At 48.0% G+C, this 60948-nt stretch overlaps 1 protein-coding gene, 1 long non-coding RNA gene and 1 pseudogene across 3 annotated transcripts; 1 reads left to right on the forward strand and 2 right to left on the reverse strand.

Annotated features, from left to right (window-relative positions):
* Positions 1 to 15047: 15047 nt before the first annotated feature.
* Positions 15048 to 15162, reverse strand: LOC121821018 (U6 spliceosomal RNA; annotated as a pseudogene).
* Positions 15163 to 25687: 10525 nt separating this feature from the next.
* LOC121832624 (uncharacterized) lies at positions 25688 to 39625 on the forward strand. 2 transcript variants are annotated; one of them, XR_006076247.2, is made up of 3 exons: positions 25688 to 27119; positions 31983 to 32093; positions 37289 to 39625. It is a non-coding gene; the product is annotated as an uncharacterized LOC121832624 (long non-coding RNA). The 2 variants fall into 2 exon arrangements; XR_013043023.1 differs by lacking the exon at positions 37289 to 39625 and adding an exon at positions 36095 to 36485.
* A 4780-nt stretch (positions 39626 to 44405) lies between these two features.
* On the reverse strand, positions 44406 to 48685 carry Sowahb (sosondowah ankyrin repeat domain family member B). Its single transcript, XM_006987216.4, has one exon. The coding sequence runs from the start codon at positions 48057 to 48059 to the stop codon at positions 45717 to 45719; it is 2343 nt and encodes a 780-aa protein (XP_006987278.1). The 5' UTR covers positions 48060 to 48685; the 3' UTR covers positions 44406 to 45716.
* Positions 48686 to 60948: the final 12263 nt, after the last annotated feature.

Consider the following 60948-nt stretch of genomic DNA (forward strand, 5'->3'; position numbering starts at 1 on the left):
TAAATGAGTAACTTTGGGCAAGTCACGTGATGTGTCTTAGTTCCCTTACACAAAATTTGGATAAAGTGCCAAAAAGCATATATTCATAGAGCGCCAAGTATAGTACTAGATGTGAAGTACCAATGGCACCGCAAACCTGACCCCCCTCAACATAAGATGGATGTGGGCTACGAAGAAGACTTACTAGGGACAGTGTGGGGGTGTGCAGATTATGCACTGAACTGCAATATCACATCTAAGAAGGTGCCTCTCAAATTTTAGACATCATAGGTTTATGTACTTATAATTCTTTTGGCAAATGATAAATGACTTATTCTAATAAGATTTTAACAAGTTTCAGCCAATGGAAGTAAAGTACCTTTAAAAAGGGATATAGATGGTCACATTAATGGTCCTAATGAGTCACACTTCCTGGTGTGCACACCCTGTGCCGTCCTTTGCCCCTCTGACTCTGAACTTGATTTCAGCCATTTCCATATGAGCAGTTGTGACAATATCTCTCTCACACACACATTGTCCCCCTGGTTATCAAAGCCTCATTGTCAAAGATGACTCTGGTGGTCCAATACCTAAGTTTAAAGTCAGAAGAAAAGGAGGAGAGACAATCAGTTGTTTTGTTAGAAAAGCGTTCCCCCCCACACCAACGTTCCAGCAGCCTGCCATTGATAGCTCACTGAGGTAAGCCATATGGCTGTTGTTAGTTGCTGTGGGATGTCTTTCTGTATGCTGTGAGTATGTGTTGCTCCCATTGGCAAATAAATAAATAAATAAATAAATAAATAAATAAATAAATAAATAAATAATAAATAATAAAGCCGCATTGGCCTATGGCAGGGCAGGATGGAGCCAGGCAGGAAAATCCAAGGGAGACAGTGAGAGATGCAACATGTAATGGGACGCAGGTAAAGCCACGGAACACGTGGTGATACACAGATGAATAGTTACGGGTTAAGTTTTAAGAGCTAGCTAGTGAGAAGTCTGAGCCATAGGCCATATAATTTGCAATTAATATTAAGGCCCTGAAGAGTTATTTCATAAGCGACTGCAGGACCTTGGGGGCCAGGTGAGACCCGAGAAACACGGGACCATGGGGCCAGGTGGGACCAGAGAAACTTAGGCTACAGTTAGCGGCAAAGGAGCCTGGGACATGAAACACTTAGCTTTTCCAGTCTCTGAGGTACAATGGATCAATATTTTGTGTGGGCTAAATAATAGTGTTTGCCATAGAACTTTTAAAAATGATTTATTTTTTATTTTATATGTGTGAGTGCTTGCTTGCATGTATGTATGCATACCTGGTGTGCATGTGTGCCTGGTGCCTGTGGCGTCCAGAAGAGGGTATCAGGTCCCCTGGAACTGGGAGTCAGAGGTGACTTTAGTTGGTGCTGTGAACCGAATCCAGGTCGCCTGTAAGAGCAGCCAGTGCCTCTCCTTACAGGGCCATTTCTCCGACCACTGGCTACAGAACTCCTAACCCTGGACCCTGTTCTAGGAACAGCATAAAGGCGTGTAAGATGCAGGCTGTAAGCTCGGAACCAACCGCTGCGCTTAGCTTGGAGTCCACTGGGCAGAGGTGATCTCCAAGGGGTTAATTTATTCAACAAATCACTTTGCAGTAAGCTGGGCTCTGGTGTTAGCCTGAGGTGCAGGAATAGAGGAGCGGAGATCTAGCTGGCCATAGACCTGAAGAAAAAAGACATCGAGCAACACCACACCTCTGCCCAGCTCTCTGCACACCCATTTCTACCCAGGTCCTCTTTAATGTCAGTTCCTATTCCCACTTCCCTCAGTGACTCAGAACACCAGTCATGCTTACCGCTCCGAAGATGGCGGGTCACATGGCTTAGCTTTTCTAAGCCTGCCCCTGATCTCAGTGAGGTGTGCTCACAGTGGGCGGGTCAGCCGAGGGCCTCGCTCACAGGCCTGCTGGTTCTGCTGGCTGTCAGTTAGGCACTGGGCCATCGGGACCAGGTATCCCTCACTGTCAGCAGGGTTCCTCAAGCTGGTCAACAAGGTAAAGGTTTCCCAGGAATAAGAGCAGGCAAGCCCGCATGCGTATGGCACTTTCCAAGTCTGGGTCATAGTTGCTGTTTACTTCGTCAGTCACAGCAAGTCACAAATGCGGGATGTGGTAACACACCCTGTCATCCCAGTGCTGAGGCTGAGGCAAGAGGATTGGGAATGTGAGGACAGCCTTGCTACATGGTGGGGTCAAGGCCTGCCCGGACTGTGTAAGCAGCTCTGAGGGGAAAGGTATCCTGGCAGTTGGGAGGCAAGGAATATCACAAAGTCACACTGCACAACGAACCTCACACAAGAGATTTATTGGGAAAGACACAGATGCCTGGCTGCCTCTTCTCTGAAGAGAAACAACAAAGAACCAAATGGAAGGCAGGCTTTATATAGGGTTTCTTAGGGGTGGGGTTTTCTGGGGGTTGGGGGGGGCATTTACAGGGTGGGGGTTGGTGGAATGTCAAGCTTAGAGATTGGTGGGTTTTCAAAACTTGGAAATGAGCTCGGACTTTTTACCCTACAGACTGAATAGCAAGGCTCTATCTAGAAATAAGACAACCATAAAACATAGACAAAAGCCAAAAACATATACACACACCAAAAAAAAAAAAAAAAAGATCTAAAACAAACAAAAACCTAAAATGGTCATAAAACTGGTCCAGATACCTGGGATACAGTCTATTTCACCACAGGAAAAGCCACCAAGTCACAATGGAAGGCAAGCGAGTGGGAACCTAAGGGTTTGTGGTCATCTGACAAACTCCCAGCCTCCTGGTCTTCTGCTCCGAGAGGCTGGTACCATAAACGTTTGCGGAGCTCGTTAATGAGCTTTCTGAGGCCAGGCGCAATTGACTTTATCACACACCTGTAATTGCACCTCTGTATTTCAAATCAAAGGCAGCTTCTCCTTGGGAGCCCTGGGGCGGTGTGTGTGTGTGTGTGTGTGTGTGTGTGTGTGTGTATGTGTGTGTGAGAGAGAGAGAGAGAGAGAGAGAGAGAAAGAGAGAGAGATTGTCAACTCCTAAGCCAATGGCTGTCAGAACTTAAAGACTGAAGAAATTAATTTTACATTACCCAGAAAGTGATACTTATCCTCACTACATAATTGATTCTGTTTTCTATTATGTTTGAGATAATATGTTTTGTTTTATTTGTGTTTGTTTGGTATTTGGAGACAGGGTTTCTCTGTATAGCCCTGGATGTCCTGGAACTCCTGCTGTAGACCAGGCTGGCCTGGAAAATTTTTAAGAATAATTGTGTCAGGCGACTTCCTTTCACTGTGACAAAATGCCCCAGGCCAATCGGGTTAAAAAAAGAGGATCGGTCCCTAGCAACACAAGAAAAACAACAGAAAAGGAAAGTTCATTCAGGTTTACGATTTTGGAGTTCTAGATGTCGTACCTTGACACCTGCTTCTAGTGTGCAGACCTGATGCTTCCGTCAGATCGAAGTCTACACCTGCTGACCCAACTCCTCCTGCTATACCTCCCCGATTTGATGCTAGCCTCTGGGTTCTACAAAATGGCATCAGACAACATTTGCCTCTCTGTGTCTTGGCTCATTTCACTTCACTCCTTCCGGGTTCCACCCACGCTCTTGTAAACGACAAGATCCCGTTATTTTTACTTTGTGCGTAGATTGCTCGCACCCTGCACACATCCACCCAGAACACTTTTCTATGCAAAAGCAATAGCAGGTGCAAAGGGCCTGAACCTGCAGCTTGGAGGAGCAAGTGGCTAACGTGGCTGAAGCCTTCGGATGGGAGACAAGATGCAAAGTGCAGGCGGGGCCTGTCGGGAAGGCGGGGCCTGTCGGGAAGGCGGGGCCTGTCGGGAAGGCGGGGCCTGTCGGGAAGGCGGGGCCTGTCGGGAAGGCGGGGCCTGTCGGGAAGGCGGGGCCTGTCGGGAAGGCGGGGCCTGTCGGGAAGGCGGGGCCTGTCGGGAAGGCGGGGCCTGTCGGGAAGGCGGGGCCTGTCGGGAAGGCCTGTGAGGACAACTCCAGCAGACGTCTGGTGTCTTCCAAGCAAGGAAGTTACTGATGGGATCTATTTTCCTAAACATCTTCTCCCAACCTCATGTCCAGCCCAGGATGACTCCAGACCTAATTTTTGTCAAAATCTGAAACAAGCCTAGAGCACCGTGAAGAAGACCCACCCACCATGGATGATGCTCTCACTCTACCCCATGTTCTTCCCCAGAGCTCCTCTGGAGAGCAGAGCCAGTGCAAACACCAAGTTGGAAAAGCTTCCTTCCGTCAGCTCCTGTGTTCACATCATCCCTTCAGCACTAAGGACCCCCACGCGTGCACACGGGCCACACTGCCGGTGACCCCCACACGCGCGCACACACGGGCCACACTGCCGGTGACCCCCACATGCATGCACACGGGCCACACTGGCAGTGACCCCCACACGCACACACAGGCCACACTGGCAGTGACCCCCACATGCATGCACACGGGCCACACTGGCAGTGACCCCCACACGCACACACAGGCCACACTGGCAGTGACCCACACACACACACACACGGGCCACACTGGCAGTGACCCCCACACGCGTGCACACGGGCCACACTGCCGGTGACCCCCACACGCACACACGGGCCACACTGCTGGTGACCCCCACACGTGCACACACACGAGTCACACTGCCAGTGACCCCCCACATGCACACTGGCCACACTGCCAGTGACCCCCACAATACACACGGGCCACACTGCCGGTGATCCCCCAAACGCACACACGGGCCACACTGCTGGTGGCCCAGCAGAGTCTTAGGTTTTTCTGATTTGCATACCCACAGCTCTTTCCGTTTTGGTGACCAGGAAGCAGGCCTCCTCTCCCGGTGGGAGGTGGTCCATCTCTGTTGGGACATCTTCAGTGCCTGCTGTGGGGGCTGTCACATGTGGTCACACGCTAAGAAGAAAGCCTGGGAAGCCGGGTGGCAGAGGCCAGCAGAGTTCCCAGAGCCGGGGCCTCCTCCTTGGCCTGTCCCCAAGAGATGAATTCCAGATGTTTTCTCCCAGAGCCTTCCTCCCTTCCCCTCCCGTTTCCTGTTGGGCCCCATCACTCGGCTCTCTCCAACCCCCAAGCCAGGCAAGACTTAAGGTGGAAGGTTACTGTCACAGCAGGGGAACTGCTCCTCTCCAGGGAACAGAGTTCAGGATCTGTCACCCTATCTGGGGCCTGCGGTAAAGCGAACACTTCGGAGTTGTGTGGCCAGAAAATCCCGATGCGCCTCTCTGTCCCTCACTCTCCTCCGTCCCCACAGAAGTGACTGGCCCGAGGCTTTTCTCTTATTTACTTAGTAATTTTCAGATACTTTCAAAACCTGGAGATAAAGATGTTTTTGCAAAGGGGGACTGGCAGGATTGGGAGAGAAAGGGAGCATTGAAATGCCAGGAAGCAGCTGGGCATGGTGGCGCACGCCTTTAATCCCAGCACTCTGGAGGCTGAGGCAGGAGGATCTCTGAGTTCCAGGCCAGCCTGGTCTACAGAGCGAGTTCCAGGACAGCCAGGGCCACACAGAGAAACTCTTGTCTCAAGAACACCCCCCTCCCGAAAAAAAGAAAGCCCTAGGAGCTCGTGACTTGCACATCAATCATACCTGTTTCCAAGCCGTCTCTTCCCCACTGCACCATGTGGATTAAAGTGGTCTGTTTCACCTCTCACCAGCTTTTAACTCATCTGTAATATAGTTATATTTATTTCTACTTCTCAAGTGGGGACTTTTTTCCTTTTGAGGTGCTGGGGAACCCGCCCAGGGCCTTGTGCGCGGTTAGCAAGCACTCTGTCGCTAAACCCATCCCAGTCCTTGCGTTCTTGTGAAGTCCTGGATCTCAAGTTGTCCTTGAACTTCTCTCTCTCCCTCCCTCCCTCTCTCTATCTCCCTCCCTCCCTCTCTCTCTCTCTTCAACCTCTAGAGTGCTGCTGTTACAGGCACAGGCCACAGTGCCTTGTCTAAAAGAGACTCCTGATGTATCCCTTGCGTGCCGCAGTAAGTCTTGATAAGTGATAGTGTTGTCATAAAGAACAGCTGGCAGTACTTTCCAAGACAGAAAAGCCGTGGATATGGAAGAGTTTCAGAAACAAGAGCATCCAGTTAATAGCACCATCTTAATAAATCAGATTGGCTGGCTTCCCAGGAGCCACCTCTGTGTCAGCCCGGATCTTTGTGAGTGTGTCTTCACAGATGAAGAAACTAAGTTCCTGGGGAAGGGACCGAACGTAGAACTTCGTATGTTTCGTCGTTGCACAAAACAAACAAAAACGTGCACAAGATGGTCACTGGGGTTTTGTTGTCACACAGACCAGAGAAGCGATGCGTCGCCACCAGACCCCAAAGTCGCCACCCTTCAGTGCCTGTCAGCTGCGTTTCCCAAGAGCAAAGAAAACACACAGTAGCCTGTGAAGACTGTTGTCCTAAGTAGGACAGGAGGAGGAAGGCCTTAGGTGTGAGCTGGTGATTTATGGGTATAGCCTCCAGCCTCAGGGAGCTGAGATAGCAAAACCCGCTGATAAGGCTAAACCCAGACCCTGCCAAGTAATGTCTGAAAACTGCAGCAGCCCAGATAATGGACTTAGAACGGGAGAGAAACCAAACATCTAAAATCAAAGCAAATCAGCAAAGTATCTCTCCAATGGCGATCCTTCTGAGCTCAGAGCAAAACTTAAACACCAAGAGGTCGTTCTCAACAACTGTGGTGACCTCCAACCATAAAACTAGGTTCATTGCTACTTCAGAATTGTAATTTTGCTACTGTTATGAATTGTAATGTAAATATCTGTGTTTTCATGGTCTTCGGTGACCCCCCAGGAAAGAGTCATTTGATCTCCAAAGGATCTGGACCCACAGGTTGAGAACCTCTCTTCTGTAGCTAAAGAATTTTATTTTTTTTTCTTTTAAGTCCTGGAGAGGATGGCTTGGCTTCCTACCAGAAAGACCAAGTAACTGGTTCTGAGTCCCAATCAGTGATTCCCTAAATAAGAACGGAGAGGAACAAGCCAAGCGTGGGTTCCTTGATGAAAATAAACAGGAAGTGGGCAGTGAACAGGATTACGCAAGTGGCCTATCTGGTCCTATACACTCTTTAGAAGGCTGAGAAGGAAAAAAAAAATAAAGTCAACCTCAATCTGTTTTCCTAGTGACTCCTTCTGAGTCTTTGAATAAAATTAAAGCTGATATTTTCTTTAGGGTAGCTGTCTGCTTAGCTATATTGCAAGCCCCTTCCACTCAGCAGATCTGAAAATAGGAAGTTGAATTCATCATCTCCACGCAAGCACATTCATCCTCTGCCAGCCCACATATCATCCCATGGGACCAGTCCCCCAAACCAGAAACCTGGGACCTCGTTGGGGGCAGCTCCTTCAGGCCACTCTTCCTGTGGGTCTCTGGGTTCAACCGTACGCAGCCTAAACTGTTATCAAGTGCCACCATTTCTCTCTGTCACCTAGATAGCTAAGTAATAGCTACGGCTTCTCCAGGCCCCCATTTCTGAGCCCTAGACTGTCTGCTCTTTGTCCTGCCCAGACCTCAGCAGCCTGCTTGGCTTACAGCACTCAGCAGTGAGCCAGAGTTGTGGACAGCTGATTGGGAGAGATGGCGGGATGCTTAGGAAAGCCGTGACTCTTTCCGGTTAACAAACCCCGCTGATGTGATCTTCTGTGAGAAGATCCAGCCAGGCTCCTGAAGACAGCAGCAGTTTGGCCCCAAGGAGAGTCTGTACAGCGAAGCTTCTATACTGTAAAATGAGTCAGAATAGCATTCCTTTTGAAGGCTGAATAATATTCTATTGCATGCGCATACAATTTGCCCAGTCATCCATCTTCAAGCATTTGGGTCGTTTCTACTTTTGGCTAGCATGAACAATTTTTATTATAAACACTGGTTTACAAATGCGAGTGTCCATCTTTCATTTTTTTGGAGGTAATGTACTCAGAAGCAATGCTGCTGGGTCATCTGGAATAATTATTGTTTAACTTTTGGTCTCTTCAGCTACACTGTGAACTCTTAAGAGACAAAGAGTGAGTCTTGACATAAATATTTGTTGAATAACTATCATTAGCTCAGCGGAAAGGATTCCACAAGGGCAGAGAGCGGAGATAAGGGCTGGGGAGAAGAAAGAGACTCCAGTCCCTCATGATGCCTGGCTTCTGATAAGCTGTGATTAAGATCTTGAGAAAGGAAAGGCCAGCTGCAGGGCTCCACATGCAGGCTCCGGTCTTGTAAGCCCCACCTGTGGGCAAGCTCACAGCCTTCCAGGGGCCGACTGGAGAAAAGCATAGGGAGTTAGTGTTTAACAGATACAGGGTTTCAGCTTTTGACACTGTTAACTGGACGGCAAACCATTCTTCTAAGTATGACTAAGAGAGAAAAATGCTGCTAATTATACTATGCATACCATGGACCTGAAGTTACATCTTTACTTCAGAGATGTTAAAATGTTGTTAATGGTTCTCTTGAATGGAGTCCTGCTAATACATGCTACAACATGGGTGGCTCTCGAAAACAACCGTGCTAAGTGAAAGAAGCCAGCCACTACTGGTCACACGTATGTGATTCCATTTATATGAAGTATCCCAAACACATTCATCTACAGACAGTCAGAGCTGGGACGATTGAAACATCAGTGGATGGAGCTAACCAATATAAGCCTGCCTTTAGGGCAGTGCGAATATTCTAGAACTGACCGTGGGGATGATTTTACAACTCTTGAGGCGATACTAAAAGCCACTGAATGGCTCACTTAACATGGGTGTCTATGTCTCAATATAACTGTAACCCAAAAAATGATGGCTTTTTTTAAAACTTTTTATTTATTTTTAGATTTATTTATTATGTATGCAGTGTTCTGTCTGCAGGCCAGAAGAGGGCACCAGATCTCATTACAGATGGTTGTGAGCCACCATGTGGTCGCTGGAAATTGATCTTAGAACCTCAGGAAGAGCAGCCAGTGGCTCTTAACCGCTGAGCCATCTCTCCAGCCCCCCCCCCCCGCCCCCCCCACACCTTTTTTTTAAACTTTTTTTTTTTTTTAAATGATGGCTCTTAGAATGTAGAAAATATAAGAACAGCACAACGGCAGTGCAGGGGTTAAAAGAGAGATTAGGTCGGTTAGAGGAGGCTCGGGAGCGCTTTTGGAGTACACAGGAGAGCTATGGCTGTGGCAGAAATGGAGTCAGACATGCACAGGCAAGGCGCAGGGAAGGCAGCCGTCTGTGGAGGCGGCAGCTTATGCCAAGGCCGGGAGACCCAGGGCGGAGTGAAGGGCAGCCCCGGCAGGAGAAAGTGTCAAAAGGCAGGCTGGCACACGGAGGTGGGTTACTGGGAGGTGGTTCTTTGGGAAATCTTGCAAGTGTCTCCAAATGACCATCTTTAAAACTCTGTCACCTCCATCCGCAACAGAAACGTATTACTAAGGCACCTTGTAGCTCCAGGGCTCGCTGCCGACCTGACTGCCAGTACAGTCAGTCCCCTGTGGACCTTCAAGCCAGAGGACCAAAAGGTTACAAAAGCAAAGGGCACTGCCCCCGGAAACGCTGCGTTTAAACAGAGGCTGGGAAGAGCTGGCGTTTCTTGACAGGAAGCCAAGACATTCCAGAAGTCACATCTGCAGAGCCAGGAAGCTGAAGGAACTGAGCACCAAACCACGCCGGAAGAATCAGGCACCGCCTTAGTCCAAGGGGATTCAGAACCGACAGCAAAATGCCACAAGAGGGAAACTGTCTGGCCAAAAAGGGCCTGGAAAGACGCCAAGGCAGGCACAGGGTTAGCATCCCAGGCGAGGAGCCGGCCAAACCAAATAACAGCTCCGAATCCTGTAAATTCATAGCTGGCTGTGGTGGAGCACACCTGTAATCCCTACACTTGAGAGGCTGAGGCAGGAGGATCAGGAGTTCTAAACCAGCCTGGGCTGCAGAGAGATCTAGTTTAAAGCTATTCTACACCACGTGGTGAATTAAGTAAAATCCCGTGGTTCGTTAGTTAAAGACTGAATCTGCCTGTCCTGAAGCAACCAGCCTGAGGCTGGACCATGAAGAAGAGCAGGGACACACAGTAGGCCCAGCTCAGATTTCACAGGCCTACCTGCCAGGCAACCGTAGGCAGTCCAGCCCTGGGGCCTGGGCTCTGGTTAGTTGCAGACCCTTCATGGATTCTTATTCTAGGAAGGGAATTCCAGGTAGCTTGGCTGAGGAGGGGGCAGACAGGGGGGTATGGGCAGGCGGCAGAGCGTTCCCCAGCCAGATGCCGCCAACATGTCTGCCTTCAGGCAAGAGACATCTACACTGATAAACAGAAAAGAAAACAGTGCCTCTGCCGCCTGGGGCCCCCTGCCTCCTACATATCTCCTCACTTTCCCCCTGAGTTGCAGAAGTCTTAAATGAGCCAATCATTCCATTTGAGTAAAATGAGCAGCACAATCCCACAGTCATCATTTTAAAAGTCCTGACTCAGTTCCCCAGTACAGAGAACCGCGAACACCTGTGCTCAGGCCTGAACTCGCATTTTCAGTAACACTGGCTGTGCCGCCCGCCCGAGGCAGAGCACAGTGGCGAGGAATAAATAAAGCAGGCCCGATCTTTGTAGGTAAAATCAAACTGAAAGCCGGGCGGTGGTGGCGCACGCCTTTAATCCCAGCACTCGGGAGGCAGAGCCAGGCGGATCTCTGTGAGTTTGAGGCCAGCCTGGGCTAGAGTGAGTTCCAGGAAAGGCACCAAAGCTACACAGAGAAACCCTGTCTTGAAAAAAGAAATCAAACTGAATTGTGTATTTACCTGGAATGTAAACCCACTCAGTGCCATGAAGGCTCTGCACCATAACCCCCCATCCCTCCCCCACCCCACCTCCTCACTCCCCCACCCAGTTGTGCCGGTCACTTGGAGATTACTTGCTGGCAGGTATCATACAGTGTGGCTTCTTCCAAACAGAACTAGAACCCCCCTCCTGGTTTCTGCCATCTCCTCACACAAAGCAGTACAGGGAGAGCTGCTGGGGTGGTGGTGGGGAGGTGGGGAGATCTGGTGGAACTCCGGCCGCTCTCTTCCTTACTCCCGGAGGAAGCTGTGCCTTGCCCACCCCTCCTCCTTCCTGGATCCACACTCAGCTCTGCTCTTTCAACCCAGGAGCAGGGACGCCTGGGCTCTGATTCCAACCCGAGCAATAAAGATAAGGCAGGGCAGTGCAAAGAGCCTTAGTCTGGAAGGGGTCTGGGGCTTTAAATAATGTGAAAATACACAGTGGAACTGACCATGGGCCTGGCTTAGCCCGAGGTAGAAAGCACAATGACTAATTCCTCAGCTCTCCCAATTCTGTAGGACCAGTGCAGAAGCCCGGAGGTTGGAAAGCATCCTGGACCACTCTTAAAAAGTGCTGTCAGACCTCTGGAAACTCAGCCATGATCCCCACCACAGAGCAAGCACCCCAGCTCTGCTGCCTATGCTGCCCGAGGCCTGACACCCACTGCTGTTCAACCTGACACCCACCGCTGCTCCCCCTTCCCATGGATCCAAAGCAAGCTTTCTCCTTCGCACCATGCATCCCAGGCTGGGCTCAGACTTTTCATCCTCCTGATTCAGCCTCCTGAGTGCCAACCACAAACAGCCCTTTTTAAAATCACAGAATATTTGCTGGAGCTTTATCTCTGCACATAAAACCCTTCCTGCCCTTCAAGGCTCACAGGCCCTGTGCGCCATGAAGCCATCTGTTTTCAGTTACCAGGACGCCTTCCTCCTCTAGACCCAGATAAGTCCCCTCTCTACATTATCCCCTCATGCTTCACATACTCCATGCTGAGGTTATTTGAATACATATGTATTCTCTTATAATGAGCTCCTGGATGGCAGAGGTCATACATCGTAGCATCCATACCATCAGCTTTGGTCATACGTGGACTAACAGGAGCTTGTCCACTACATTCCCCCCAAGACGTGGGGATGGGAGAGATAAAGTTGCCTCTCCAGCAATTTCCAGAGGTTCTATCTACATGGACTCTGCTTACCTTCTTCCTGCAGCAGAAGCATGGTTTTACACCCACTCTCAATCCATAGGCAGAAGCCAGATCTCAGAAACAGTGGTACCTTCCAGGTCTAAACAAAACATGTATTCTGTCTCCTTCCGAATCACGACTCATCCAGGGAGGGTATAAACTAAGCCGTGCCAATGATATCTCATTGCGGAAGACTTTCCTGTAGTATTGATAAAAAAGGACTCTGGGACTTATACAGGGACGCTTGGCTCAGTCTGGGAGGAGGGGACTGGACCTGCCTGGACTGAGTCTACCAGGTCGATCTCAGTCCTCGGGGGTGGCCTTGATCTGGAGGAGGTGGGAATGGGGGGGGGGGTGGAGGGAAGAGGAGGAGGGCAGGAAGGGGGAGAACAAGGGAATCTGTGGCTTTTATGTAGAACTGAATAGTATTGTAAAATAAAAAATTTAAAAAAAAGACACACACACACACACACACACACACACACGCACACACACAAAAGAAGGACTCTTTAAACTGGACTTGCAACCGGGAGGATGTGCATCCAGAGCCAGCCACAGCCACCATGCGGCAGGAGATACTTGAAAGTGAAGAGCAGCAAACCCATGGGAATGGGTCAGTGACATGGAACCCTTGGCCCAGCTATGCCAGAAATATCACCCATTCTGAGTGGAATTGCCCATCCCTTAGAGTCAGAAGAATGCTGCGAACCCCCGACATTTCAATCGACTGTAATAGAAGTGAGTGTGATGAGCCATTTCATTTCAGTGGGCTACGAAAGAATTAGACAAGGTTCCAAACCTGCATGGCGGACAAGAGGAGATTTCTAAGAAGTCAGGACTAGAATACCACAGAATTTTAGTAAACAAAAATGTCACAAATTATATAGTGGCCCTGATTGTTGGCCTGATGTGTGAACAGAAAGGAGATGAGTCACCAAAGCATGGAGGTGGCACTGTCCACTTAAGCTCAGGTAAGGAGAATAAGCCCCCCCCCCCCCCGGGTTATAAATCTCTATTTCCAGCGGGTCCCGACCTTCTGCAGTTCAGCTGGCCATAGCCTCTCTTTTTCCTAATTCAATGTTCAACAAATCCCTGCAATGATTTCTCCTTAAAGTTGTACTAAGGAGAAATATGTTTATCCCATCGATCTCAAAGTGGCATGAAAGTTCGTTCTCATTGTAAACAAAACATTTGCCTCTCTGATTTTATACACCAGGTCATAATTTGGGCTAGTTTGAGCTTTTTCCCCTTGTGGCATAAGAATAAAATCAGATAGATCAGATCCCAGCTAATGCCAGGCTTATGCTGTAAGCCCTTTATGTAATGGCTATCATTTATTTTTATTTCAGCATTTATAACATTGCATGCATGTTTGTTTGATTGAGCCAGACCCAGGACAGTTCATCGGACATAAACAGGCAAAGGCAGGACCACCAGCATCCCACCTGAATGGCCCTGTTCTAGAGACACTTTCCCTTACCATATGTCAGCCAAGAGCTTCAGATGGGCACCTGAGCAGCAGGGTGGCTTGATGGGAATCCAGGGTCCTTTAATGAAATGAATGACCCTAGAAATGTGTTTTCATTGGTGACATTTAAGGAGTTCAGCGTGGGGGTTAATGTAGTGTGCAAGGTGCTTGCTGTACAAGACTTGAGTGTGATCCCCAGAACTCATTGAAAAAGTGAGATACGGTGGCACGTGCTTATAATCCCAGCACTGGGTAAGCCGAGACAGGTGGATCCCTGGGGATCTCTGGCCAACGAACCTACCCTAGTTGGCAAGTTCCAGACAAATGAGACCCTGTCTCAAAAAACAAAATGAACAGCCCCTGAGGAACAACACCTGGGCTTGTTTTGAATTTTGGCTTATGCGCACACTACACACACACACACACACACACACACACACACTCTCTCTCTCTCTCTCTCTCTCTCTCTCTCTCTCTCTCTCTCTCTCTCTCGGAACATGGAATGGCTAAAAAAGACTAAGTATTCCTTGACACAGAATAAAACCACAGTGAAGCCACCTAGCCCCAGATACCGATGGCTGTGTGCCGCTGCCCCGCCCCCTCCTCCCCTGGATTGCTGGGAATCCACTTGGAAAGCAAACACTGCTAGGCTTTTGGAAGGGCATCCCAGAGGAAGCAGATGTTCCCGCTCAGGCCCGGCTCATATTCTGTCCTGGTGGACCATCTCTCGGCTCACTTCTCTGCCTGGTGAGGAGGCACGTGTTGCGGAACCGAGTCTGGACGAAGCAGCAAACTCTGGCTTTACTGGGCAGCAGTCAGAGGCCTTCAGAAGAAGCCAGCCCTGGCCTTCAGGTGGTGTCCTTGGCTGCCAGTCTGTTGGCTGAGTCCTGGAGCTGCGTACCAGCTGGCAGCGGCACACCAATGGTTGAGGGAGTGTAAGGCATGGCTCGGACTCCAAGGTCACTGAGCTGGAGGAAGACTAAATGGGAGGGAGGGGCGGGTGCCTTCCTACCTAACTACGCCCGGCCCCGGGATTGAATGGTCAAAAACATCCAGCCTTTCAGCCCCGAGGATGAGAAACCCGGATCCTAGCAGCTTGCAGAGTACAGAAGATGAGCTGCATTCGGCTCTGCCTGCTGGTCCAGGAAGCCCTTAGCCACCAGTAGGCGCTGCACTTTGGGGCTCACACACAACTTTCTGGGCACGTCCTAAGGCCTTAACTCTTAGGATGATGGGGGTGTCAGGAGCTCAGGTGGAGGCTGACTAAGGGGAGGTCATGGCAAAGAAGAATGGACTTCACCGGGGGCAGTTCTTTTTAAAGTCGACGCATTTCGTGGTCAAATTTAAACACATTGCCGATGGACTTTTGAAGTGCGGATGTGGCCTTTTTAGCAACATCCATTAATAGCTTAGCTCTGACCCAGAAAAACTCTAGCATTACCTAAAAACTTCAATGTTTTCATGTGAACCATCAGAATTAATTGCAATTCTCAATTCAGACAAAAAAAAAAAAAAGCATGTAAGATAGAAGACAGTATAAAAAACTAACATGTAGTACCTGGTACAGATCTCTTTTACAAAAAATTATGGAACACTTCATGAATTTGTGTGTCCTCCTTGCTCAGGGGCCCAGGGGCCACGCTAATCTTCCCTGTATCACTGCAGTTTTAGTGTATGTGTGGCCGAGGGGAGAACTGATACAGTTCTTAAGAAAACGACTCCTTTACATCATAAAATACCATTGTCCTTGAGTCTAAAGGAAGCAAGGTACGGAGAAGAGGTTTGGTCAAATTCACAGCTTGTAAGAGCGAAGGACACAGATCCGAACGCAGCCACCGGACTCCAGAGCCCCAGCTCTGAATAGTAAACTCTGTGTCTTGCTACATTTTTACCTTGGTCTTGTCATTTTTCTTAGGTGCATGTCAAATGTGTTGTAATAAACATGTTTTGTCTGTGTCCTTCTTAACAGCAGTAACTTAAATTTCCCTCGTTTTCCTTCTGCTACTGTAAGCTAATTCCCCTTGAGCTCTGGAGTGTCTAGGTGCTGCGCTAAGAGCTTTGGTTCCAGAGACCATTTAAAGACGCAGATTTCCTCTAAGCATTGAATCTCACATTCTTCTGTTTTATATTTTCATTATCGTTCACTCAGAAATACTCTCTAGTGTTTCTCATAATATCTTTTTTGGCCTACAAGTTTCTTAGAAGTGTCTTAACTTAGAGAATTTCAAGACACATTTTTGAAATTTAATCTCATCATCAGAAAAAACTATTCATTTTAAATTTATTGAAACCTCTTACAAATGGCTATATGATTTCTCTTGGTAAACATTCTATATATTCTAATAATACGTATTCTGACTGTTCAATGTGGTGTTTTATTTACACCCATTAATACTTGTTAGTAGGTAATGTCTTTCAAATCTACATTTACTATTTGTCTCTATAAATCATGAAAAATATTAAAATCTCTAACTATAACTGTCTATTTCTCCTTGCATACCCATTGGTTTTCATTTCCTGTGTTTCGAGGCTATTTTCAGTCATATGTACATTTGGGATTGGCATGTATTCCTTATTACTGGAAGGTTAGTTAATACAATGCCAGGTACATGCATGGCCGCAGCGGAAGTCAGACTCAGGCCTTACTAAAGTAACCCTCCAGAGTCCTTACTCTGCTCAGGTGCCATGTCAAAGCCTTCTTGGGATTTCTTTCGTTAACTTTCATGTAGACGTTGCAGAGCAGAGCATGGACTCACAGACTGGGGCTTAAGAACTTGACCTGGTTCACACACTCGGCAAGGCAGGAGAGGAGCCTCATCCCTGTCTGATTCTTCCCCTTCCCTGTGTTTCTTTCTCTTCCCTTAACCTCATTTTTTTTAAATTTAAATCAAGAGAGGGTCCCACATAGCCCAGGTGTGCTTCAGACTTACTATGTGCCCAAGGATGACCTTGAACTTCTGATAAGTGCTAGGATTACAGCTATGCATGAACCATCATGCTGGCTATTATTATTATTATTAATTTTTATTTTATGTGTATTGGTGTTTGCCTGCATGTATCTGTGTGTGAGGGTGTTGGAACTCCTGGAACTGGAGTACAAACAGTGATGAGCCACCATGCGGGTGCTGAAAATTGAACTTGGGTCCTTTGGAAGAACAGTAAGTGCCCTTAACCACTGAACCATCTCTCAAGTCTGTTTTGAAGAATTTAATATTGGATTTGAATTTTTGATGGGTATCCAATACATCATATTAAATGAATCTTTGAAAATGTGAAGAAAAGAAAATCTTTAATATGGCTTTTATTCACATATCCTCTGGTTAAAAATAACTTATAAAAACCAATAGGTAATAGATGTATGTAAAATGAATGTTTCATATATGTGTCTTAGTTCACTTCCTACTACTGTGCTAAGACACCATGACCAAGGCAATTTATAAAAGAAAGCATTTAATTTGAGGATCATGGTTCCAGAGGATAATAGAGCCCATGACCGTCATGGCAGGAAGCATGGGAACAGGCAGGCAGGCATGGTGCTGGAGCAGGGGCTGAGGGCTGACATTTGACCCACAAGCACAAGGCAGGGAAGGGGAAATGCATGAGCTGATTGGGAATGGCATTTTAAAGGGGAAGGCTTTTTAGACCTTGAAGCCCATTCCCAGTGACACACCTCCTCCAACAAGGCCACACCTCCTCATCCTTCCCACACAGTTTCACCAGCCTGAGACCAAACATTCAAACATATAAACCTATAGTGGCCATTCTCATTAAAGTCACGACATGAATCACATTTCAAGGGAGTGTATGTATGTATGTATGTATGTATGTATGTATATACATGTGGGTATGTATGTCTATATCAGCTAAGTCTGTCTGTTTTACACATTTGGAATTCTATGGAAGCTTCCTGACTTCTATAGTTGTTTGGTAACCTGTTTTTCCTTAATGATGCTTTATGGACATGTTCTTTTTGATGTAGACTTTTTTTTTTCGAGGCAGGGTTTCTCTGCATAGCCTTGGCTATCCTGGAACTCACTTTGTAGACCAGGCTGGCCTTGAACTCACAGAGATCTGCCTGCCTCTGCCTCCCACGTGCTGGGATTAAATATGTGTGCTGCTACCACCACCCAGCCGATGTAGACATTTTTTGGTTTTTAGAGACAGGGTTTCTCTGTGTAGCTTTGTGCCTTTCCTGGAACTCACTCTGTAGACCAGGCTGGCCTCGAACTCACAGAGATCCGCCTGCCTCTGCCTCCCGAGTGCTGGAATTAAAGGCGTGCGCCACCACCGCCCGGCTGATGTAGACATTCTTAAGACCAACATGCTTTTAGTTTTCATTGTGGAAAATGTCAAGCATATTCCAAGGTATAGATAATATCATAGTGATCACTCATGAATTCATCACTTAGGTTAAAACTATGAATGCTTTAAATATAATTTTAATGGTCCATATTATAGTGCACAGATCTCACTTGCTAATTTAATATTGGGGTAAGGGAAATTTGCATTGTTTTCATTATTATAAGCTCTAAGTTTCATTATTATAATGTTTTTCATTATTATAAATGAAGAGAAGATCAGTGTGCATAATTCTTTGTGTCAGGGTTAAATTCTTACAAGTACAACTACTTGATTGAAAAGGGTGAACATTTTAAGGCTTTTGCTATTGTTGCTATTTGTTGCCAAAGTTTGCGGGAATGCTTATATCAATGTTTCATATCTTCAAAAACAAAAACAAAGCAATGCCCCAAACCAAAAAACACCAAAACAACAGCCAATCAACCAAACAAACAAACAAAGCCTTTTTTCAAATTCTGTAATAAGATAAAATGGTTCTGAAAGCCATGAACCTTGATCTAAGCAAGCGTAAGGATGGGGCTGGGAGACGGCTCGGGGTTAAGAGTGCTTGCGACTCTTGCAGAGAATCAGCACCCTAGCCCCAGCACCCAGCTCAGGCAGCTCACGGCCACCTTTAAGATAAAAACATAAACTAAACCTTTAAAGAAGCTCATGACAGACCATGGGCTGAACACCTCTGCTGCATATCAAGCCATCATTAAAGCAGAGATTATGGGTTTATAGTCAGGGATAAATACTGTACATGTTATCAGAACATTCCCAGGAATTTCTTTGAAAATTTAGTGCGTGAGTGCGTGCGTGTGTGCGTGCGAGTGTGCATGTGTGTGTGTGCACGCACACAGTGCATGCACTCACCCTTAGAGGTCAGAACCTGGTGTCGGATCCTTGGGAACTGGAATTCCAGGCAGTTGGGAACTATGTGATGTGGGGGCCAACAATGAAATACTGGTTCTCGATGAGACCAGGCATCACTCCTAACTATTGAGCAATCTCTTCAGTGCCCAGTTTTTAGAAATTCTATAAGAAAAGCAAAATGGAATCAAATTTTTATAGTCTATCCATTTCTGCATGATGGTCTGAATTTATGCCCCTCCAATAATCCTTGTTGAAATTGCAATCCCCAAGATGGCAGTGTGAGGAGATGGGATCTTTGTGGATGTAATTAAACCATGGGGTCTTTGCCCTAATCAACGGCTTTAGTGTCCTTATAAAATATGCCCAAGGGAACTCATGCTCCCTTCAACTATGTGAAGACACAGATGCTGCTGCCATCTTTGGGCTAGAAAGTAGGTCCTCATCAAGTGGCAGATCTTATAAGAGAGGCAGCTGCTTACGGAGCTTCCTAACACACCCAAAGCCAAGATTCAGTCTGTGATGGTTAATAGTGATTGTCACCCGGACAGACTCTAGACTCACCTAGGAGATGAAGCTGAGCTGCCTGTGAGGGATTTTCTAGATTGGGTTGGGTGGGAAGAACCACCCTAACTATGGGACTCGGGTCTTAGACGGAATAAAAAGAAATAAACTGAACACCAGCATCTGTCACTCCCTGCTTCCTGACTGCAGATGCCTCTGGAACTGTGGAAATAACGTCTTGTTGTTTAAAAGCCAATCACCTCACTTACAGTACTTTGTTAGCGTGGCCCAAACAGACTGAGGCAGTCTGCTCAGCATCGTTCTATGGGCAAACGTCTACAGGTGACAAAGCTCAACGACCTACTTAGGACAGCTCATGTTAGAGCAAGCACCAAGATTTCCACTGGGTGTTCTGGCTGCACCGTGTCTCTGCTGTTTTAATGTCTTTGTCTCTTCACACCCTTTCTTTCTTTTTCTTTTTTGGTTTTTCAAGACAGGGTTTCTCTGTGTAGCCCTGGCTGTCCTGGAACTCATTCTGTAGACCAGGGTGTCCTGGAACTCACAGAGATCTGCCTGGCTCTGCCTCCGGAGTGCTGGGATTAAGGTGTGCGCCACCACCCAGCTCACACCCTTTCTTGCTCCACTCTATCAGAGTCCCTGGTTTCCTTTGTGTAAACTGGGAACCACTCAGGCCTTAACCCCCCACAGCCCTGCTTTTCACCCTCCTGTGGTCCTGTTTTAGACAACATGGTCCATCCTAACGGGCTACTCAGATTGAACTGGAACATGGCACTTAAGCCAAGGCTAGCCAGTCCATGATTGACCTGTGACACCCCAAGGCTGACCAGTCTGTGATTGACTTATGACATCCCAAGGCTAGCCAGTCCGTGATTGACCAATGACATGTATCTTCTATTGGCTTTCCTGACCTAGTCTTTAAAAACACTCTAATAAGTATCCAGAGCAGTAGGCTCAGAGTTTTCAGAATCTAAAAGACACATAAAGGCTGATTAAAGAATTGATTCCTTGGTCTCTGGTCATGGCCCTTGACTCAGCACGCAGAATGTTGATTCAGGAGTTGGATAGACCTGTACACCCATGGGTTTGGTGACTCAGGCGTGCCTTGTTGCTGTGATAAAATATTCTGAGAGAAACAACTTAAGGAAAAGCACTGGTCTCCATGTCAGAGAGGACATGGAAACAGGAGCTTGAAAAGGCTGGTCACATGACATCAGCTGTCAGGAAGCAAAGGGTGACGAATGCATGTGTCTAGCTCACTTTCTCCTTTTTAGTCAGTCCAAGACTCCAGCCCATAGAACGGAGCCACCCACAGTGAGGGTAGATTCTTCCCACCTCAATTAGTCTAATCTAGAAAATCTCTCATGCATGCCAAGAGGCTTGTCTCCTCTAGGGGATCCTAGAGCCTGTCAGGTTGACAATCCAAATCACCACAAACCATATCTTGGTATTGGAGTGTCAGGACACCAGATGAGTAGCTGCCTCTTTGGTAAAGACTGTAGAAAATCCCAGGTCTGAAAGAGACAGTGATTCTCCAACTTATGTGAACGGTCCAGTTACCCGGATCACTACAGGTCACAGCTCTGGCCTGTGGCCTAATCATCATGTCATTCCCCTAGGCAATTGACAGGTCTGCTCAGGCTGGAGACTAGCCAAGCTGAGATGGTTTTACGCTTGTTTTTATTCCCTCCCATCAAAGAACGGGGTTCTTTTATAAAAAATAAGCAATGGTGTGAGGGCATTTCGAGAGAGTGTGAGTCAGCCGGTGACGGGAACCACGCACAGTGGGACACTTCGGGGGCAGGTCTGGAATACAAGAGCCAACTTTCAAGGTTGATCCAAACTCCATCAAAGGGGCTCTGCCAGCCTGACTCTGCCACTGCGTGTGTTACTGAAGGATTGAATCCAGCAGCTGTTGCAACCACAGGACACCGTAAGTGCCTGTGAGCTGCAGCGCGGCCTCCATCTTGGCGAAGATAAATAAACTGTGCATTAAAAGTGTGAACACCCTGGGAGCTCCTCAGCATCACACCAGCTTGAGATCATGATGTCCACCTTCCAGCAAGGTACTCACCCTTCCTGTCAGGTTCTGCCATCTGTTTTCCCAGAAGGCCCCGGTGCAGTGTGCTGCTGCTTCCTTTCCTGTCTGGGAACTGGCCATCTGTGCCAGCTTCCTCGAGAGAGGGAGAGTCTTCATTTCTCCTGTGAGAGAGTGTGCTTTGGTCACTTTCAGAATTCACAAGGAGTAAGATAAGATGTGATAGTACATGCCTACATGAGGATCAGGAGTTGGTAGGCAGCCTGGGCTACATCCCCTATCTCAAAAAATAAAAAGATAGAATGGATAACCTTCCACCGCCTGGCTTCTCTCAATCCCATCACCACCTTTCTGGTCTAGATCTGTTTGTTGCTAAGAGATAAATAACCATTTGTGGTTGTTAGTAAGTTTTTTGTTTCTGGCCGCTTGAGGGACAGCAGGGTCCCGTGGCTCGGGGAGGGGAGAGGAGGGGAGAGGTGGGTTCTAAGGGCCAGGGTTAGGGAAGGAGTGTTATCTAGGGAAATAAGAGGCACCAAAGGCAGGGGCAATCTGAACTGAAGTCTAATGCAGAAGAGCTTCAGGTCCCCGACCCCAAGGAGAACAGACAACAGAACCAAGAGGCCAAGGGATAAAAGTAAGGGTAGAACCCAGAGCCTGGGCCAAAGGTCAGAGGTGGAGGAGGAGGCTGCCAAGATCTGCTTCCTGTTTTTTTTTTTCCCCTAGTTAATTTAAAAATTGCTATGGAATTAGGGTGTGGTGATTCAGGCCTCTAATCCCAGCACTCAGGATGCTGAGGCAGGAAGGATTATCGGGAACACAAGCCCAGCTTGGGCTACAGTACGGAATGAGTTCCAGGTCAGCCTGGGCTACTAAGGGAGACCCTGCCTCAAAAAAGAAAAAGAAACTTATAATAAATGTTCTGCTAATTTAATGGACATGAAGGAATAGTAATTATTGACACTGGGTAACTTAGTATGGAAATTTCCAGGTGATCCAAAGGAGATAAAATTCAAGACAGAGCAGAGTGATAACCATGGACCGTGTGCACCTTGATCTTCAAGCACAGAACCAGACTCACAGCCACTGTGGAGCCTCCTTTGAGTCTCACGGGACCTTTTACATTTTCTGTTTGGAAACATCCTGACTTACAGAAAAGAGGCAGAAGAAAATGGTCTCTAGACTAGCTTCCTCAAATGCCAACACTTCCCACATTTACCTCTGTCTCTTTCCCAGTACGCTTTCCCCAGACTGCCTGAATGTACCCTGTGGATATAAAGCACAATCACCCCACACTTCCCATGTGTATTTCACAACAGCAAGGACTTCACTCTCATAAAACAAGGGAGAATTATTAAAATCAACAAACAAGCACAGACTGACTGGTATATGTTTTTATTTTATGTATGTTGATATTTTGTCTGTGTGAGGGTGTTGGATCCTCTGGAACTGGAGTTATAGACTGTTGTGAGCCACCATGTGGGTGCTGGGAATTGAACTCGGGTCCTCTAGAAGAGCAGCCAATGCTCTTAACTCTCCAGCCCTGACTGGCATATGTTCTTTGACAGCTCTCTCTCAGAGTTTAGCCCTTGTCCCACTAATGTCCTCTGGAGCATTCTGTGGGAAGGCTGCAAACCCCAGATGTGCAGTCACTGGCTGGGAGCGCATGGTGCGGTGGATCTGCACAGCTGGCACTGTCCGTCAGGCAGCAAGAGCTCTAACTGCATCTCCATGGCTGTCGCATGCAGCCTTCCTGTGACCAAACACGAACAGGCAAGAGAGTTGCAGAGGGGCTGGAGAACGGCGCGGAGGTTAAGAGCGCGTGCCCTCTTGCAGAGGACCCAGGTGCCGTTCCCAGCACCCTGTGGCTCATAACTGCCTGTAACTCCTGCTCCAAAGAATCAAATGCCTTCATCCGGCCTCCTTAGGCTCTGCATGTATGCGGCACACATGGACTAACATAAACATATTAGAAAAAAAAAAAAACCTTTGGAAAGGAAAAAGATTGGCAGAGGTCCATTCGGAGCAAGTCTGGCTGCTGGCCAGCCAGCAGCTCCCCACCTCCTGACCTCCTGGAAGATCGGGAACACAACCAGCCATTCATCTAGGCTCCTGGAAGCTGGATTCCTGTTAATTGCGGCCAGAAACTTTTCTGGCCTCGCCCTCTAAAAGCAGAAATGTCAGATCTTTGTACCCACAGATGAGTGTGCCCACACAGACACATTCAAACCGCTCTCACCAAAACAAAAACAAAAAGAAAGAACACACGAGTCTCCCTCTTTCCCCCTAGCAATTCAATATATTTTTATCACTTTAATTTATTTGGGTGATTTTTAACAGACATAACACCTCTCTTTAACAACTCGCAGAATTTTAGAGCTGCAGAAATGTGAGAGATGAACTCATGGAGCCTCCTTCACACACATGTCATTTAGAGAATCATGTTCACAGGTATTAGAGGTGGCCACGCGACCAGAAAGGGGGGTCTACAGAAAAGGGGGCAAATGTGCTTCAACTGTCTCCCACCAAACAGTCTGAACAGGCAGCCACCAATGTGCCCAGTAAATAATACTTCCTACAGTGTTTCCGACAGTCACTGTCATCAAACTGTGTGTGTGTGAGAGAGAGAGGATGTGTGTGTGAGAATGTGAGTGTGTGTGTGTGAGAGAGAGAGGATGTGTGTGAGAATGTGAGTATGTGTGTGTGTGAGAGAGAGGATGTGTGTGTAAGTGTGTGTGAGTGTGTGTATGTGTGTGTGTGTAAGAGAGTGTGCGCATGTGTGTTACCGGGCATCTCTTTTAAAATCGCACACTCTCAAGGCAAGCACTAATCACTAAGCTCCACCCACAACCTGTCTCTTTCTTACAGGCAATAGAACAGCAAAACATTAGTGAAATTCACACTTTCTGATGTCAGAACTGTGTACTGTAGTGGGAAGAAGCATATTCCTTGGGATCAGCCTCCATCGGTTTTACTATAGGCCCCACCCTGCTAAGAGGGGACGCTAGTGACTGGACCTTCTGCTTGTTCTGCTGTGGGATGTCCCGTATGTTGTGAATATATGTTGCTATGATTTATTGATAAATAAAACACCGATTGGCCAGTAACCAGGCAGGAAGGATAGGCGGGACTAGCAGAGAGGAGAATTGAGGCAACAGGAAGGCGGAGGGGAGGAGATGCTGCCAGCCGCCACGATGAGGAGCAGGATGTAAAGTGCCGGTAAGCCATGAGCCACGTGGCAAAGTGTAGATGAATACAAATGGGTTAATTTAAGATAGAAGAACTAGATAACAAGAAGCCTGTCATGGCCATACAGTTTGTAAGCAATATAAGTCTCTGTGTGTTTGTTTACTCGGTTGGGTCTGAGCGGCTGCGGGACTGGCGGGTGAGAGAGATTTGTCCTGACTGTGGGCCAGGCAGGACTGGAGAAAACTCCAGCAACATTGTTCTTTGTTTGTTTGTTTTTTTCCTTTGACCCTTTGATTCATTCTTTCTTTGAATCTTTCTTCCTTTGCAGTGATAAGGCTCGAACCCAGGCCTCTGACTTCCCTATGTTCTACCCGAGGTGTATCTCATCCGCGATCTGTCCTTTGTTGCCCTCGCTCTCTCTGTACAGCAGCCCACACCTGCAGTCGGAGCATTTGGGAAGCAGAGGCCAGAGGATGGGAGTTCCGGGTCATCCTTAGTGAATGGGAATCCTTAGCTACATAGTGAATTTGAGCACAGCCTGGAGTATGAGACCCTGTCTTTAAAACAAACAAACAAACAAAGCCAGGTGTGGTGGTGCACATCTTCAATCCTAGCACTGGGGAGGCAGAAGCGGAGGCAGCCTGGTCTACATAGTGAGTTCAGGGACAGCCAGGCTCTGTAGAGAGAACCTGTCTTAAAGCAAGTAAACAAACAAAAAGTACAAATGATGCCAGGCTGTGGTAGTGTACAGCTTTAATCCCAGTACTTGGGAGGCAGAGACAGGCAGATCTCTGTGAGTTCGAGACCAGCCTGGTCTACAGAGTGAGTTCCAGGACAGCCAGCTCTACATAGAGAAATCCGGTCTTGAAAAACCAAAAAACACAAACAAACAAACAAACAAACCCATACAAATGAAATAAGAGGCTTATAGGAGTTCCTACCTCTCAAGGGACTTGTGACAACTTGAGGATACTAGCATTCTTACTGTTATTACAGTGTCCCAATTATAAAGGGGGGTCATGTGCGTTGGTTACACCATATGAGGAAATGTGGACTATACCTTAGGCTGTGTTTGTGGGCCTTGGGTACCCAAGGGTTAATGAACTTTGCACTCTGTTTTTCTCTGAGCCTCACTGGGCGCCAGCCTGCATGCCTTCCCATTGCAGACAGACTGGGCCTCAGATCTTTGCAGACCTTTGAACCTAAAATTGCAGCAAACAGGGGAATTTACTCAAAGCCTTTATTCATGTTGCCACGGAAACTGACCCTTCCTCCAGCCTTCTGTTGGGAGTTTCTGCTTCTCAGCAGCTTCTGGTCTGTGGGCGCTCCCACATCAGGGCCTGCCCTTCCCTGTGGAGCCCTCTTGTCAACCTGTGCGGAGCAGCTCCTAAAGCTTATGGACACAAGCGGAAGTACTCTATATCTTAAATGGGGAAGCGTCTTTGGGGCTGTACCCAGCTGGGTTGTTCCACACCGGAAAGCAACGGAAATGAATTCCAGCTATTCAAGAGCCCAGAAAACCTACCACCTTGGAGCCGTTCCTGAAGGACGAATTCCAGAGTCCGGAGGAATCACTCAACGCCAGAGTGTGTGCTTACTTAGTAAGCACAAGGCTCTGGGTTCAGAGTCCTAGTACTATGAATGAATGAGTGAATGAATGATGAACTTACCCCAAGGGACACTCAGCAACGGAAATCAACTCAACAGTGGAAAAGCTATGGAAAAGTCCTGGAGGTCAACATTGAAACCAACAAATAAAGCCAGTCTCCCAATCTCGACTCACACTGGTCCCCAAAGTAACCATGAATGAATTACCGGATCCATGTGCTGCTGTGTACTTGGTAGGTTGAAAGGGCACAAGCACTAGCCATCTTTGGAGACCGTGGAATGAGATCCTGCAGAATTTCCTGGTCCATTCTGAAAAAGAGCTCTATTTTTGTCTGCAGCCTACAGTAAGCCACTTATGCTGGCTACCGTCTGTCCACTTGATACAAACCGGGAAGAGGGAGCCTTAATCTAGGAATTGCTTCCATCAGATTGGCCTGTGGTACATTTTCTGGATTAATGATTGATGTGAGAGGTCCTGGCCAGGTAGAGGCAGCGCCAACTCCTGGGAAGGTGATCCTAGGTTGTTTAAGAAAACAAGCCAAGTAAGCCATGGAGAGCAAGCCAGCAAGCAGGACTCCTCCATGGCCTCTGCTGCAGGTGCTGCCTGGAGTCCCAGCCCCGGCTCCACCACCCCACCCCACCCCCGTTACAGACGCTAACCTGTAAGCCACGCAAACACTTCCCACGTGGTTTGTGGCCAGTGTTTCATCATAGCAACAAAAGCAAACCAGGATCAGAAATTTAAACAGGATGGTTTTTGAAATCAAACAAGTTCCTTCTTTGCATTCATTAAGTGCGGATTAATACTGCTTGAGTTCTAGATTAAGTGTGTTTCTCACTGTGTAAAAATGACACATGCAATGAAAACCATGTTGCTGCAATGCACACGATTCAGCCCCACTTCCTGCCCTCGGACAGCGAATGACAGATGCAAACACTAAACAGGAATCGGCTCTGCTTCCAGAAATCATCTGCTGTGTGATCTTAGACAAGTGACCTGTGCTCTCCACTCAGATCCTTGACTTATCTGCATTCCTCAGGAAAAGGAGCAAGGGGAGCTGTTCCAGATCTTTCCGGCTTGATCTTGGTGAGAGGAGCGACACTCGGGAATCCGGGCTTCTGAAGTGCAGGCTGTGTGAGCTGTATGTGGAGTGACACTGACTTCTGAAGTGTGAACTGTGTGTGGAGTGACACTGACTTCTGAAGTGTGAACTGTGTGTGGAGTGACACTGACTTCTGAAGTGTGAACTGTGTGTGGAGTGACACTGACTTCTGAAGTGTGAACTGTGTGTGGAGTGTCACTGACTTCTGAAGTGTGAATTGTGTGTGGAGTGACACTGACTTCTGAAGTGTGAACTGTGTGTGGAGTGACACTGACTTCTGAAGTGTGAACTGTGTGTGGAGTGTCACTGACTTATGAAGTGTGAACTGTGTGAACTGTGTGTGGAATGACACTGACTTCTGGAGTGTGAACTGTGTGTACTGTGTGTGGAGTGACACTGACTTCTGGAGTGTGAACTGTGTGTACTGTGTGTGGAGTGACACTGACTTCTGGAGTGTGAACTGTGTGTACTGTGTGTGGAGTGACACTGACTTCTGGAGTGTGAACTGTGTGTGGGGTGACATTGACTTCTGAAGTGTGAACTGTGTGTGGAGTGACACTGACTTCTGAAGTGTGAACTGTGTGTGGAGTGACACTGACTTCTGAAGTGTGAACTGTGTGTGGAGTGTCACTGACTTATGAAGTGTAAACTGTGTGAACTGTGTGTGGAGTGACACTGACTTCTGGAGTGTGAACTGTGTGTACTGTGTGTGGAGTGACACTGACTTCTGGAGTGTGAACTGTGTGTACTGTGTGTGGAGTGACACTGACTTCTGGAGTGTGAACTGTGTGTACTGTGTGTGGAGTGACACTGACTTCTGGAGTGTGAACTGTGTGTACTGTGTGTGGAGTGACACTGACTTCTGGAGTGTGTACTGTGTGTGGAGTGACACTGACTTCTGAAGTGTGAACTGTGTGTGGAGTGACACTGACTTCTGAAGTGTGAACTGTGTGTGGAGTGACACTGACTTCTGAAGTGTGAACTGTGCGTGGAGTGACACTGACTTCTGAAGTGTGAACTGTGTGTGGAGTGACACTGACTTCTGAAGTGTGAACTGTGTGTGGAGTGACAGTGACTTCTGAAGTGTGAACTGTGTGTGGAGTGACACTGACTTCTGAAGTGTGAACTGTGTGTGGGGTGACACTGACTTCTGAAGTGTGTACTGTGTGGAGTGACACTGACTTATGAAGTGTGTACTGTGTGTGGAGTGTCACTGACTTATGAAGTGTGAACGGTGTGTGGAGTGTCACTGACTTATGAAGTGTGAACTGTGTGTACTGTGTGTGGAGTGACACTGTGGGATAGGCCAAAGATCCAGGCCGGATTTGGGAGGACTGGAGGGGTCCAGCCTCCCCAAGGGTGGGCAGAGCCATGACAGCTGCACATGTGGTTCCACATGTGTGTGATATGAATGTTCAGTTCTCAGAGGAATGCTCATCATCTCCATTTTTCCCCAAACAGAATGACAGACACTCAGAGGTATTAATTTGTTATATGAAGTAAGAGAACAGAGGTGATGTGGGAGTTAAAAGCATGAGGAGCCTTGGTCAAAATGTCACAGCCGACCTGTCAGAACCCTGGAAATCTACCATAGAGGATTTAAAAAGCTGAATTTCCACAGCCACTCTGTGACACTTTCCTTGTCCTTGTCCTGCCCCTTCTCCCCAGCTCGGGCCCAGAGGGCTCACAGTGCTGCAATCCTGGGGAAATCCAGCGGGCAAATGAGGTTGGGACCCCCAGAGGATGCTTCTCAGAGAACTGTCATTTGAAGAGTCGTGACGCCCCCCAGAGAACTGTGCTCTAAACCCTTGTCTTTATCTGAGTTGACTCAAAGCAGCCTGTTCCCGGGAATGTTGTCAAAAACAATCCTCAGCACAGCTGGCTGAGGCAGCAACTGCAGTCAGAAGCCGACCAGAAACCCGAGGCAGAGAAGCTGGGAAAGGAAACATTGTAGGAGGCCTTAGGACACTAACGTGTTTCTGGAAATCTATGGGATGCAAGTGACAGGCCTGCGTACATGCCCAGGTGTGGGGCATTTACCCACCACCCCCACAGCTTCCCAGAGTTTTCTTGAGTGCGAGCAGCAGGAAATATTAGATAGAAGGATTTATAGCGGAGAATCTTGCGGAGATAAACAGATAGAAAATAAAGGATAGCCTCGAGAGGGCCTGGAACCTATTCCAACGGGCCCCGACTGTCTCTGGTCCAGGGTTTTTATAGAGACGCCAAGGGGTGGAGCAAAAGACCTCCTCCCCCAGCACAGCCAAGTGCAGGCCATCTCAGACACCTGCACTCAGGCCCGTGGTCCTGATCATCCTCTATTCGGACCTGCTGGGTAAAGCCACGAGGAACCCCAGAACGGGCTCCCACACCCAGGCAAGGCCTCAATAAGTAGAAAGGCATCCTGCACTCATGGGCTGTAAGATTTAGTACTAAGACAATGTTTCCCAAGCTGTTGATGGTCCAAGGTAACCCCTACCCAGACCCCACTCCTTTATTCTTAAAGCTGTCCTACGATGCTTATGGAAGTGTATCGGACCCTGGAGAGCCAAAGCATTTTTTGGGAAAAAAAAAAAAGTGAAATTTGAAGTATATTTCCAAGTTTCAAAATACAGTTGCCTAGAGTAATCAATTCAGTGTGATACTAACCTAAGAACAGACAGGTGCTAACAGGAATTGCTAAAAGGTCTTACTAATAAAAAACCCAGTACCAGATACTGAGGTAAAAGCTGAAAGATCAGAGAGGCAGAGCAAGCCACAGCCAACCTCACCTCACCAACTCCTCAGCCAATCCCGAAAGCCTCTGAGTCCTCACCCAAAAGATCTCAGCCAAAAAGAACCTTTAGTTCCTGTCTCCTCAGGCCTATATATACCTTTCTTTGCCCAGCCACATCACTTCCTGGGATTCACAAGGCGTGTGTGCTTCCCAAGCAAAGGCTTGAGATCTCAAGTGCTGGGATTAAAGGTGTGTGCCACCACTGTCTGGCTCTGTTTCTCTCCTAGACTGAGTCATAATTGAACTGGGGGTGGGGGTGCGTGTTTGTAGAAAACACTCCCCACTTAGCCTTCCTGAGTAGTTATGCTCCGCGAGGAAACTAAGTGTCGTGTGCTGCGATCAGTCTGTAGCGGTCCTGAACTGAAAAGCGAGCAAAATAAGCTCTGCTCCTCTGCCCATCCTGTGTAATAGATCACTGGAAAACCCGCCTGCTTGGGGCAAGCCCCCACATCTCCAAAGGCTTCCGTTAACCTCGGGGTGAAGTTGAACGACCCAGCATCCTTTTTATGACGCTTGGAGACCTGGCTGGAACTACCCCCCCCCCCCCCCGTGTTATTTCATTCTTGCCCCCCACCTCCACCCCTCCACCCACTTTCATTCACATGTCTTGGGCTTTCTTGCAACCCAGAGCTTCTCACAGTTTCTCACAAGTGCTGAGCCTTCGCTGGACTCAGCCCCGACCCCCCACCTTTAAAAAATAGGAAGCTGGGTACAGTGGCATCTGCCTGTGGCGGCTCAAACACTTGGGAGGTAGGGATAGGAAGATCAGAAGTCGGGGTCATCCTGGGCTACATGAGACCATGCCTCGAAAACAAAACAAGAACTAATCTTGCTACTTTAAAAGGTGTGATTTAGCCGGCGGTGGTGGCAGTGCACGCCTTTAATCCCAGCACTCGGGAGGCAGAGCCAGGCGGATCTCTGTGAGTTCGAGGCCAGCCTGGGCTACCAAGTGAGTTCCAGGAAAGGCGCAAAGCTACACAGAGAAACCCTGTCTCGAAAAACAAAAAAACAAAAAAACCAAAAAACCAAAAACAAAAAAAAAGGTGTGATTCATAGTGATCACTGAGTGATCACCTTCGCTATGGAATTCTACAACACTGCCGTCACTCCAGAACAAGTCTCCCACTCATTAGCAGCCACTCCCAATTCCTCTCTTCTTTATCTCAACGACCCTATTCATTTTCTTCCCGGAATTATCTATTCCATAAAAATGATACCACACAAAATGTGTCCTTTGTGTTGAACTCTTTTCCTTTATCACTATTTTGCTTTAAAGATTTGCCTCTGTGACAGCACGTATCAGTAGGACATCGCTCTTACAGCTGAGTAATAAATTCCACTGTATGGACGTACTACATTTTGTTTATCCAGTTATCCACTGGTGGACGTCCCCATTATCTCCGCTTTTCTGTGACATTGCGAACAATGCGGTTACAAGTGTTTGGTTACAGATTTTTTTTTGGTGTGAGAATGTTTTCAGTCTTTTGGCTTTTGTGTTGGTCGTTTGTCACGACAGGGACAAAACACCGGAGAGAACAAAGGATTGCTTTTATTTGGGCTCTCGATGTGAGGGGTTTCAGTTCCCGATCAGCTCACCCTGCTCTAGGTGACATGGACACAGTGAACAGGGACATGACGGGAGAAGCAGATGGTGGAGCAGGGTGACAACCTGGAGGGACCAGGGACAGACCTGTACCTCAAAGCCTTGCCTGCCAGTGTGACCTTCCCCCCACCGGGCCCACTGCCTGATGGCCTGCTCAGCGGGTTCACTTCCCGACGAAGTTAGCAACCTCGTGCTCCAAACACCTTTTAAAAACTTGTTTAAAAAAAAAATTCCACACCTGTCCACAATGTATTTTGATCATATTCACTCCTTCCAGCCCACCCTCAGTTTCCCCCCCAAATATCTCTCTCTCCCAACTTCACGTGCTTTTTAAAAAATCTTTTAATCACCCACCGGGTCAAATTCGTGTTGTCTGCACATGTGTGGGAGTGGGGTCACCCACTGGGACGTGGGTCATTTGCCAGTAGCTACTTTCCAAAGAAAAGTGACTGTCCCTCTCTCTCCCAGCAGCCAGCCACTGCCATTAGCTCTTTGGACGGGGATGGAGGAGCCTTGGAAGTCCCTCTCACTTGGTGCTAGCAGATTTAAGCGGCTTGATCCTGCATGGATCGCGTGCAGGTAACCACAGCTGCCGTGAGTTCATGTGGTGCATTTCCCAGCACTGTTCCCCACCCTCCAGCTCTGGCATTCTTTGCCCCTCTTCCATGATGTCCCCTAGGCTTGGTGTGGGGGATGATATGGATGTCTTGTCTGTCTATAGCTGAGCACTCAGATTCACTTATTCTCAGCACTTTGAACAGCTTACACGTCTCTACACTAACCTCTAACCACCGTAACAAGAAACCTCTCTAATTACAGTTGATAGAAGCACAAATCTATTAGCGTAAACATACATCTCACCACTTATTTATGTAGCCTCTGGCTGTCCTAAAACTCACTATATGCTATGTAGACCAGGCTAGCCTCAAGAACTCACAGAGATCTACCTGATTTTGCCTCCCAAGTGCTGGGATTAAAGGTGTGTACCACTATGCTCAGCTATAAACAGATATTTTGAGAGCGGCTTGATAACCTGACCGTTTAGGAAAACAACCTCAACGGCGTCCCGCCCCCACCCCAGGACTTCCCCATATTTACAGCAGCAGGCATGACTTTGCTCTTGGGATGCTGGCCTCAAATACCATCAAGAGAGCTGCAGCCTGCTCCGATAAACGGTCTTGCCACTGTCATACCAGTTGGCACATCCTGCCCGGTCAGTCAGTATTATAGCATTCAGGATCCCGTGCCAGGGAAGATCGCTGATATCTTTCCAAGAGGCACCCAAAACAGTAGAGACTAGTCCCATTGCCCAGGGTTACAACCATAACAGAAAGTAGGGGCCCATTGTTCTAGACCAGCTGTACGTAAGCTGTTGGGCAGGCAGTACCTGCCACACCTACCGCGTTATTTTCTAGGTGCCTGGCTCACCCTCTTGCTCAGAGGGCTCTGAGGAGAGAGGAGTATACACCTTATTATTGTGCTCTGCACAGTGCAGAGCATCTGAAAGGCATCAGTGAGAAACTGACTGAGTCACAGCACGCATTCCATTTGGACAGCGAGAAATTCTACTGCTTGAAACAAAGTCTTTGTAGGCTCTGATTTATGGAGTCTTTGAAGAAGAGTGGCATGTAATGTGTGTGTGTGTGTGTGTGTGTGTGTGTGTGTGTGTGTGTGTGTGTGTGTACATATATATATGTATACAATACAAATATTTATGCTCATCATTTTAGTGAAGTATACATATCTGTATACTGATTGAGACAGGGTCTCACTGTTTACCCTTGGAACTCTATGTAGACTAGGTTGGCCTTGAACTCACAGAGATCCAGTTGACTCCATCCCTTCTGCTGTCCTCTCTCTTCCCCACTTCCCCTTCCTTCCCTAAAAGTCTGCCCTCTTCTCAAGCCGTCCCCCTGGCCCCACTCCCTGCACATATGAGCGAAAATACGTCCACTTCCCTTCCCATGTCTGGTTAATTTCACTTGACATAATAAATTCCTGTTCCACCCATCACTTGTAAATGACATGAGTTCATTCTCCATTAGAGCTAAATAAAGCTCCATTGTTGACACAGGCACCTAAGCTGGTTCCATATATATATATATATATATATATATATATATATATATAATTGTATGTATATTGTGTATGTATAGTATGTGTATAATATATATTATATATATATATAATATGATTGATTTTCTTTTAGTGTTCAACAATGAATCTGAGAATCACCCACTTTGTCAAGATGGAAACTACATTCATACATACAATAGCTGAGGCTTGTCGTGAAATCCTCCTGCCTTAGCTTATGTTCTGGGATTACCAGCCTGTACCACCATGCCTGGCTCATTTCCTAAATTTTAAGTGTGTTGTATTACCTTTTTAATTTCAAAAAGCACACAAAACACTGAAGCCTACAATGTGAAATGGTTCTTAAAGTCTCTACGGCTGAAGTGGAGATCTCTGATTTCCAAAGTCAAACCACGCAGAGCTCACAAGTGGCCACTGTAGCAAATGCTGCTTATAGAAGATACTTTCTGCAAATTTCACCATCCTGCATCCCAACCAGCCAAGTTGGGAGTTTTATAGAGTATTTCACAATAGTTTAACTGTCCTTAAGAAAAATAGAAAAAAAATTAAAAATAAAGAAAATGCCTCTTTAATTTTTCAAAAATTATATATATACATATATGTATATATATACATACATACATACATACGTATGTATATATATATATATATATATATATATGGGTTTCTTGCCTGCATGTATATCTGTGTGCCACACACATGCCTGTGCCCTTGGAGGCCAGACATCATGTGATTTCCTGGAACTGGAGTTACAGATGAGCCATCATGTGGGTACTGGGAAGTGAACCCTGGCCTCCAGAAGAGCAGCCAGCACTAACTCCTGAGCCATCTCTCCAGCCCCGATGCTTTAGATTTGTCTTGTCACCTTGGGACACCTTGCAAGAGAGGAGGACTATCACTTGTTGCCTTTGAATGTGGCCCCTTCGGTAGTTCTGCCTGTCGAAAACACAAACTAAAATACAACTGCTTTAAACGTTCCTCCCTAGTTCCCAGAGCCATGTGATTCAGTCCCTGTTTGGACATAGGCTTTGGGTAAGCAATAAGAAAGTCTCATGGGCACGTCAGTGTAATTTTACCAATTAAAAACTTGTAGATTGCCACCAGAGCCTCCCTGTCTGGCAGGGTTCATTGCTCAGGGATGCCTAGAGGTGAGAAAGTGGGACGCCCACACATCCCGTGTGATCAGGGCCTCAGCACGTGCCAACCACAGCAGAAGCTGCTTGTGGAGCCCAGGCTGGAAGGGCAGGAAATCCAGGTTGGAAGACTGTGTCTACTTCTGAAGGGTACTGTCACTGCACTTACAGCCTGTGCCGGGTTCGACTTCTCTAGCAGTCACCTAGGTGCCAGGGTTCCCGAACAACTCCCAAATCCCCTAAGAAAGCCTCGTCAGAAGACACAAATTGTTTCTTCCAAGCTCATCCTTTGTACTTCACTCTACTCCCTGCCTCCTTCCCTGTCCCCCCACCCCCCACCCCCACTCCTGTCTGTCCCTCTTCCTTCCTGGCTTCTTCCTTTCCTTTTCCACTACTGAAATGTGGATGCCACTGGCATCCACCTTCCCTGTCCCCAGAGGGCACCTCTCACAAGTGAGTGGAGACAGCTTGTGGGGAAAGCTGGGCCCTCGGGAAGCATGGCAGGGAGGCAGGGGCAGGACAGACGTCTGGACGGCACTCGCCCCTCTATGTACCAGGCTGGCAAACAGACAGCCCGCCCCAGGCCACCTTTGATCAGCTATTCCCTTCCTAGTATCCAGAAACCTGGGTTCTGCCTAGGAACAGGCCAAAGGAGGGTGCCATTGGGTGAGACTGAACCTGTTTAGTAATGTTACCTCAGGATCACCAATGATAAGTCTTTGCAGACCTTTAGACTGGATGTAGCAAAAACAGAAAAGCTTCCTAGTTGAAATAACTTCAAAGCTTTAAGTACTTTACAAAGCACCCATTTACCCTTTATTTCCATTTCTCAAATGTTAGCATTTCCCCATTTTCCCCCTGTATTTCCTTTCCCATCTCTTTCATTTACTAATAGACACCACTCATACACCATGCCAAGGATGGGACCCAGGGCCTCTGGACACGGTAGACATGGTAGGTAAGCTTCCTACCACTGAGCTATAGCAAGACCTTATTAATAGACATTTTAAGGATGCCTGAGGTTAACTGAGCAACAGTATAATTATAGTGTTCAGATATACCCACACCGACCCACACATAGTTCCCCCATCTTGTGTCATCATACATTAATTTATTTGCTATAATTAATCAACCAATATGAACACACTATTATTAACTAAAGTCATTAATTTACTCAGCTTTCCTTACTTTTTGCCTAATGTCCTTTCCTCTTTCAAGACCCCATCCTGGATGTGTTATGGGTAGTTATCATTTCCCATCCTGGATGTGTTAAGGGTAGTTATCATTTCTCTTTAGGGTCCTCTTACCATTACAGTTTCTCTGAATTTGCTGTTTGTTTTTTGTTTTCTCCAGACAGGGTTTCTCTCTGCAGCCAGGAACTTGCTTTGTGGACCAGGCTGGCCTTGAACTCGGAGATCCACCTACCTCTGTCTCCCGAGATTAAAGGTGTGCACCACCACCGCCCGGCTGACTTTGCTTACTTTTGATAACCCTGACCATTCTGAGGAGTGTTGGGTAGACATGTAGTAGATCCCCTCTGCAAGAATGTATCGAATATATTTTCACTGTGATTAGACTTGGTTCATGTGTACCTGGAGGAAGACTGCCAAGGTCAAGTGCCATTGTCCTTGTATCACAGCAAGGTACACATGGTCAGTGACTCATCATCACAGGTAAGAGTGTTGACTAAGTCTTCCCACTGTGGCTTCCTCTTCTCCACTTTCTACGAGGAAGTCACCCCAGTCAGCTCACACTGGAGGAGGAGAGCCTGTCTTCCACTGTAAGGACAGACAGCTTGGATTTCTACACAAAATCTGTCTCGTTGCTCCCATTTTATGACTACTCCATGCTTTGAGTCATAATCCATTCGACTTGGTTTTGCTTGTTCTGCCCACTAATTTGACAGAATTGTTAATCCATGAAAAATTATTCTGATAACCTAAGATTTGAAAACTAGAAACACTTCCCCTTCTGAGCTACCTGTGAAGCCCGGCAGTGGTGGCACATGCCTTTAATCCCAGCACTCGGGAGGTAGAGACAGGCAGAACTCTGTGAGTTCGAGGCGAGCCTGGTCTGCTCTACAAAGTGAGTTCCAGGACTGCTTCACAGAGAAAGCCTGTCTCTGGAAAAAAACAAAAAGAAACAAAAGAGTTATCTGTGGTTATATAGAAATTTTTACTTTAAATTAAAAATTTTAAACTAGCCTGAAGATTCAACACTCAAAAAGGGAAGAGGCATTCAGAAGTCTCTCGGCTGGTGAAATGCCTTCGTGGGGAAATACACTTGCTGCTGCCCAGCCCAGTGACCCTAGAACCTACTTAATGAAAGGAGAGAACTGGTGCCCACTACTTGTCATCTGACATACCATGCACTTATACCATGGCATACATGCACACGCCTACCCATGAACACGCACACACACTCCACACACACACGTAATGTGTGGGATGGTTTTGAAATATGTTTACAAGTCTATGATAGTCCTTACTTTAAGAACTAGACCCTCTCCCCTCCCCTATGGTGATCTACGATTCTTCCTCCAAACAGAATCTGACAGAAGTGCCTCTGTGTGGCTTCCAAGACTGGCATCATGGAAGACCCCACGGCCTTCTTTACGTCTGCCATGGATCGCTTGTTCTGAAGGAAGCGAGCTGCCAACCCATCCGCTTGTGAGGATCCTCAGGCTCCTCTCTGGGGAGGAACAAGAGCTCCTGTCAACAACAGCAGGGACCGAGGTCTTTGTCGAAAGCCAAGTGGGTGAGCCCGAGTCCCCCCATCCCATGCAGACACGGTCAAGCCTGCAGCCCTGGATGATACCTGTCTAGGCTTTTACGAGCTTTCCTGAGCCTTAAACTACCCATCCAAACTGTTTCTGAGGCACTGAAATGTGAACTAGTACATGCTTGATTTTTTTTTTTACCTGCCAAGTCTTGGGGTAACTTGTTATATGGCAACATATAAGTAATAAATTATAATGTTATATTTATAGTATCAAGCGGTGAGACCCTTAAAAAGATCCAACAGGACAGTTTTGCTAGAAAGAGAAGATGTAACCCACGTTAAAGCTGCTTTCTTGCACATTACAGTGAGTAAATAAATTAACATTGTAAAGCTCACTGTTGGTAGGGCTTCTGGGAGAGAAGATCATGACTGGTACTTTACTTAACATGATTCAGTGCCCCTGAAGCTGACAGATGAAATGAATGCTATACTGCTCTCCCTGGGGCAAGAGCCAGAAGTAAAAGCCTCACGCTGGTTTTCACAACGACATTCCTATCAGGAAGCACTGTTTGTACTAACGAGGAAAGACTCAGAAACCCAGGAGTAACCAACTGAGCCATCTCACTGAACCCAGACAGTTCTTTAAGAGCTGGGAGTGGGGGCTCACACTTACCACCCCAGTACCTGGAGGCAGAGACAGGAGAATTACCAAAAGCTCAAGGCAATTTTACTTGCACATTAAGACCTGGTCTCAGAAACAGAACAGAACAAAACAAAAACAGAGCCATTTGGTCATATGTACAGATAGGTAGATAGGTAGGTAGATAGATAGATAGATAGATGATTGATAGATAGATAGACAGACAGAGAGACAGACGATTGATAGACAGATCCCTTTTCCCACACTTATGTTACATGATAACATGGCTGTAAAATATTCTCCTTACCTACTAGGAACAAAAAGATGAAACCCCACCCAGCAATGCTGGCAGACCTGGCCCAGTTTTAAACTGTCGTCAAGCAAAGTCCTCCCCTCCTCCCTCTCTCCACGGCCCCATAAGCAAACAGAAAGACTCAGATAAGTGTTCAGAGAGTTCCCGTGCTTCCTGCTGGCTGCAGCAGGCAGCCAGTTTCCTGGAGGAGGAGCCTCCTACCTGGGAAATCCCAGACCCAGAACCCTGGCAAAGAAACTAAAAACCCAAAGAAAACTGTTGTTCACATGACAGGAATGCAAAGAATGATGGGTGGTGGGGCACATGGCAGAAAGAAGCCTGGCATGTGTGAGGCCTGGGTTTGGTGCCCAGAACCACACACCCACCCACACACCCACCCACCCACCCACACACACACACCCCTATACCTACCTACACACACACACACACACACACTCCTACACACACCCCTAAACACACCCCTACACCTACACCTACACACACACACACACACACCTCTACACCTACACACACACACCTCTACACCTACACACCTCTACACCTACACCCACACACCCCTACACACACACACACACACACACACACACCTACACACCCCTACACACACACACACCCCCTCAAGCTTAGCACATTCAGGGACTAGCCCTTGGATGACAGAGAAGGAAAGTGTCACGGAAGCCCACGCTGCCCCACAAACCCCTCAGCTACCCCACCCTCCATTACCCGAAGACACAAACACATTAACGTCCTCTATCTGGCTCCGAATGCAACATCCAGTTCAAATGGAAGAAACTAGTGATGAACTGACCAAATAAAAGTGGCATGTGGCACAGAGAATGGGTGTCACCTTTGTTACAGACGCTGGCCTGACTGGTACACACCGAAACGTTGTCAGGGACTGACTCATGCTGTGAAATCAGAAGAACTGTTTGTGCTTGTTATGGCTCTTTCTGTATGAAAAACAGTTACTACTTCTATATATATATATTTAAATATAAAGGTAGTTGTAAAGCCAGGCCTGGTGGCATACTCTGATAGTCCAAGCTGAGACTTAAGCCAGAGAATCACTTGGGTTCACAAGTTCAAGACCACCCTGGGCAACATGGTGAGATCCCTTGTCAACAGCAAGGACAGAGATGTAGCTCAATGGTAAATTACTTGCCTAGCATGTGCAAGGTCCTAGGTTCAGTGCCTAGTACAAAACAAACAAATAAATAAAAGCCAAACTATAACATAAAAACACAACCTTCTTTTTATTTATTTGGGTTTTCAAGACAGGGTTTCTCTGTGTAGCTTTGGAGCCTGTCCTGGAACTCACTCTGTAGACCAGGCTGGCCTTGAACTCACAGAGATCCACCTGCCTCTGCCTCCCCAGTGCTGGGATTAAAGGTGTGCACCACCACTGCCCAGCACAACCTTTTATTAACCATGCAATTTTAAAGATTTTTTTCCCTCAGAAAGTGAGTAAAGACATAAGTGCTTCAAAATCCCATACTGTTTTCAAATAAGCCAATTATTGCCTGCTTCATTTAAATACTTAGTACATACTGCGTGCGTGCGTGCGTGCGTGCGTGCGTGCGTGCGTGCGTGCGTGCGTGCGTGTGTGTGTGTGTGTGTGTGTGTGTGTGTGTGTGTGTCTGAGTGCAGGTAGAGAGGCCACAGGGCAACCCTTGATTGTTTTTCCTATGTGCTTTTTGAGACAGGGTCTCTCATAGTTGCCTTATCTACTAGACTAGCTGGCCAGAGAGCGCCAGGGCTCCACCTCCTCTGACTCCCCAGCTCTGGGTTTATGAACATGTGCTACCACATTCAGCTTTATTTTGTGGGTTCTGGGGATTAACCCCAGGTCCTCGGGCTTGCACACTAGGTACTTTACGGGCTGAGACATCTCTCCAGTCCTTCAGTTATGTTTAAAGGTAGGTTTTTGATGTTTTTTAAACGTCACCATGTAAATAATATGTAAGTAATCCCTGTGAACTAGAATGATTTATTAGTCAAAATGATTCAGTTCCGCTGGAATGAGGCAGGATGGTCCCAAGTTTGAGAACAGCCTGGGCTACAGAGTGAATGAGAGGCTAGCTTGGGCCACCCAGCAAGACCCTGCTTTGAAACAAAACAAAAACCAAAAAACAACCGACCACACAACAAAAACATTCCAAACCTAGCAGGTAACAGACATTTGCTACAGTGGCTTCCATTGCTCACATTCCTCCTCTAGGGGAAACTTAGACAATGCCTACCCCAAGGTCCCCGCACCAAACCCAGATACCTTCTAGGTTTACTCTGGAGAGCCAGTGAGAACATTGGGCTTACTTACAGAGCCGTGGGGGGGGGGGGGGGAGGGTTCCAGCCAGGAACATGGGTGGCTGGAAAGCCGCCACCCTGGAAGGTCCACACCCAGCATAGATGACGACCGCGTAGATGCGCGCCTATCCCTAGGCCTTCCCAGTTTATATACTACTAGCTCTTCCCCGAGGCCATGTGCAATTAAGGCAGAACTACATACAGCTGGTTGGGAGGAGTGTACTCAAGGTGGGGGTCCCGGGACCCTCCCAGCCCCTCTTTCTATCAGGGAAGGTCAATAGTCAATAAGCTCACCTGTGATGATCCTTTACAAGTGGGCACACCTGAACTCAGGAAGACAGCGGCACTTTGTCTGAGAGAATAATCCTGTATATAACACCTGCCCCTATCACCTTCAAGTTTCCTGTATACATTTTCTGTTTTCTTTCAGGAATACCAACTGTTTATAACTTCACAGCCATTTTTCCATCATGCTGTAGATTTAAATTTTTGAAGAGATCGGGTTTTATTTTCTCAACCCAGAAACACAAATAAAGACATTTAGAGTTTTGAATCTGAGAAATGTCGCACAGAGACCCCCCCCTCAAACTGACTTTGAGTCAACAGTTCGCACGGTAACAGTGGGCATGGCACCAGACCTGTATCCAGGATGCTGAGAGCACCAGGTGATGCCGCTCCATCTGCCTCTGATCTTGCAGGTGGTCCTGAGGAGGCTTATAGAAGGAAACAAACACCTGGACCCAAGAGGCCCTGGAGGTGTAGGGTGACACACGGGTCCGGGTATAGGGTTTTGGTCAGGGGGCACCCAAGGCAACTTAGGATGCAGATGTCTTTGTCCCGTGCCTACATAATTACTCCTTTTCCCTTCTCAAAGGATTCTAGGCTGTTTCAGGGGGAGGGACTTCTGTGGTTAGAGAGCCAGCTGCCTCATGCCTCCCTTTCTAAGAATCCAAGAGACTCCGTAAGTAAACACAATAAATCTTCTGGCATGAGAACAGAGACACAGCCAATTTGGGGTCCCATTATCCACGCTATAGGATATGCAGGCCAGGGGTACCATGATAGAGAACACTGAAAACGGACACTTCAAATCTATCGGAACTTTTAACAAGCAGCAGGTTGTCGTGAGTTTCAAGCTCTCCCTCTCTGAACTCCTAATTCTGCAATTAGCAGATAGGAATAAAGAGAAGGGAAAAAAAAAGAATGCGGGTGAGAGATCATCCTTGTTGGACACACTACTTCTGAAAGGACTGTGCACCCCTGATGGAAAAGCCCTTCCAGGACCCACTTTTCCGTGGCTTATGGCAGGTCTCCGCAGTCCCACTTGAGGAACCAGGATGTCGTTTTTGTGATAAATGCACAGAAAGACGGTCCATCAGCTACATGCTACTCCAAGGTGCTGTTTGGCTCAGAGACCCCTTTGGGACAGAGTTTAAAGGACTGTTATGTGAAGAGGTGGCCCCAGGAGAAAGCAGCCAGCCCTCTGGGTTTCCCTCCACTTGCTACATTAGTAATATATCGCACCTTTTAGACCTGTCCATCCTAACCTCTCTCTTACCTTTTTATTTTTATTTTTTGCATGTGGGGGCAGTGGGGTAGGGAGGTATGTCTGTCTCGGTGTGTATGTGGAAGTGAGCGAAGGAGACCTGGATACTGAACCAGGTGGCTCATGCCTTTACCCACTGAGCCATCTTCCTGGTCCACGAGTCTTGATGCACACCTCTGTCCACGGTTATTTTCAGTGACTCCATCTCACAGCTCCCATCTCCAGCAACCAACGAGCCCTGGGATGCAGGAAGGCTGAAATGGTATCCTTAGGGCAATCTAGATGCTCAACACATTCCCAGTGAACGTATCCAGACACGGTGGCGTGGCTGCTGTTGAGGTTACGTAAGAGATGACGCAAGAGGATTGCTTGAGCCCCGGAGCTTGGGGCTAGCCTGGGCAACACAGCAAGACCCGACCACCTCACCTTTTTAAAAGAGGGAAAGGAAAACAGCAACAAAGTCAGCCTGGTCTATTTAGATGAGTTCAAAGTGTTTTCTCATCTTCACAGTCTCAAGGTAAAATCAAAACCCTTTGCTTAAACACACGGGGTAGTTGGTCTGGGCCGTGGTCCATGCTTATAATACCAGCACATGGAGGCTGAGGCAAGAGGATTAGGAGTTCAAGGCCACCCTGGAACATGAGACATGGTCTCAAAAAAGCAGAAAACGAAATCAAACACTATGGTAAGTCAGCAATTGTGAGGTCTGCACACAGCATTCTGGGAATTCTAGTGAAGTAGCCATGCCTACATCTGGAGGTCTTCACCTTGAATCCTCTTTATAGGTTGTATTGGGGCTGTGTGTGTGTTTGGTTTTTTATTTGTTTGTTTGTTTTGTTTTGTTTTGAGGGGTATGAGCAACCTTACCACGAAGGTAATAAATACATATGAGTTTCCAAGCGGAAGGAACCTAGGATGAAGACTGAGTGAATGGGGCCTTAGCACACACCCCCGCCCCCCTCCCCTCCTCCCCCCACCCCTCACCCGTTAGGTGTGGTGCCACCTGGGGGCAGGGTTCACAGCAGGGGGAAGCCAGGGAAGGTTGGGAGAGCATTCCTGCCGGCAGAGCCCTCCCTGCCTGGACTTTGCCACAGGAGCAAAAGGCTCTTTCACCCTGCCCTCCCCATCTCTTCTGCCCTGACTCCGCCCCCTCCCCCCTCTCCCCTCCCCCCAGCACTGTGACCTGGTAAGAGAGTTCACCAGGTCAGGTCCCACAGACACTGAACAAAGGACATGAGAGCCAGCCTGGGCCTGTGTTCTGACCACCGCGGGACAGCCAGCACTGGGCTGTGTGGAGACACACTGAAGCCGGCACAGGAATGCGGAGGAACCAACAGAGCTGGTTCCTTGGGAAGGCCGGTATCATCACTCCTGGCGGGAGCCAGGACCTTCTTATTTTCTCAGCCTAAGGAGTTCTCTCTCTCTCTCTCTCTCTCTCTCTCTCTCTCTCTCTCTCTCTCTCTCTCAATCTAGTATTTGGAGTGTTATATTACATTGGGTTTCCCCCATTCCTGACACATACGCCTTTCCCCCTCTTGCCGAGTATCACAAGCTTCTCTCTGTTGGAACTCAGCTTTGAAAGACACCTTGGGAATGAGTCTGGAGGTACAAAGCAGCCAAGAACAAATAGTTGAGATTTTTAGCTTCTAGCTCGGAGAGAGATCATATCCCGTTCACCTATATAAACCCCATAGCACTGTGCAAAATATTTGTTGAATAAGCTAATCCAGTTGTGACAGTATGGTAAACCCACCGGCTCCCCAAAGAAGCTGTTTACTAGATTATTTACATAGACGTCTATTTTGTAAACTTAAATTTTCATTTTCCTACCCCACCCCCCATCATGTTTTCTGATTTGATTTTCCAGTTTCACCCTTTAGGTAGGGGATGAAAAGGCTACATAATTGGAAAAGCTCACAGAATTGGTTAATTTGTCTTTTTGGTTTAAAAACTGATAGGAGCTGGGGGCACTTGAATAATACACGGGGGGTCCAAGATTCTATCCCCAGAGAAAGGGAGAGATGGAAAAAAGAAACTGATTTCAGCAACATCAAGTTAAACCACAAAGAAACAAAAAGATCTGAAATCATCGAGCCCACTGTGTAAAAACATTAGCAATAATCAGAACGGTACAATATCATAAATTATAATGATCTGCTGGTCTTTTAATGCAAGAAAATAACCAGAAGAAACACAAAAATACTTTTAAAAAATACGGCATCATTGCCACTACACATGAAAATATTTCCATTAAAAAAGTAATCTCTGATTGAACTTTGAACTTTTCAGCCCTCTTTGGATTTATATTCGGTGACCTGCACATTCTGCTGGGATGTGCAGAGTCGTCATTCTGTGATTTCGGCCAGGGACCGGCACTGATCCGTCTTCCTGAGACCTGGACGGGACACTTCCTGTTAGACATTCAGTACTTCAAGGCTAATATTTAATCTTAATTGGCAAGAAGTGTAGTGCAAATGACGTCATACTTAGCAGCCTGACACAGTTCTGACGGTGTTAACCCTTCCCACTTCCCCAGAAAGACCCCAGCTTTCTCTTTTCTCGAGTGTCAGCTTTGACCTTGGAAGCTATTGGAAGCTGTCAGAGATGATTCTGTTTGCTACACAGGGAGTTTCCCTTCAGGGTGAAGAGTTTCAGTCATCGCACAAATGAAGAACCAAACTGCTTTCATACTTGGGCAGCTCACTTTGGGGTGGTACAAAAAACAAACGTACAACACCAGCAAACAGGCTGGGCCTGAACGGAGTCATTTCTCCGGAGAGTGGAGTCAAGGTCATTCTTGATCTCTCCTATCTGCTTCTCTGATCACTAGCAAAGATACCCAGAGAAGAGAGTCATCAGTTTACACCAAGCAACCACAGATGCTGTTCACGGGAAGGCTCGGGCACAGGGCTGAGGAAATCTCTTCAATCAAATTCAACACTCTCCAGTAACAATTTTATTTCATTGGTTGGAATGCCAAAAGGCACATAAAGAAAATGAAGGGAAGCCATCTGACTTCAAACCTGGTGCTTTCCACTCAGCCAAGATTGATTCTGGAGATGAATAGAAGCCAGAGAGCTTCCAGCCAGGGAAGCATGTGAGCTCTGTCAGTTCCAGGAACTGCCTCTCTCTGGCGCATCTGTTCCCATTCTAGTAAGGCCTGGCGCGGCCGCAGAAAAACACTGTGCCTTCCTGTGCTCAGACCCTTGGCTGGCTCAGGAGAGGGGGACCCTTCCCGGGCTGGAGTGCCTGGCTCTGCTCTTGTCTACATTTCACAGACCAAACATATGAGCCTTCAAGAAGTTGAGATGACCCTTGAGGACACCATTTCGCGGGTCCTTTCTCTTCACCAACTCCTAGAAGTTTCTGTTTCCGCTGGGTTCTCTCACCTACTTAGTAGCTTGGGTGGGTGGGTGGGGGGGACACTGCCTTCCGGAGAGAGGAGCCCACCTCAGTCACTGTACTCTTCTTTCTCCTTCGGGGTGTGGAATTTCTCATATTGGCTGGCCAGCCTCCATTTGTGGTGCTGGGTTTTGAGCAAAGCAGCAAAGGAAGACTTCCGGGTGACATTTCTAGACATTTCCCGGCTCTTGACCTTCCTGACTGGGGAGGAGCTTTGTACTAGGGGGTATACAGGGAAGATGGGTTTGCCCCGGGGTGCACCCAGGAGCTGCCATGTTTCCCCGGTGGCATTACTGCTCAGATACTGCCACGGCTTCTTGCCACTGTGGTCCCGGACATTCACCCGAGAAGCCAACCTTTGCACTAGCAATTTGATGACTCCCTGGTGGCCGTGAATAGCTGCGAGGTGCAGCGGTGTATACCCACAGCTGGACCTCACGTTGACATCCAGTGCGAGCCCTGCCTTCTGGGCTCCAGAGATCAAGTCCTGAAGGGCATGCAGGTCACCATGCTTTGCTAGCCAGTGCAAGGCTGTGTACCCGGTCAGGAAGTCTCTGTGCAAAGCCAGCTGGGGGTCTTCCCCAAACAAAGTCTGCACGTCAAGCCAGGAGCCACTGGCAAGCCTCACGATCCATTCATGCTCTCTGGCATCTAGGGGGACAAGGGGTGACCTGTGCTCAGAAAGCCTCTGGGTTACCAAGGCAGCAGATCCATCCCTGTTGGGGGCCCATGAGGTGTGTGGCTGACCTGCCACAACATTAGCGTCTGCCAAATTCTGTTGTATCAAAACAATATCCACCCTTGGGCTGGGCAGGGCTCCTGCCTTGGAAGGTTTCCTGGACCGAGGTGGGCGCCGGCTCCTTTTCAATAAGTCTTCATCAAGATGCTCCTCATCAGAGGAGGAGGAGGGGGATTTGGTTCCCGCAGTACGGGCGCTCCTCCGCAGAGACCTCCGGAACTTGGGGGCTGGCCAGGGCGAAGCCTCCTGGGGGTGGTCTCCAAGGCTTTTAGCTACCGTTGAGACCTTCCTAGAACTGGGCACATTCCCTTTATTCCTGAGGCTCCGCCGGATCCGACTGGGGCTGCTGTCATTTGAAGACACAGACAGGCCCTCCATAGGATCCCTGAGCTCTCCCCAAGAGGAAGTTCCCAGGACAGGTTGCAGCCCCTCTTCGGGGGTCCCGGGAGACTCTTTGGGTCCACTGCTGCTCTCCTCGCTGCCGTGGCTCTCCTGATCCACAAAGTCATCCAGATCCTGGAGGGACAGCTGACAGCGAATGCTTCGAAAGACAGTGGGTGGGAGGTTCCCGGGCCAGGATTCTGAGGACTCATCAGGAACCACAGGCAGGAGAGAATGAAGAGACGCCGCGGGCTCTGGCAGCCCAGAGTTTGTCTCCGAGACCCCAAAGGCGGTTTCCAAGGGTAGCTGAAGGAAGTCGTCTGGCACCACCGACCAGGCGCGAGTGGGGGCCTCAGGCATCTGCGGGCATCTGCTTACCCACTCTCGAGTGCGCTGCTGCTGCTGCTGCTGCTGCTGCTGCTGCTGCTGCTGCTGCAGCTGCTGGGTAGGATGGGTCTGGGAGCGGGCGGTAAACAGCTCCAGCGGCTCACTGGAGGGAGCCGGGAGGGGCAGGTGAGCGGGCGGGGACGTCGGGCTCCCGGCAGCCTCGATGGCTGCCGGAGGCCAGCCAGGCGTTGCACACACCGGCGCTGGCTCAGCCGGCGCTCCTTCCCGCAGCCACCCGGGAGCTCCGAGGTCATCCGGGGCGGGGGCGGCGACAAGCTCTGGCTCTTCACTGGCGGCCGCAGGGTCCTCGAGATCTCCGGGCAGATGCTGTCCGGTGGGGTCCCCCCAGCCATTCTGTTGGCATTCCCAGCAGCAGCGGCCCCGCGTCTCCGCAGCCGCACACCTGCCTCTGGTCTGAGCAGCCTCGGGCCCCGGTGTCCCCCGGCTCGGGCTGTCCCTGGGACCGTGCTCGGCCCCGGCGGCCGCCTCCCGCGCGCTGCTGCCGGCTAGCTCATCGCCACCCGAGTCCACCCGGGGCGCAGCACCTGCCGGCGGCGGCTTCTGCGCCTCCCGGTCCCGGGGGCGGTGGCGGCCCGGCTGCTGTCCCTCTGCGGGGGTGGGTCGCTGCAGGCCCTCCTCCCCCAGCAGGTCCCTGTACCTCCTCTTGAGCACCACGTACTTGGTGCCGTCGGGGTCCTGGCGCACTGCGGCCACCGAGTTCACGAAGCCCTTGAAGAGCTCGCGGCGCTGCTGCAGCTGCCCGGGGGGCACGCGAGGGTCGCGCAGGAAGCCCTTGAAGTGGCTCAACAGCTCGGCGTTACGCACTCGGCCCCCGGCCTGGCACAGAAAGTCCAGCAGGGCCTCCTGGCTCAGCTCCCCGGCCATCGCTACCGGGTCCCAGGTGCCCGGGGCGGCTGCGTCTCGAGCTCCCAGAGCACTCCCCCTCCGACAGAAACCCGGGCCTGGCGAGTGTCACCTGCGCCCGGGGCGGCGCCACCCGCCTCCATCAGCCGCGGAGACCGGCGCCGCCCGCATCCCCGGAGCGCTCCGGGAGGGTCGAGGGTCCCCCGGGGGCGGGGGCCCGGGCTGAGTCCCCGCGCGCAGCCCCGGTGGCAGAGGGCGGCTCCCAGGCCGCCCCTGAGCGACGCTGGCCTGTGGCAGCTAGTCCCCGCCGCCAAAGTTCCCGGGATAGGTCGGAGTCGGTTTCACCTGCGCGCTGGCTACGCCTCTCCGGCTCTGGAGGAAGGGCCCGGCCCGCCTCCTGCACCTCCGCCCTCTGAGGTGTCCCCCAACCCCCGCCACCCATCCTGGGTGAGTCAGGCTGGTCCAGATGGGGACAGCGCGGGGAGGTGAGGCCGGGGGCGAACGGCTCTGCAGGACGCACTGCCTCCCCCCGGGCCCGGAAGATGCAAGGCAGGTAGGCGACCGGTTGTCCCTCGGAGTGCCTGCCACTCCGGGAACAAAAGCCATGGGAGGTCGGCTCTCTACCCCGCGGCACAAGTTACAGCCAAAGTCCACGCGGGTGGGGGGCCAACAGACAGGCTCTCCACTGTTAATCTTTATTAACGCGGTCTGGGGAGTGGCTTGGGGTTCCCAGGGGCAGGATTGGGACCCGGAAACTCCACCTTGACAATCTTTTTTTGGTTTGGAGATACCGAGATACTGGGAAGGCCTCTCCCGGGGCACCGGCTTCAAGGAGTTCAAATATACCTCCCTAAGTCTGTGCTGAGAGCCAAGTCCCTGAAGCTACAGCCCAAGGTTGGTTTCTGCCTTGCTTTTTCCTGCCTTGTCTTACAGCTCAGGGGGGTGGGGGATTCACTGTCAGGGAGTTTATTGCCTGGGAAGCCAAAATCAATAGGAATTATGTCTCCCCAGCTAAGGTATTTGATACCCAGGGCTGTTTTGTTTTTATTTAGTCTAAGATTTGTGAACAGAAGAGATTCGTTCCATCTGTTTCAGGCTGGCTTCTTGGTGAAATCATTGCTCTGAGCGTGGAAGTTTTCCTCCGTGCGTTTAAAATGTTGAACACGTGACAAGGGTCTGATTCCGCCCCAGGGTGGGTGCTGGACTCTCTTGATCTGTTGAAGGGATGCGTAGTCCGCCCTGATCCAGAGCCTCTGTAGAGTGGAACTAAGTATTTCTTTAACCTCTTCTGAGGAGGGGAGAGTTAACGTTCAGCCCACCTTCTCCGTAACAGCTGCCCTGCCCTCCACCTCTGTCTGCCTGGGTGCCCCCTCTTTTGTCTTGAGTCCGTTTGCTCGCTGTGCTTTATCTACAGTATCTGTAGCATCAAGCCCCTCCCTCCTTAGCTAGGCTTGCTGCAGCCGGCCCTCCCTCCCCAACTGCCAGCACAAATGCCCGCGTCTGCATCCTCTCACGACACCCACGTGTCTAGGGATAAACTTTCCGTTTTCTCCTCCGCTGGCATCTGATGCCCTGTCTCCTGTTCTCATCTTCTCCTTTGCTTTGCAGTTCTGGATTTTTCACTAAGACTATGTCGAGTATGTTGGTCCTACAATTGTCAACACGTTTGAATATGGACACCCCCTGTCCCCCAACCCCAGCACTGGGGATCGAACCCAGGGCCTCATTTGTGCTAGGTACTGTCACTACCACAGACCAATCGCAGTGATGGTCAGACAGGCCACATCTGAAGTGCTTTATTTAAAATCCCAACAGTATCCTAGTACTTTTCCACGAATGACTCGGAATCATTGGCTTTAAATTATCTAGGTCAGAAAGAAGGACTGTGTCTATTTGGGGCATTTTCTAGAACTGAAATCCAGTAGTGGGTTGACATGGAGAAACTGTTCCCACTCATGTCTCCATATAACTTTGAGGCCTTACAGTAGTTATTAAAACAAAAATATTTTCCGTTAAACTTCGGCTCTCTCTTGTGTTTATTTACTGGTGTTGAGTCTCAGTGGGATTCACAGGTCTGGGAGGGGGTCCAAATGGGAACCTCAGGTGGGCAAGTCAGAAGAACCCCTCTTGGGTGCCTTGCACAAGCATGTATGTTGAACTGCACAAGTGGCCAAGAGGTAGAATGGGGGTCCTGACTTGCAGTTCTTCAAGAGAGAAAGGGGTGGGGCAGATGCCAAAGTCCTGACACCATTCACCTTCCGTTGGGGTAGAATTACTGGGTCTGCGATTGTTTTGGTTTCTGGATACCCAAGTGGTTTAGTGCCTTCTTGTTTGTCTTGGGGGTGGCTAGCTGGAAGGTTCTACATCATATATATAAGGGCACCTTCTTGTTTTCATCATATTTAATTCATTATTCCCAAAGGTAGTTTTTTGGCTACATGGCTGGGCATTGTTAGACATGGGTATATATAAAGAAGGATGTGTGTTAGAGAACTCTGTGTTGCTATCAAAAGACCAGAGAGATGACATGAGTTTGCATGCTACCCGATTTAGGAGCAGCACATACCACCAGCTGAGGTCCAGGGGTGCATGAAGGAAGAGCTCAGGCTAAGCTCTTGTATTAAAAAAGAGTAATGGAGACCTTTAAGACAGAAGACACTTCTGGGCAGAGGGCTCTGGCTTCACTTAAATATTTTGGGAAACTAGCTACAAATAGAACTGCTTGGCTTTAAGGTAGAGGGGTGCAGCTGTGTAGGAAGGTGGGGGCCAGAGGAGGGAAGGCTAGGGAGAGGGGGGTCCTCTCCCCAAGGCAGAGTCTTTTAAGAATTTCCCAGAGAATCACAACTGGATCAGATTTGCTCTTTAGAAAGATCTGGAGGTAAATACTAATTTAGAATTATGGGTAAAAAGAGTATGTATCAGAATGAGTAAAAAAAGGGCACAATGCAAAGCTGAATTTAACCAAATCTAAGACTGCATCAGAGATATTAAAATGTAAAAAAGAAGTACCTCTTCAAATATAGGAACTTCAAAATAAATAAATACATAAGCCTGGTGCATGCCTTTAATCGTAGCACTCAGAAAGAAGAGGCAAGTGGATCTCTGTGAATTAATTCCAGGCCAGCCTGGAATGCACAGCAGAATTTTAGACCTGCCAGGGCTACATAGTGAGACCTTATCACACACACACACACACACAAAGAGGAATTGCAGGGTATTTTTAAAAAAATATTTCTTCAAAGAAGAAAATATGAGCCAGGCAGTGGTGGTGCACGCCTTTAATCCCAGCACTCAGGAGGCAGAGGCAGATGGATCTCTGAGTTTGAGGTCAGTTGGTCTACAGAGTGAGTTCCAGGATAGCCAGGGCTACTCAGAGAAACCCTGTCTCGAGGGGGTGGAGGAAAGGAAGGAAGGAAGGAAAAGAAAAAAATATAAAAATATGTGCCTGTACGTTGGGGGTCAGATTTGACATGTGCCTGAGTGTAGTGCAACTTTAATGTCTCGTATTAGCTTAATAACCCTACAATATTCGACTATAAGAGAATACGTGACTCTTTCATTTGAAAACAACACTTAAGAACAAAATAACAAGGCTGTATATGGTGACGCACCTCTTTAAGGAGCGGGAGCAGGTCAATTGTGAGTTGAGACCATCCTGGGCTAAACAGTGAGACCACATCTCCAAAGGGAAAAAGAAGACGAGAGGGAGGGTAGGGAGGGGGAGGTTAAGCTTCCCCAGGAGGAAGTGTCCAGACGCTGCTGAGATGCCCAGGAAAGAGGCAAAAAAGGTTTGAATTCAGCAGAAGCTGAGAACAGTGGACAGATGGATTCAAGAGATATTTAGAAGGTGAATTCAATAGGACCTGGCACCAGAGTCGATCAGGGGATGATGAACAAGCTGGGCAAGCTCCCGAGTAGCTGAGAGGTAGTTGGCATCGTCTCTCCGCTTAGAGAGAAAATAGAGAAAAGGTAGCTTGTGGAAATACATAAGGATGGATGTAAACTCAGCTCGGGGCATATTATTTTTGAAGGGCCATGAAAATAGAAATATCTAGAAGATAGTAGGCAATATAAATTTAGGTCCCCAAAGGTATGACATTCACATCTATAAATGGTCATCTAAACCACGGGAGAGAAAAATGCTTCACAATATATAGACAGGGGGGTGCGTGCAAGAGGCCAAATGGCAATTTCCAGTGAGTAAGAGGAAGAGCCTCCTGTGGGGACCTGGAGGGGACCCCAAGAGAGAGGAACACCTGTGTCTCAGAAGAGCAGGAGCAGGAGGGACAGCTTTCTAGACACACTGCCAAGGCTGATAAGAAAGGAAACAGGACCAGAGCTGGCAGGTCGCTGTGGCTGATCTGGAACAGTGTCAGCACAGTGACAGAGACTGAAGGCAGATCACAGAAGCCTGAGGGGTGGGTGGGGGAGGCGGGGTGGGGGTGGGGGTGGAGAATGACCCACTCGCCCCTGGACCAAAGGAGAGAAGGCAGATTTAGATACAGAGAACACCCTCAAATCATGGAACCGAGCTTTTCTTCTTTTAGGACAGGATATACGGTCTTGCGCATGTGCCAAGGGAAACAAGCCAAGGAAGGCTGTGTGAAGATCTAGAGCAGAGTGAATCATTGATACAGTAGAAACTGGGGGCGGCATTGGAGTCCAGAGTTCAGGGAGAGGAGAGAGCCATGCCCCCCCGGCCCCCCCCCCCCCCCCCCCGTTAGGAACAGAGAGATGACAAGGGATGTAGCTCAATGGTAGAGCACGCACCAGAGCCTCTGGCTCCATCCCCAGCACCGGAACGGAAAGAAAAGAGAAACAGAAGGGAAGTAGGTATTGCATTTGGGGACCCAAGATGTCACTTAGTTGGCAGAATGCTTGCACAGCATGTGCAGGGAGGTTGATACCCAGCGCCATATAAGCCAGGCATAACCTTGGTATGACACATGCCTATACACTCAGCACTGTGGAGGAGGTGGAGACAGGAGGATCAAAAAGTCAAAGTTATCCTCGGCTGTGTCAAGAGTTTGAGGCCAGCCTGGGCTACATAACTGAGTGGGGCGCACCTAACGGGAAGGGGCTCCTTGCATTTATGTCTCTGCTCCTGCTCTGCCCCCAGCCTTTATTTATTTGTCCAGTATTTATTGAGGGTCTACCAGATGTGTGTATTGGAGAGCTGAGCGTGTCATGGTGAATCAAACAGGCCGAACCTTGATTCTCAGAAAACTTAGACCTCAGTGGGAAAGAGAGTGGCAATAGATGTAAACCAAACAGAAAAGACCACTATTGGTAAGTGCTCAGATACAAAAGTCAGCTGGCGGCAAGCAAGGGTGAACGGGAAAGCCTGTCAGAGACTGGAAAGAGGCAGAGCCCCCAGTGAGATCAGAGCAGCTGGGAATGGGGAGGGGGAGGCCTAGGAAGAGCACTCCCGGGCAGGAAGAGCTGTGTCTCTGCCTCTGCCCTGTTTCTCTTTGCCCCCCAAGTCACACACACACAGGGATGTACTCTCTTGCAATATGAGAGCTTAGACACTGGAAACGACAGTATCGACAAAGCCCCTCTCCCCCGGAGCCTTCCGGGGCATCTTTCCTTTCCTCTCTGGCCTGGGGAATGGCCGGCCTGCCTTAGCTTAGTACCTGGTACTTGTACCGCTCCAATCTCTGGCTCCGCTGTATTTCTTCACACCTCTACCTCTGTGTCTTCCCTCTTCCGTCTCTTACAAGGACATTTGTCTCTGGGGTGATGGCCCAAGCCACAATCCATGATGCTTTGATTACATCTGCCACCTTGACCTGTAAAGCATCAGTCACAGGTTCTAGGAATCTTAACCTTTTAGAAGGCTGTCTGTCATTCAACCCGTTAAATGGGAAAACAGAGAAGTTCAAGAATGCCTTCCCTTCTCTCTTGTTCCAGTCAGCTTGAATTCCCTTCACGATTTGACCCAGCTAGCACTGACTGACTGACTCAGGGGATCTACCCACACCCTCTGTCCTAGCATTTTCTATTGTTAATGATATATTAATTAGGCTTGTAGTATTGGCTGACTACAGGGTAAGAACTAACCATGGTTAGCAATATCTTAAGACTTGTTTGCTTTTGCATATTTTCTTTTATAATTTATACTTCTGTTTGTATAATTCACATAACATTGGTTTATGTATTGGGCAGCTTTTTGTTGCTTTGACAAAAATACCTAAGAACTTAAGAGAGGAAAGAAAGGTTCATTTTTGGTTCATGGTTTCAGAGCGTTGGGTCCAGGGCTGCCTGGGCCTCTGGCTTTGGGCCTGAGGCAGGGCTGAAGGTCCAGGTAGAAAGCACATTATGGTGAAAATATGGTTATAACAAATTAAAAATTTAATTTTAACAACTTCTTGTCTTTATCGATTACATGGCAAGCACATGAATGTCACAGGCTTTCATTTTTAAATGAAGCTATGGGTGGTACTTATTAATCATCAACTAAACATGTTATTAAAATTTGGTATTTATATACTACAGTTGGCACATATCTGAGGAGAACTGAGGATACTAATTTAGCATGCTATTAATAAGTCTGGCAGCCCAAAAAATCCTTGGCAAACACACATAGGCACATAATTGGACTTCTCCCAAATTTCAAAGGCTAATTTCTTTCTTTTTTTTGCATATAATATTTTTATTGTCTTGGAGAATTTCATACAATATATTTGGATCATACTCATCCCAACCCCTTTCCTCCTCCTAACTCCTCACAGACTCATGCCCACCCCCCTATTCCTACCTCTCTTCCCCTCTTTTGAAATTGTTTCCCTTAAAAGCTAATTTCTTACCACATAGCAGCTATTAATTATATTGAGGTAGTTGAGGTATTGGCTACAGTTCTTATTGCTATATAATTACAAATGGATGTTAAGGGTTTTTTTGTTTTGTTTTTTAATGAGGGTGGGCAGTGAGAAGTCTGAAGTGGGTAAAGCCACTTACTACCTACTGACCTGAGTTCAATTCCCCAGACCTGCATTTGTACATACATCTGCTAGGACCTGGCTTCTCCAAGAGTGACAGGAACTACTGCTGACATTAAAATAGCAATCAATCTCTTTCCGACAGAGGCACGGGGAGCCCAGAGTTGGTGTAGCCGCGATTGTCATTGGCCCAGACTCCTGCCATTTTATATTCTACCTGTTCTCAAAGTGGGCTTTCCATGCGAGAGTCTAATTTGCTGTTGAAGCATGGGCCATTGTATCCCACTCCTACTGGTAGGGGGAGAGGAAGGCAGAGAGGAGGACAAAACTGATGTCTGAAGGAAGTTGCACATAGCCAGATATAATGGTGCATGCTTATAATCTTGATGCCTGGGAGGCTGAGACAGGAAGATCATGATTTTAGGCCGGACTAGACCACACACCAAGCTCTAGCATATCCTGGAATATAAAATAAGACCATGTCTCAAGTATATTAAGTATAATATGTGTTATATATATATAATATACATAAAAGATATGTACACATAAATTTGTTTTAAAATTTATTTATTATTTCTGTGTGTGAACGAGACAGATGAGTGTGTTTGTGCATGCATCTGTGTGCGCGTGCATGCCTGCTTGTGCCATAGCACATGTGCATGCTGATCAGAGGTCAACTTCATGCACGGCTCCCTCAGTCTCCCTTTACCTGTGTTCAGGGATCAAGCTGAGTCCCAGGGATTAAACTAGGGTTGTCAGGCTTATGTGGCAAGGTACCAAGCCATCCTGCCAGTCCTGAGAGATACTATAAAAAATAAATGAAAATGAAAAATAGTTGCATACACTACTGCTGGTTCTGTCCCAATGTCCAGGGTGTAATCTCATGGCCACCTGTAGGTGGGAAGGAAGACTGGGAAGAGAAACCCTTTGTTCTGAATAGGCATGCTCGAACTTAAAAACAAGAAGTGCATTATTTCAAAACTGGCTTTATCACTTGAAGCACCAGAGGCCTTTGGGGCAGGGCGGGTCTTTATTGAATGACATCATCTTGAATATTTCAGGTCTTTTATCCCTGTAGGGCCCAGACATCTAAACACCAATCACGCTCTCTCTGTCACAGTATCGACTCCTATACATTTATTTGGCCCACAGGGAGTGGCACTATGCTGAAAGTATCTGTGGAAGGCATCTATCATCACATGCCCAGTGTGTCACTGTTTCGGGGAGACTCTCTGCAGCCACGTGCTGAGTCAGGCTTCTTGGGTGACCCTTCCCTTCCCCTCTCGTTACACAGATGAGAAACCAGGTCAGTGTCTGACCCAGGCTAAGCCAAATAAAATCTTTCCCCAGGTTTTAAAAATCAGGACCAAGGAGAGAAGTTTTAGTTCGTCTGTGAGATAGAAGACTCTGTTTCATCAGTGCGTTGCTGGCGGGGAAGACGGACTGATCTTCTGGAAAATGATGAAGCATCTCTTCAGAGACACCAGATGGCACGACAGCCGCACTCCTGGGTCTGTGCGTTAGTCAGCTAGTAAGGGTTAGTCAGCCAGTTAGGGTTAGTCAGCTAGTAAGGGTTAGTCAGCCAGTTAGGGTTAGTCAGCTAGTAAGGGTTAGTCAGCCAGTTAGGGTTAGTCAGCTAGTAAGGGTTAGTCAACTAGTTAGTGTTAGTCAACTAGTGAGGGTTAGTTAGTCAGCCAGTTAGGGTTAGTCAGCTAGTAAGGGTTAGCCAGTTAGTTAGTGTTAGTCATCTAGTAAGTGTTAGTCAGTTAGTTAGTGTTAGTCAGCTAGTAAGGGTTAGTCAGCCAGTTAGTGTTAGTCAGCTAGTAAGGGTTAGCCAGTTAGTTAGTGTTAGTCAGCTAGTAAGGGTTAGTCAGTTAGTTAGTGCTAGTCAGCTAGTAAGGGTTTGTCAACCAGTTAGGGTTAGTCAACTAGTGAGGGTTAGTCAGCTAGTAAGGGTTAGTATGTTAGTGTTAGCCAGCTAGTAAGGGTTAGTCAACCAGTTAGGGTTAGTCAACTAATGAGGGTTAGTCAACCAGTTAGGGTTAGTCAATTAGTGATGGTTATTCAGCCAGTTAGGGTTAGTCAGCTAGCTAGTTAGGGTTTACTCTTTATCTATTTAGTTGGCTTTGCATATTTATATGCGCATACATTTGTATACAGGATGTATACAGCTTTGTGTGCCCTGCTGGGTAAAGCAAGCTCTGATTCTCTGACCCTGAGTAAGTTCTCACTAGGAAATCTCTGTGGGCTCCCACAGTGCCTTGTAATGTGTTCTGTCTGCCTGTATGTGTATGGGAGGGAGTCTGATCCCCTGGAACAGAGTTACAGACAGTTGTGAGCTGCCATGTGGGTACTGAGAATTGAACCCGGGTCCTCTGGAAGAGGAGCCAGTACTCTTAACTGCTGAGACATCTCTCCAGCTCCCCATAACTTCGATTTTTAAAATGTGAAATGCATCACACATGCTGCTTTGAATTGACAAATGAGTATTGAGGGGTTTTGTTGTTATTGTTTGTTTTGTTTTGTTATTCAAGACAGGGTTCTCTGTGTGGCCCTGCCTGTCCTGGAACTCACTTTGTAGACCAGTCTGGCCTCGAACTCACAGAGATCCACCTGCCTCTGCCTCCCATATGTTGGGAATAAAGATGTGGGCCACCACCACCCGACAGAATATTGACTTTTTAATGTTAAGCAGGTATGTGTGTGCACATTGCCAATTGCATGTTCAGGGGGTCTTCACTGTTACTGCTATCATGTTCTTCCTACCCCTCAGGAGGCTTGTGTGTGTGTGTGTGTGTGTGTGTGTGTGTGTGTGTGTGTAATATTTTTATTGATTATTGGTTATTTCACATCATGAACTCCAATCACATTCTCTTCCCAGTCCTCCCAGGTCCACGTCCTCATCTTTGTGACCTCCCCCAAGAAGAAGAAAGAGGAGGAGGAGGAAGAGGAGGAGTGGGAGGAGAAGGAGAGGAGGAGGAGAAGGAGGAAGAGGAGAGGGTCTAATTTGTGTTGTCCATATGTTCACTGGAGCATGGCCCAACTCCCCCCACTAGCCCCTAAGCTCTGTGTTATGATTTAACAAAAGTCATCCATCTATATTTGCTCCTTGTCTCTGGTTCCTCCTAAAAACCTTGGAAACTCTGGAGTCTTGTCATTCCTCTGTGACCTCTGGAGTCAACGGGTGTGTCCTTTATCATTCCCACTAAGTCCTTCCGCCTTGTCTGACCTTGTGCCAACAGTGACTCAGAACAGACTTTAGATGGACTCAAAGAGGAGCTGCCACACCAGGAGGGCTGAGAACGTAACTGGAGGGCTGGAGCCGTCGGCTGCCGAGAACTAGTTGCTTCCCTTGTCACTGAGGCGAAACACCAACGACTTAAGGGAGAGAGGACTTATTCTGTGATGGTTTCAGGGGATACTGCTTCTCAGGTGAATGGATGTATCTGACAGTCAGTAGAGTGGGGGTGTGTCTGTCAGTAGATGGGGTGTATCTGTCAGTAGATGGGGTGTATCTGTCAGTAGATGGGGTGTATCTGTCAGTAGATGGGGTGTATCTGTCAGTAGTTCTGAGAGCCGCAGGAGACATCTCCTCACACTTTAGCAGACCAGAAAGCAAAGAAATGGACAGAAGCAGAGCCAAGCCCAAGACCCATCTCCAGGGCCTAAGTCCACAGCTGGGTTCCTAGCCCCAGAGGTTCCATAACCTCCCAAACAGCAAGCACCTCCAGCCAGAGACCAAATGCCCCCAAACATGAGCCTGTGGGTGGCATTTCACAGTGGCATCATAGCACCCACTTCCACCTCCAGGGAGGGAAGAGGGGCCGAAGTCTAGTCCCATGCTTAGTAGTGAACTCCATTGAGCTTCCCAGTTGATGGCACATAATGTGAGAGGGGTCATGTCACACACCCAGGGACAGAGCGGCCACCTCTCCTTCAGACTTCACCCAGATTGTCTCTACTAAGACTGTTTCTAAAGCTGGGCACCGTGCACGGACCTGTTATCCCAGGAAAGGCCCAGGAATCAAGAGCTCAGGGCTAGCCTCCTCTATATAACATGTTTAAGTCTAGCCTGGGCTACAAGAGACCCTATCTCAAAATAGTAACAACAATAAGAAGCCAACAATAAGAAAAACCAACACAACCCCACAAAACAAGCGTGTGGCTGTTCCTAATGTGTACCATTTACAATAGGATGGCGCTAAGCCTTTGCTGGGTTCTGTGAGTTGGAGCAAGTCCTCAGTTCTGAAGCGGGGTCTTGGGAACCCTGAACTGACAGTCACACTGGTTAGTAAGAGCCCTGGGTAAACCCCTGGGATTACCCATGCTGGTGTGCTGTGGGCCAGAGTTCCAGATCTGCGGGTGCAAACTGCAGGTACTGTGAGAACCCAGTGTGACTGCTGGGCGTCCAGCTGGTGCTGAGGAAGTGCTGAAACACCCTGGGGGGCAGGGAGCACTCTCACATTGTGTGAAAACGTTGTGAATACTGCCAGCAAGACCGTAGACCTTGAATACCAAATAGAAGCAATTGTGTTACTAGAACACATCATTGTCAAGGGAGATTAACGCAGTGCTTCTAACCTACGGGGTTGCAACCCCTTTGGGAATTGAAGAACCCTTTCACAGGGGTTATATATCAGATAGCCTGCTGCTGGAGGGCTTCTCTCCAGGTTCCCCAAGCCCCGCAGTCCCACAATCCACATATAAAATAATCACTCAGACACTTATATAACTTATAAATTGTATGACCGTGGCAGGCTTCTTGCTAACTGTTTTTTTTATTTTAAATTAACCCATTTCTATAAATCTATACCTTGCCACATGGCTGGTGGCTTACCGGCGTCTTTACATGCTGCTTATCCTGGCGGTGGCTGCAATGTCTCTCCCTCCTTCTTCCTGTTTCCCCAATTCTCCTCTCTCCTTGTCCCGCCTATACTTCCTGTCTGGTCACTGGCCATCAGTGTTTTATTTATATAGAGTGATATCCACAGCAATAGCCTGCATATCAGATATTACATTACTACTCATAACAGTAGCAAAATTACAGTTATGAAGTAGCAACACAAATAATTATATGGTTGGCGGTCACCACAACATGAGGAACCATATTAAAGGGCCTCAGCATTAGGAAGGTTGAGAGCCACTGGATTAAAGTATTGACTTTTTAAACGGTGTATTTATTTTATGTGTATGAGTGTCTGGCCTGCACACTTGTTGGTGTACCATGTGCAAACCTCAGCCTACAGTCTGAAGAGGATGTCCGATCCCCTGGAACTGGAATTATAGATGGGCTGTGAGCCACTCTGGTTGCTGGGAACTGAACCCAGGTCCTCTGCAAGAGCAGTAAGTGCTCTTACCCTCTGAGCCATCTCTCCAGCCCCAGTAGTGACATTAGAAATTATTTATTTATTTTGTGTGCGGGGTGTGTGTGAGAGGAGTCCATTCTCTCCTTCCTCCATTCCCGGGGATCAAACTCAGGTCCTCAGGGTTGGCAACAGGTTATCTTTGCCTAATGAGCCATCTCTCCTGACCTTGACAATTATTTAGAGTTATCTTTTTTGTCTGTTTGGTTTTTTTGAGACAGATTTTCTCTGTGTAACAGTCCTGGCTGTCCTGAAACTTGCTTTGTAGCCCAGGCTGGCTTTGAACTCACAGAGATCTGCCTTCCAAGTGCTGGGATTAAAGGTGTATGCCACCACTGCCAGGCTGAGCTAAGTCATTCTTGCTACACAAATGCTACAAGGTATACAATAAACAACAACAATAAAAACAAACAAAAACCTGTCTCCTTATTGTTCTACTGACCCATCAAAGATAATGAAGCTGGTTTACACAACATTGTGTTGAGGTGTAGATCCGGCTGAAGGCTTTGCTAGTCACTTGAATTGGTTTTCTTCCATGTGGACCCAGCCTCCCGGGGAACTGGAACCAAATAGCTACTGTTAGGGAGTGACTAGGATGCCCTCTGA

This window comes from Peromyscus maniculatus, chromosome 10 (genome assembly GCF_049852395.1).
Source record: "Peromyscus maniculatus bairdii isolate BWxNUB_F1_BW_parent chromosome 10, HU_Pman_BW_mat_3.1, whole genome shotgun sequence".
NCBI classification, from domain to species: domain Eukaryota; kingdom Metazoa; phylum Chordata; class Mammalia; order Rodentia; family Cricetidae; genus Peromyscus; species Peromyscus maniculatus.

Coding starts and splice junctions, on each gene's coding strand:
- Sowahb (XM_006987216.4), bottom strand. CDS start 48,059: ATGGCCGGGGAGCTGAGCCAGGAGGCCCTGCTGGACTTTCTGTGCCAG.